The sequence below is a fragment of the Pinus tabuliformis genome, chromosome 2_1 (genome assembly GCF_031772625.1).
Source record: "Pinus tabuliformis cultivar Carrire ecotype Pingquan chromosome 2_1, CPIR1, whole genome shotgun sequence".
Taxonomy (NCBI): Eukaryota; Viridiplantae; Streptophyta; class Pinopsida; order Pinales; family Pinaceae; genus Pinus; species Pinus tabuliformis.
Window position 1 is genome coordinate 82471049 of NC_142299.1, and position 72089 is coordinate 82543137.

Genomic DNA, 72089 nt, shown 5'->3' on the forward strand with positions numbered 1-72089 from the left:
TCTTGAGTCCTATTTTAGCACTTTATCTCCTAGGTTGAAATCATCATCTTTTGTTCTTTTATAAAAAAATTCTTTATGTTTTCTTGGATAACCCGAGTTCTATTGTATACCTCTTCTCTGGACTACTACAATTGAATTGTCTGATACATCCTTCTTTGTATATCATTTGGTTCACTTTGTATCTCCTTGCATGATTTTCATAACTGGTACTTCCATGGACGAAGGAAAAACTGCATCCATCCCATAAACCAGTTGGAATGGGGACATGCCAATTGATTTCTTTGTAGTCATTCTCTCAGCCCATAATGCATAGATCAATGTGTTGTGCCATGACTTCTTATTGCCCTCCAGTATCTTCTTTATGATGTTTACCAAAATTTATTGGATGATTCATCGAACCCATTACCTTGAGGGTAATAAGCTGTGGAATGACTATTAGGTCCCTATACTACTAGTGTAAACCCTTATTGTTATTAGTACAACCCCCTTATTATATTTTTGTGCCCATGTAGTCCCCATATTATTATTATTGTGCCCCATAGAAGCCCACTATTGTTATTATTGTGCCCTTACATTATTATTGTTATGTCGGCTTTGATTATATTATGACCCCTTAGACTCCTATATATAGAAAGGAGGTCTTGTCATTTAAATGATCCAAGAATTGTTCATTTGTGTAATGTAAAGGAGGTTTCCCCCTCGAAGAGGCTGATTTCTAAGGCATTCATCTATCTTTTCTATCTTTTTGTGAGCTGGTTTCATAACATTTGGTATCAAAGCTTTGGATTATAGGGTTTCACTGCTCCAAATAGGTCTTCATGGAATTTTCACGATAAATTTTTTATGCACCGTTTAAGAAGCTAAGAAAAAACCCATTTGAGAAGAAATCTTGTTAAACAGTGAGTCGTAATTTCAGATCTTGCCTCGCTATATTTTCGGATATACGATATGAGCAAGTAAGAGTTTTTGTAGACTCCCAAATTACATCTTAAATAGGTGACCTTGGGAAAATCATCATAACTTTCTCTTTGAGCATCAGATTGAAATTTCGTAAGAAGTTATAGAAAGAGGATAGATTGTAGTTTTCTGTGTATATTTTTCAGATTTGAAGGTCAAAATAGTGACACGTGGAACTTCATAAAAGTTCACTCTTTTGAAAAGGTATATAATCAGGTCATCTTGGGAGATTGTGCATAACTATTTCTTGGAGAATCCAATTTCGATCAGACTAGTGGCATTAGAAAGAGGACGCAGAGGGCTACTGTAGGTCACGATTTTAGAACTAGAAGATCTGAAATTATAGAGTGACAGTCGTTTCAAGATTGAGCTCCTAAAATAAAGAAAAGGCAATATGAGGAAGTTTGATGGCAAGGATCTGGTAAATTGGATACTACAGATGGAGCAATACTTTGATCCACATGAGGTGAAACTGTTACAAAAGGTACGTATTACATCTTCATATTTAGAACCAGATCAATTTTTATGGTATAAAGGGCTTTGTTCTCGTAAACCACTTGTTACGTGGTCAATTTTCATGGAGGAAATGATAGCACATTATGAGGATACAAAGAGAAACACCTTCTTTAGCCAATTGATAAATCTCAAAGAAAAGTGGTCAATGGTAGAGCACATTGAGGACTTTCAAAAATTGAATATAAGGGAAAATTATATTCCAGAGAAGCAGAGTATTGATGTCTCCATAAGGACTTTAAAGGATAACATTCAACATGAGGTTCGTCTTTGGAACCTGATTCATTGGAGAAAGCATTTAGGTTGGAAAGAAAAGTGGAAAGAAAAATTATGTCAACAAGGAATTCTACCCCTCAACTATAAAGATGAAAGTGTTGTTTCTCCTAGCCTTCCACAACATAAAAGGGTGACACCACAACAATTGGAAGAAAAAAGAGTAAAAGGACTTTGTTACAATTGTGATAACAAATACATTAAAGATTGAAGAAAACGAGGTTTGGAGAATCACTGCTGCTCACGCCATGCTACCTCCTCTAGGTCATCCAGCCATGTGGTAGCCTTAGCCTTCGGCCTCCTGCCATGACCCCTCTGTATGCTCCACCGGAGGTGGCTGATCCTCATCAAGCCTTCTCTGATCTAGTTAAGTCTCTACCTCCGCAACACCCTCTTCCAGCAGTATCCAAGTTCATTAAAAATCTGGATGTGTTACAAGAAGTTAACTTACCTCCATCCCTTCACTGCATGGCTACCCTTTCCTTAGCAGAAAAAGGAATCATTGGTCAATTCACAAGCCTCTGGCCATCTCCAAAGACTGTGCAAAGATGGGTTGAAAGGAACTGGTCCGACAAAATTCAAGGCAAAATATCCATTAGATGTTGTGGGAAGGGGTACTTTACCTTTCATTTTGAATCCAAAGAAGATAAGGACATAATCTTCAGGAACGGGCCTTATTTCATGGATTTCAGAGGCCTGTATCTCAATAAATGGACCCTAGATTTTGACCTTGAACTAGATGTTCCTAGTGCTATTCTGGTTTGGGTCCGGCTCCCTCACATCCCTCTTCATTGCTGGGGAGATGAATTGGTTCGTGCAATCGGAAAATACATTGATCGCAGCAAGCCAAAAGATAACATGCTAGCATGTGCGTGGATTTATGTTGAAGTGGACCTCGGAAAAGGCCTCCCTGAAGCCATCAAACTCAAAGTGGATGATTGGAGCCATATTCAACAGCTGACTACGATCAGATTCCATTCAAATGTAAGTTATGTCATGAATATGGCCATTTTGCCAACCGCTACACTAAACTTGTTGATGTTGAGAATGGCTCACAAGAAGAACAATGGGAAACAGTTAAGAAAAAGAAGTCGACTTCCATGTCCAAAGCTCCCCCTGAAGCAGGGCCTCCAGCCTCTAATGCAGCTCGCCCCTCTTCTTCCTCCCCTTCCTTTTCTACCCTTCCCCCCCTCTCCCAACCTCCACCCCCTTCTTCATCCAATCCTTTCTTTGTTTTATCCCCTCCTGAAATTCCTCCCCAGGATCCCTCTCCCCCTCCCTTGATCCAAACTGATGCAACTGAATCCTCTCCTCCTCTGGTTATCTCCTCTCAGACTTCCCTTGATCCTCCCCTTATTAGGATTACCAGGAGTTCCTCCAAAGACCATGGAGCTACCAGTGAATCATATAAGAAACCTGGGCCGGGTAGGAAATTTGTTAAGCAGCATAGAGATGAGAATGCACAGAAAGATATAGCAATGGGTATCTAGAACCCCATAGAATCTTACATTCTAGCGCAATATGATAAAGAGGCAATTCAAAAGGAACAAGGGGGGTGAGCACCTCTCCATACCCCACACACCCAATGATGAAAGTTCTGTCTTGGAATAGTAGGGGACTAGGGAACCCCTCCAAAGTTACTGCCCTAAGAGATCTTATTCATTGTGAGAAACCATAAATTATTTTGTTACAGGAAACAAAGCAAGGCTAGCAGGAAATGAGTGGAATTATTGAACAGCAGAGGCAATATAAAGGCAGCATCAATGAATCAAGAGGATCCTCCGGAGGAATCGCAACTCTCTGGAACTAAAGCACATGGAACTATAGATTGGAAACTGTTAATCAACACTGGATCAAAACTGTTTTAGAAAACAAAGTAGATAAACAAATTACAATCATCTACATATCTACGTTCCTAATCATTTCAGAGATAAGGAGCATTGTTGGGATGATCTTAAAGCCAACATAGATGCAGAAGAAAACTCTAACATCATTTTTGGAGGAGACTTCAATCTTATTCTTCATGCTAATGAGAAACGAGGAGGTAGTTTCACCCCCGATCCCTATAGAACTCACTTAGAAAACATTATGTAAGACCATGATCTCATTGATGTTGCTCCAAAAGATCGAAGGTATACCTGGAGAAACCGCAAGTTGGGCAAAGGCAACATTATGGAAAGGCTTGACAGAATTTTAATCAATGTCACGTTTCTCTCCTCCTCTCTTGGGTATATTGGCATCCTTCCTTTTTTAGCTTCTGTACATTATCCTATAACCCTCACTCTGGAAACCCACTGCTCTCTCAGACCCATTCCTTTTAAGTACAATTCCCTCTGGAACTGTATTTCAGTAGTCAAAGAGATTGTAAAAAACACTTGGAACCAGCATGTGGAAGGGTCTCTTGGTTTCATTTGGGAAACCAAGCTAAGAAAAACCAAGCAGGTTATAAAAGAATGGGCAAAAACTAGTTATAAGGAGCCCGAGAAGATCAAAAAGGAGATCAAGAACAATCTAGATTGTATACAAAGAATAATAGAGGAGCACGGCCTCTCCCAGGAGAACAAAGATCAAGAAAGTGATCTCTATTTACAGTTGTTCTATGTAAACAGAGAAGAGGAATTAAAATGGAGGATAAAGTCGAGGCAACTTTGGCTGCAAGGGGGAGATAAGAATTCAACTTTTTTTCACAAGCAGACCACCGCTCAAAAAATAAGGAACAATGTAAGCTCTATCTTAGATGCTGAGGGCAATTGAAAAAATACACAAGATGCCATTCGAAAGGTTGCCACAGACCATTACCGAGATCTCCTAACTGAAACAAAAGAAGAAGAGGACTATATAGATTTGCTTCAATATCTTCCTACCGGGATCAACAAGGAAATGAATGATAGTTTGAACAAGGAGATTGATGAGGAGGAGATAACAAGAACAATTTGGACACTTCAGCCTGATAAAGCTCCAGGCCCAGATGGCTTCCCCATCTGTTTCTATCAAGCCTTTTTGGGAGTTATCAAAAAGGACTTGACCAAAATGCTCAAATGGGTCCAATGAAAGGGTAAAATTGGAGGTTACACCAATGCCACTCATCTTGCTCTCATTCCCAAAGAAAATCGCCCCTCTTCATTTTCTCGATTTCGGCCCATCTCCCTCTGCAACTCTTGTTACAAAATCCTGACCAAAATCCTTGCTTCTCACCTTAAATCCTTTTTCCCTTCTCTCATCTCTAAAAACCAAGGGGGGTTCTTGGCCAATAGACAAATAACTGATTCTATCCTCCTCGTTCAAGAAGCTATTCATTCGAGTCAATCTAGAAATGAGAAAGGGTTTATTCTTAAACTCGATTTGGCTAATGCATTCGACAGAGTAAGGCACTCCTTCCTCCTGGCTGTTCTAAAGAAGATGGGATTTGATGCAGTCTTTTTAAACCTCATCAAAGCTTGCATTTCTGGGCCCTGGATCTCCCCTCTTGTTAATGGCAGACCGGAAAAGCTTTCCAATCATCCCGAGGTCTTAGACAAGGTTGCCCTCTTTCACCTTATCTTTTTATTCTGATGGTTGAATCCTTTAGCAAAGTGTTGGATTTCAATCAGAGGGTTGGCCTCATCACAGGCATTAAATTTGGGAATGGAGTTAAGAATATAAATCACTCACAATTTGCTGATGACACCTTGTTAATTGGAGGAGCTTCCATTATAATAGCCCGGCGCTTCAAGTTTATTTTAGACAAATATATGAGGTACTCTGAGGTATTCCATCCATGCATTTATGGATGGAATACTACAACACAGGTCCTTCACAATATTGCCAATACCTTTGGAGTCTCTTGTAACTATGACTGGACTCACTTCACCTATTTGGGCATGCCAGTGAGTGTAGGTCCTTTGAAGGTAGAAGTATGGGATACTGTTATTGACAAAATGAAGAGAAAAGTGCAACAATGGGGCTCCATTTGGCTCAACCTAGCTGGTCGCCTCATCCTACTCAAATCAGGTATCTCTTCGCTGGCTTTATATCAATTCTCTCTCCATCAAGCTCTGACCTCTTTTCACTATACAATGGAAGTCATCCTCCGCCAATTCCTTTGGCAAGGAGGGAAAATGACAAAAAGAAATTCAATTTGATTAATTGGAAGCAGGTTATTCAATCCCAAGACCAAGGAGTCTTGGAATCAGATCTCCCAAATTCCTCAATCTAGCATTCGGAGGCAAGATTGCTTGGAGATTTATAACCGGCCTTTCTGCCTGGTGGAAAAGGGTGCTAGAAGTTAAATATTTAAACTTCCCAAGGCAGCAACTTCTTGATCAAGATATTCCTAACAGATATTATTCGAAAATTTGGCGTTTATGCAAAAGAGCAATCCCTTTCATGGCCCAGAACACTTCTAAAGTCCCCAAGGGAGGTGCTGATATTAATATTGGATCTGATAAAATTATGGGCCGACAACCTATAAATAGTCACGATGGAGTCAATCCTATACTCTTCTTTTTTGATAGCATAGGCATCCATCACTTGGATCAGATTTCCCAGTGGGATCCCCAATCCCAATTATGGTTAGGGTGGTCCTTCCCAGCCATTCCCAATGATCTCAAAGCAAGTTTCTCTATTCTTCAATCTCATCTTCATAATATAGCCCCTATAAAAAAGAATGATTTAGATGGATTTCATTGGGATCCATCTGGATCTAATTATACTATCCAAGCTACCCATCAGTACATCTGCAACAGTAACCATCCCACACCCATATGGAATCACTGGAAAACGGTCTGGAAATCTGAGGCCCTTCCTAAAATTAAATTCTTCCTTTGGACTCTTCTTAAGGGGAAAATCCTTACTGCAGAAAATTTGCAAAAGCGAGGCATCAGTGGCCCTTCTCGCTGCCCCAATTGTCAAGCTGCCGAAGAATCCATTCAACATCTCTTTATTGCCTGTCCCTTTGCTATCACCTACTGGAGAAATTTATCCTACACCGACCATATTCCTTGGAATAATCAGGACTCCATAGGAGAAGTTCTACATCAATGGAAAAAGAATTATCCATGGCAGCAAAAGAAGAATAACATAGTTAAAAGGGTCTGGGATACCCTTCCTTACACTATGTTGTGGAACATTTGGCTGGCTAGAAACCGCAAAGTATTCAAGGACAAGGAATCGACCACAAGAAATCTCTGCAACAAGGCAAGGAGCCTCGCTCTAGAAACCATCTCTGTAAAAAACCAAAGAAACATAGATATCACTGAACTCAGTGTTGAAGAGCGGAATTTCATTGGTTACCTGCTGGATAAAAACAACAGTAACCAGAATGGCAACACTGCTAGCAACAGGCATAGCAATGTACATCATAAATGGAAAATTAGATTAAAGGAAGAAGAGTTTGCAATATGGCTCAAAAATTGCAACAACTATTATCTCTTTTTTATGGTGCTTCAAAGTCAAATCCTGGAATTGCAGGAGCAGGAGGAGTTATTTTCAACGCCAACGGGGATCGCATACTCTCTTATGAATGGGGACTTGGGCACATTTCCAACAATAGGGCAGAAGCTTTGGCCCTATATCAGGGACTCATCCAGCTCAGTAAACTTGGTATAGGTACAGCTCTGATTTTTGGAGACTCGGCGGTAGTCATCAGCCTAATGGCTCAGAATAGAAAATCTCCCAATATTCTCCTCCAACAGACCATCAGTCGATGTCAAATTTTGGGCCAAACAATGACAGATTTGTGTTTCCTCCATATCCTACGCACCCTAAACAAGCATGCTGACTTCCACGCCAACAAAGCTTATTATAGGCCATTGGGCAGCCTTCTCTGCAATGTTGTGGAGACTCAACAATATTTACCATGACAAAGAATTATTATTGTTTCAATCAGATTTGCAGTAAATCTAAGAACCCTGACATTTGGAATTGGTCAAAGATTTTTCAGATCTGCTTCAAGGCCAAGATCTGCATTGGGATCCGACATCTCCTAGAAAATCTCATTCACATGCTAGCAATCATTCGTTCAGCCGATTTACTTCCAATCGCCCATCCCTCCCTGACTCCACCGGACCGCTCCCGTGATCTCCCTCGCCTCTCCTCTGTTCTTCTCTCCTCTCCTTTGATGGGCCCTCCGTGCTCCTACCCCTCCTTATATGCCCCCCTTCCTTCCATTTTCGCATTCTGTCATTTCCCTTCCCTATCGTCCTGAGTTCCCGATCTGATCTATCCTCCCTGCTGCCCTTACTTCTTGCTTTCACTAAAGCATCTCAACTGATCCCTGAACCTCTGTTCACTCCTCAATACATCGTGATCTCTCTTATTTCCTCAGTTCGCCTCCAAGTGCAGCATCTCTCGTCTATTCCTTGGTTTATTCAGCACTCTCAGCAACATCCTCTAGCCACAACAATGGTGAGGAGCGAGGTCTGTCTCCACTGTGCCGACCTTCAGGCTGAGCTGGAGCAAATACGTGTTCACCAGAAGATCTTGGATGCCAAGATTGACAATCAAAATCGCCTCATTAATGAAAAATACGAAGCTGATATTAATTTGTTTCTTCAAAGAATTTCTTTGCTGCAAGAGCAGTTCAATCAGCTCTCCAATAGGTGGAGTCACGCTGAGGAATCCATTGAAATTCTGAAATATATGATGGAAAAGCGAAATGCAGTACCCACAAGCTCATCAAGCATCAAGCAAGCCGGTGTAGATGACAAACCTGAAGAATCTACAGCTCGGCAAATCAGCCACATCAATATAGATTGATTATGTTTTGTAAATGTTGTTTTCTGTTGTTCCAGTTTGTTAGGATTTATTTTTGTTTAGTTATTTTCAAAGCCCAAAAGGCAGGATCAAGGAGGAATTTTGTCCAACCTGTAACTCCTCCCCTCTTTTCACTTCATGGCATAACATTATGTACCTCATGAGTTCAACCTCCTTATTTTTTTTGAAATATAATACAGCAACTGACTATGTTAAAAAAAAAAAAAAACAAATACATTAAAGGTCATAAGTGTGCTGAGAAGAAATTATTTTATATTGATTGTGAAGAGGAGGAAGAAAAGGATCAAGAAACATCAAAAGAAGAGGATATACACTAGGAACCAACTCCAGAGAAAGAAGAAATGAATCCGACCATATCTTGTAAATCATTGGCAAGAATTACCACTCCTCAAACTCTCAAGATAGAAGGACATATCAAGAAGAAAAAGGTTCAAGAAGTGAAAGATCACATCAAGAAAGAGGAAATGAATTAGACCATATCTTGTAATGCATTGGCCGGAATTACGACTCCTCAAACTATCAAGGTAGAAAGACATATCAAGAAGAAAAATGTTAAAGAAGTGAAAGATCACATCGAGCATCAAGAAATGAATCCGACCATATCTTGTAATGCATTGGAAGAAATTACCACTCCTCAAACTCTCAAGATAGAAGGACATATCAAGAATAAAAAGATTCAAGAAGTGAAAGATCACATCAAGAATCAACAATAAGTTCTCCAAATTTTAAAGGATAACACCACTTTGGTGTAGAATCGAATGAAACAACAGGAAAATCAATATCGCAGTGAAAGAAATTTTGATGTAGGCGATTGGGTATTTATATGGCTACATCTCAAGCAAGATATTTATGAGAAGGAAATGTTGGCAATACTACATGCACTTATGAAAGGGCAACCTTACCTAATGGGAAGACACTTCAAGGTAAAAATGGATCATGATAGTCTTAAATACTTTTTAGAACAAAGATTATCTTTAGAAGAACATAAAAAATGGGTCACAAATATGTTGGGTTATGACTTTGAAATCATCTACAAAAAATCAAAGAAAAATGTTGTTGCATATGCACTCTCAAGAAAGGATGAGGGTGTGGAAGCATTGTTTTGTGCTATTTCTATTATCCATCTAGACGGATAAATGAAGCAATGGATGAATGGAAGAAGGACGAAGAAGTGTGGCCACTCATTCAAAAGTTGCAGAAGATCCCAGTTCAAACAATATTGCCAGAACTTGATGAGGAAGGAAAAATCATATTGGAACCTAGAGCAGTCACAGAAACAAGAACCCGATAGCTATGAAATCGATCAATTTCAGAGTATCTCATCAAGTGGAAGAACTTACCCACTGAAGATTCCACATGGAGGACAAGAATTTTATACAGAAGCATCAAGAACTACTCAAGCATTGAGGACAACACTTTTTGAAGGAGAGGGGCATGTTAGGTCCCTATACTACTAGTGTAACCCCTTATTGTTATTAGTACAACACCCTTATTATATTTTTGTGCCCATGTAGTCCCCATATTGTTATTATTGTGCCCCATAGAAGCCCACTATTGTTATTATTGTGCTCTTACATTATTATTGTTATGTCGGCTCTGATTATATTATGACCCCTTAGACTCCTATATATAGAAAGGAGGTCTTGTCATTTAAATCATCTAAGAATTGTTCATTTGTGTAATGTAAAGGAGGTTGTCCCCTCGAAGAGGCTAATTTATAAGGTGTTCAACTATCTTTTCTATCTTTTTTTGAGCTGGTTTCATAACAATGACCCAAATAAATATGGTACTTATGACAAAAATCCACCATCTTTTTTGATTTGAAAGCTGCAACATTATCAATGACCAGTTTCCTAAGATAACCAAATCTAGAAAGGATATTGGTTTCAAGGAATTTTATAATAATAGAATCAGTAGCAGCTCTGGAAGGGATGGCTTCTATCCATTTGAAGTAGTTTGTGGCTGTTAGGATCTATTTGTGTTGGGCAGAGGATGGAGAATGAATTTCACCAATGAAATTCAATCCCCATTGTTGGAAAGGAATTTCAACAGAGATGGGTTTTAGGGGCAAAGGTAGTAATTTTCTCTTCCCTTCAAAGATTTGGCATTTATAGCAAGCAATAACCATCTTATGGATGTCTGGGTAAAGTGTAGGCCAGTAGTAACCTATTCTAAGGATTTTATTAGCACTTGTCTTCCAATAGAGATGGCCTCCACAATCACCTCCATGGAATTCCTACATAACTTTGTCAGCATCATCTTTTAACAAATATCCAAGTAAGACACCTCCAGCATATTGCTAATATAATGTGCTATCAACAATGCAAAATTTGACTGCTTTTAATTTAAGAAATCTAGCCTTTGTTTTGGCTAATCCAAGAGGAGCATTTAAATTGAACAGAACATATAAAAGGTATGCATACCAAGGGGAATTTAAGTATGCCTCGTCTATTGGTGGAGTCACAAGTTCCTCAAAATCATCCAAATAAAATACCATGTTGATGTCTAATGCATTAAAATTTGATTCAACCATCAATTTGGCTAATCCCTGTCCTTTGATCGACTTGGTGGGTTTGATTTCTATATCATATTCTAGAATCACTGCTATCCATTTGCCTCTCTTTCCACCAAGTCCATTTTATGTGAGAATATCTTTTACCACTACATTAGGCACATAAGCAATGATACGAGAATAAAAGATGTAAACCCTGAAATATTTTTATTGCTTTGACTAGAGAAAATGCCTATTTTTCCATGATGTTGTATTTTAAAGCCATATCTCTTAGAGATTTGTTAAGAATGCTATTGGTTGTTCATGTCCTTCATGTGTTTTTCTATAATAGCACAACAACAATAATATGCTCAGATGCAAAAGAAAAGATAATGAAATCTTTAGTGAAATCTGGGCTGATTAAAACTGGAGCTTTTGTTAATGCATGCTTAACTAGATCAAAAGATTGTTTGGCTTCAACATTCCATCTAATTTCAGTGTCTTTCTTGAGCATGTTTGTTATATTTTTGAGTAGTTCAGCAAGATTTGGTATGAATCTTCAAAAATTTTATTTTTCAAATAAAATATTGAAGTTATTTCATGTTTCATGGATGACTGATTTTAAGGATACCTTCAATCCTACTGGGATCAATTCCGATTCCATCCTTGGAGATGATATGGCCTAAAAGTTTTCCTTCTTCAAGGCCAAACAATGGTTTCTTGGGATTAAGGGAGATACCAAACTTTTTGCATTTTCAAATACTTTTCTTAGATGTGCTAGGTGTTCTTCATCATCTTTTGAAAATATAGTGATGTCATCAAGATAAATAACAATTAAATGTCCAATTTCATTTTAGAAAGCAATGTCCATTGCTCTTTGGAAAGTTTCTCTCCAACATTCATTAATAAAAAAGGCACTTTTACATACATGAATGTTCCCCAAGGAGTAGTAAAAGCAATTTTATCTTGATCATTAGGATGTACCAAAACTTTATTATACCCTGAAAAACCATCTAACAAGGAAATCCTACTAGAACCCACTACCCTTTGCAGTATGTGATCCATCTTAGGTAAGGGATACCCATTTAGAATATCTAATTGGGACTATGATCTTAGCCTATACATTTTTTGATTTCCTACCAAAGCATTAGACAGGTTATCCTACGCAATTTCTTTTGAATGGTTTTTGTCTTCTCTGATTGGAATTTTATGTTGTATAATGCTAGTATCATAAGCTTTTAAATCTCATAGCTCCAGTCTACAAATTATTTGAATAGAGCTATATACTTTTTTTAGCCATAAGAGGTAGTATTTTGAAAATTTTATGATTTTGGGGTTCAACTCACTTCCTATGTTGCATTCCTCAACGTTTGTTCCTGTTGGTTCCATTTTTGGATTTCTAGAAACATCATTAAAGTCAAACAACTCTTCCAAAGGGCAAGCCCTCTAGGGAAAACATTATCTTTGAGTTGTAGTACTTTGAATTCTTCTTTTTCTGGATCTTTATGTATTTCAGTTTTATGTACAGTATTATTTATAGAAATTTCCCATTAGAAACAACAGATTGCTCTATATCAACATGTACCTCAGTTTGACTATCTATTTCATCTTCCAAATCTATATTAATATCCTCGAATTCATATTTTGATTGTAGAAAACTTTCAATCTGCTTATCACTTCCAAAAACTTGCCAGTATCTCATGTTATCAAGCACTGCAGGATGATGTTTCACTTCAACTGTGTATTGTTTATTTGGATGAGGTAATTTGTAGGTGCTTGCTGAAAAAGCTAATCCATTGGCCAAGGCATTCTGCAGCCTGGGGATAACGGCAAGGTCATACTCTTCAAAGGTTTTAAGAAAATCAATCACAACATTTCGGTATTCTCTCAATCTAGGATGTTTTGCAGAATATTGTCCTTTAATTTGTTTGATGATGAGCTCAGAGTCTCCCTGGACAGAAATTCTTTTAGAACCTACTTTTTTAAGCAACTTCAAGCCTAATAGTAATGCCTTGTATTCTTCTATGTTGTTTGTGCACAAAAAATTTAGTTTATAAGAATGACCTTCAACCTGATTAGTTGTTGAATTGTATAACCAAACTCATGCTCCTGATCCTGTTTTACCACTTAAGACATCAAAAGTCATATTCCAGAAAGGTTTTGTTTCAGTAAGAGGAATAGAGATCTCGAGTTTAACAATTTCATTCTCAATACTGAAGGGTGCTTGATTTTAAGAAAATTTGAGAAATTAGTCCTTTCAGCCACAACCTTTGTTACCAGTTCTGTTTGTTGACTTGTAGTAGGCATTCCAGATTAGACAACCTTTTTTGAGACATCAATTGTTTTCTTAGCAACATTTTCCGTGTTTCTCCTTTCTGGATTGCTTTCATTTTTCTTAAAGCTTTCAGTTGTCTTCTTGGGATCAAGCTCTAAAGTTTTCTTGGCAGAGTTATTAGAATCCTTCTTATTTTAGTTATCATTGTTTTTCTTGCTCTTGAGGTTATATTGTCTATGAAATTCTAAGATAGCATTTTCAAATCCATGTTTATAGTCATCAAATTCTTCAGATTCTAGTTCTGTTTGAGTTAATAAAAACAATTCCTGATCCTCTTGTGTAAGAAAAACAAAATTATCTTCATTTGTTCCCATTAAATTAATTTGATTTTAATAAACTCCTTCAACTACACTTATATCTTCATCAGCATAATTTTCTTGAAATGTTGGCCTAATTTGTTGATCTAGGCCTCTTTGATCTCTTTGTCTGATTTGTGGAGTGTTTCTCCTAGGGTTTGGATTTCGGTTTTGTTGGATAAGTGGGTTCTCCCTAGGAATATTCCTATCATTTATATTTATTCTCTCCATCATTCTTTCCATAGTCCTTACTAAGGAATCAATTTTGGCTTATGTTGCAGAAGTTGATGTTTCTTCTCTAAAAGTCACTTTTCTTTCAGTTCTCATCCTGGCTCTTTTAGCTTGTAAATTGGCCTCTACACTCACAACATCTCTTTGCATTGCTTCTAATGTTGGAGAATTCCTTTCCCTGAGCTGGTAGGACATATCTGTATCAAAGCCATCTGGAAATTTTATCAAGGCTAAGTCCTGAGGTGGTTTAAGATTTACAGGTATTGTGTTGTAGGTGTTGTTAAATCTAGCACAATAGTCTTGAACACTTTCACCTACTTCTCTTTTAATATTTTCATATTCTGATAAAATCTGCAAGAGGGTTCTTTTTGACTTCCCACCTATTAAGAAAAGTTTGGTGAAATGTAGGGAGGTCATTTATACTATTTGCAGGCAAAGACTTAAACCATTTTCTGACTTCTCCTCCTAGACTTTGAGCAAACATTCTGAGCTTAACACTTTCTTCATCTACCTCTTGTAAGTCAAAACAATCATTCATTTTATCCACATGTTGTTGGGCTGTCAAAGGACCAATACCATCAAATAGGGTGATTTTAGACTGATAGTCTTGTGGCATATTGGCCAATGGTGTTGGCAACACCAAAGGAGCATACCTGGCTGCCATGATTGGTGGTGGTGGAGGACCACTTGGAGGAAGTTGAACAGTGGATGAGGTTGGACTAGTACTAGGTGGAAATGAAAGTAAAGGAATTTGAGTAACCTTGTGTTGAAGGATGAAGGAAGGGGTGGGAATTATGGAGGCAGTAGGACTTGGTGACTGAATATGTGCAAGTTGAGATGTGAGGGAAGAAGCTGCTAGGTTTAAAGTAGTTAATTTTACTGACTATTGAAGGTAAGCATCATCAATTTCTAGGTGAGATCTATCACTAGATCTTGAAGAGTGTCAAAATGTTGTAAGAGCTGAAGATATGATTCAGTTTGTGAAGAAATTTCTCTCACTGGGCTTTTTGGGAAGATTGATGGATCAAAGATAATATGATCTTTCCAATTATCTGATTTGGTCCTAAATAAGCCTTGTTCAAAGCGTAAATCAAACTAGATATCTTTAAAGGTAACAAAGTTTTCAGGGAGTGAGTTAGCTCTGTGAAGAAACCTGTTGATGTTTGACTCTCAGTTCTAGGGTTTTTCTTAAGATATTCTTAGGATTGTCGACTATGGTAGGAGGATTTGGATCTGAGTGAGACCTAGTAGAGATTATTTTGGGAGTCAGTGCTAAAAAATAACACAGACAAACAAAATATGCACAAAAATAGAAAAGATACCATCTAAGGAATAATTTAATCATACAAAATTTTTGACTGGGTACTCTGAATTCGAATGAAATGACATATTTTCAATAGTTCCCTAGAGGATTTGGATCTGAGTGAGACCTAGTAGAGATTATTTTGGAGTCAGTGCTAAAAAATAACACAGACAAACAAAATATGCACAAAATAGAAAAGATACCAATCTAAGGAATAATTTAATCATACAAAACTTTTGACTGGGTACTCTGAATTCGAATGAAATGACATATTTTCAATAGTTCCCTAGTATGGTCGTGTTGAGGGCCAAAATGCTTGCCTCAACATTGGCGGATAACCACCCAGTCCAGACCTTAAAGTAGCTCCTTTTCCATTTGGAGTAGCAGCTCCGATTGGTTTAAATAGGTCCAGTTACCTTTTCCCTATCGCTATTGGTGTACGATAATATCTTTAACTACCAATAGATATGGATATCAGATCATTTCTTCGTGTTGATCAGGCAAGAGAATGACCCTTAAGCTAATTTGGGTTCAGCCAAGCGACAACTAAAATTTTGCCTCTTTGAGAAGAGGACTTAAAAGAATGCAGAACTTAATTTAAATGCAAACTTATTCTATAATGCAAGCAAAAGAAACTAATCCTAATCCTATCTCAATTACGCAGATATAGATCTAAACCAACCATGAGCAAGATATTTAAAGTATTGGGATTTAAATATGTCTTGTTTATAATGAATATCAAGTTAATGAAGTAGTCGAATTAACTGACATTATGGATACCAAAACACCACCTATTGAGACCTCTTAACTGAAATAATCAATCAACAACATTTAGGAAGAAATTTACAAAAATGATATTGATTGAAAAATTAGTATATCCAAGAATTAAATCATAATATGCGGACATAGCTCGCAACACATCACTATATAATCAATCAGTTTTATAAGATAGATTTCTGAGTAAATAGTTACTCAGAAATCAGAATTTAATCCATAAGAGCAGAGATACATAATAACAATATTGAGACAAATTACCCATATCAACATAAGTGTACAAACATGAATAAAATGACACATTCTTGTTATCATAAAAATGAAACTGATATTTGAAACAGTAGTATTAGAAATACAAATTTATTGCATCCATTTCTATGACCCTAGTCTCCAACAATCCTTTACATTGCTTGAACTTCTGCTTTCAAAACTAGAGCTTTAATAGTGCAAACTCTGCCCATCATACATAATTCAAGATACAAAGGAAAAATCCTCAATAATGCCTAGATCTAAGATTTTCTCTCCTCCCTCCTACAACTCTAAATTCCTATTACAGAAATGCTTTTAAAAGTCCAAAATTGTTGAGGAGAGCAACCCCCCATTACATTCTGCAATCTGTCATTTATAATATTTTCAAAGGTATTTTGAGAGGAAAGTTTGTTGAAGAAAAATATGCCCAATCCAATTTTATTTTCTCAAAATTCCAATCTTTAATTTTCGGAGCATTCTCATTGATTGATATATTTTTCTCCATATCTCTTCTACTATTTTCTTGCAAAAAGAAATCAAAATAAATTAAGATGCAACAACAAAATCAAGATGCCAAATCTAGAATTAAACAAATCTAATCAAATGAAATTAAAAAGGAAATCTGAACTTTCTATTAATGCATATGATGATTTTAATTGGCTAAGGATATTCTTGATGAATGAATCTGCACTTAGAAGAGGCTTGGGCAAATGAAAATGAAGAAAATAAAACTCAGAAAATTCATTTTGTTAAAAATTCGGAGCTTGATCTTCTACCTATTTTTAGACCCAATAAATGACCAAATCTGTTAGTGAAACCTCCTCAGCAATGTTCTCCTTGATTTTATCTTTCCAATGAAGCATCCTGGGCTTCATTTGGCCAAGTAAAACTCAATCTATGAGCAATTGGATTATTCTCCAGTTGATCCTCGAGCAACTTCGGATTCTACTATTCCCTTAGTGGATAACCCTTATTCGCCTACTGAGAATCTGGGAGTTGGGATGTATTCTTCATTGATGGGTACATTTGATTTTCCCTCTCCCATTTGTTGAGAATGCAACAAGATGATGGAGCTTAGTGGAAAGAAGTCGCCTTCACTAAGTGGGCCCACAGGCTATTTTTGGCGCAAAGTCTATTTTTAGACTATGTCTATTTTTAGACATATGGATCATGGTCTATGAGTTGCAGGAAGCTGTTTATGGATGATTGGTCATGTTGGGAAAAATAGATGGACTTCTATTTCTGGTTCACAGCGGAGTGATTAGAGTCTATTTTTAGACTGCAAGGCTAAAAATAGAACAGTCAAATATTATTGTCTCATAATAATATTTGGACTATAAACATTATCTTATCCTCTTGGAGCACTTTAGTTTGAGCTATAGATGTGGCACATGCAGCTGTCAAAAGGAAATACACTTTTCTTGTGAGTCAGTTGAGCTATTGCATGCAGGACTTCAGTTAGAACTCAAGCAGTTGAGTTTGGTGAAGTTGGATGTGGAGTTGATGGAGTTGTGTTCAGTTTGACTTGGTTGAACTAGTTGTAATTAGTCTAACTGCAAATAGACTAGTGATGAGTGATGTGAATTAATTGTTAAATTAATTCACTAATTATTAACTCATAATGCAACTGAAGAATACATCAGTTAACTCAGTGCATGTACAGTTCAGTGGAGACAGGTGTTAGAGGTTGATATTGCTATCAGTTGTGACTATATTTGTGCATAAGATCTTGCACAATCATGGATTGAGTATGACCATGAGGATTGTGCAGTATATGCCCAGTGAAATAGCATGTTCTCACATGATTTTCACTTGGTATTGTGCAATAGAGGCAGGCAAAGCAGCAGAGGAGATTTGAACCTGTGACTTGTTTGGATCTGAGCTAGTTTTGTGTGTAACAGGTGGAGATAGTACTGAGTACTTGTGAGGAGTATTGTACTATGTATTGTTACGTGTTATCAATCATTAATATACAGATAGTGTGGGGTTTTCAGCTGTAAGATTTCCCCGGGTTACATACTGTGTTAATGTGTGCATGCGATTGATGTTTCATTGTTTTTAATGCTGCTAAATTGATGATCAACGTAGAGGAGGTTATGTGTTATGCATGTATTCCACAATAGTGTATAATCGGGATAATCTCTGTGAATAAGTGTTTGTTATTCAAAATTTCTACATGGTATCAGAGCTGTTGATCATCAGATCTATTATTTAGAAAGTGTTTACATCTTATTTCTTCAGGCAGAGTCTATAATCGGGCTAGGTAGCCTCTGGATTCATCCTTCCTTTGGAAGGTGAGATATCCGGTAAAAGCCCATACAGTCAATCTCTGTACAAGAAATAATTTGTTCTCACAAATCTTAGATCAGAGGCGGTTGAGTTTGGAGCTGGTGGAATTCGAATTTGCATCAGTGTTTTCTTGGTATCAACGTGGCAATGTCTTTCAACGGATTGCAATTGGAGTATGCTCTTGAGGGCAGCTCGAACTATATTTCATGGAAGGACAGGATGGAGGTAGTGTTGGATGATAATGGGCTGAAGGAGTTCATAGAGGCTGAGGTCCCAAAGCCTACTGATACTGTGCAGGTTGATGCTTGGCAAAAGAAGACAACAAAGTGTCGAAGGATTCTTTTGGAGGGCATGAAGGATCACATTGTGTCCAGCCTGCATGGAAAGGCTTCTCCATACTTGATGTGGAAAGTGTTGACAGATCTATTCCAAAGCAAGAGCGATCAGAGGAAGCTGGCACTCAAGGATAAACTCAGAAACATCAAATGTGAGAAGGGAGACAATATGCCCAAGTATCTCATGAAGTTCACTCAGTGTCGGGATGAGCTGGGAAGTGTGGGGGTAACTATTGATGATGAGGACTTGGTGAGATTGGCTCTCCTTGGTCTTCTGAAGAGTTGGAATTCCTATCAGGACTCTGTTAATGGTCGAGAGAAATTTCCAAGATGGGAGAGACTTTGGTCAGATCTTGTGCAGGAGGAGATCAGGCGGAATACCAGGGACAGATCTTCATCAAAGGGACCTGATGAAGAAAATTGTGCTTTGGCTGCCAAAGCAAAGAAGGGGAAGAACAAGAAAGCTTCTCAGTCCGATGTGAAAGGCAAGAAGCAGGACATGTCCAAGGTGAAGTGCTTTCACTATCACCAGCACGGACACTATGCCACTAATTGTCCGCAGAAGAAGAAGAACAAGAAAGCTGCTGCATCTGCAGCAGGAGAGGATCTAGCCTCGCAGTTTGAGCTTGATTTTTCATTGATCGCATGCTTGGTTTCAAGTGTGATGGGATCGGTGTGGTTCTTGGACAGTGGTGTGTCTTTTCACATGACAGGAGATTGAGATTTGTTTTCTGATCTGAAGGACAAAGATCTTGGAGTGCACATCGAGATGGGCGACGATGGTAGATACAGTGCGACTGGTATCGGTACCATTTCCTTTGAGAGGGAGTCTGGTAAACCATTCGTATTGAAGGAAGTGATGCATGTTCCAAGATTGAAGAAGAATCTTATCTCTGTGGCGATGTTAGAAGACAAGGGATATTATGTTCTTTTCAGCGAGGGAAAGGATTTCTTGCGCAGCAAGACAACTGGAGAAACCCGGAAGATAGGGGTTCGAGTGAGGAACCTTTATCAGTTGCATGTAGATGGATGCGCAACAATGGCATGCAAGGCAGAAGGATTGGTGAGCCAGGATGATGGCAAGCTGTGGCACAGGAGATTGGGTCACCTTCACCATGGAGCCTTGAAGATACTGCAGCAGATCACTACAGGGCTTCCTAAAGGCACTCTTGTGCAGTCAGATTAGTGCAAGGGGTGTACTTTGGGAAAGTTTGTGAAAGCCACCTTTCACGAGAAGGATAGTCGTGCCACGACGATCCTTGAGAGAATTCATACAGACGTGTGTGGACCTTTCTCAGTAGCTTCGACAGCAAAACACATGTATTATGTGATTTTTGTTGATGATTTCTCTCGTAAGTGCTGGATCTTCTTCATGCTGAAGAAGAGCGAGACATACTCAAAGTTCTGTGAGTTCAAAGCACTGGTCGAGAAGGAGTTGGGGAAGAAGGTGAAGGCTCTTAGGAGCAACAATGGTGGTGAATACATCTCTGACGAGTTCAAGGATTTCTGCAAAGCAGAAGGGATTCGAAGAGAGCTCATAGCTCCCCATAACCCACAACAGAACGGGGTTGTTGAGCGGAAGAACAGAACGATTGTGGGTGTTGCACGAGTGATGTTGCATGATCAGGGCCTACCCCTTCACTTGTGGGTGGAAGCATGCAATACAGTAGTATATGTGCAGAACTGTTGTCCTCACAGGATACTTGGCATGAGTACACCCGAGGAGGCGTATTCTGGTAAGAACCCTGATCTTTCTCATTTGAGGATTTTTGGTGCTAATGTTTACATGCATGTGACAAAGGATGCCAGGAAAAAGTTGGAGCCGACCGCAGAGGTTGGGATATTTGCGAGGTACACTGATACGCCCCACAACTATGGTGTGTATTTTCCAGACAGTGGTAAGACTGTTGTGCAATGGGATATAAAATTTTAGGAGGAGAAAGCCATGAAGTGTTCGCTTGAGAGGGAGCCACACTTGCATGCAAATGAGGAGCTATTAGTTCCTAAAGATGAGCTTCAAGACGTGGATCAGCCACAGGATGAAGTTCATGGAGTGGAAGAGACCACTCATGCAGCGCCAACCATCAGAGGGCGAAAGTGCTTGACAGAAGCTGAGCGACTAGCTCAGGATGCAGAGAAAGTTGTAGGACCACCTACAGCCCAATGCAGGCAGAGACAATCCCCTGATCGGTACACTGGATACATGTCTCTTATGAGAAAATGTGTTGTGACTGAGCCATCCTCTTTCGAGGAAGCTGTGGAAGATCCCGCATGGGTATACGCCATGGTGGAAGAGTATGATTCGATATTCAGAAACAGTGCATGGGAGATTGTCCCAAGACCGGAAGGGAAATCAGTGGTGGGTTTGAGATGGATCTACAAAGTTAAGTAGGGAGCTGACGGGAGTGTGGATAAGTACAAGGCAAGATTTGCTGCCTGAGGCTTTTCACAGATAGAGGGGATCGATTATGAGGAGACCTTTGCACCTGTCGCAAGGTATTCTTCCATACGGACGATTCTTGCTCTCTCAGTGTAGATGGGATGGCACATTCATCAGATGGATGTGAAGACTGCGTTCCTCAACGGAGTCATTGAGGAGGAGGTGTACATAGAGTAGCCCGAAGGTTTCGAGATCTTCAGCAGCGAGTCACATGTGTGCAGGCTCAAGAGAGCATTGTATGGGTTGAAACAAGCACCACGTGCTTGGTACACACGGATAGACAGCTATTTCACCGGACTTGGATTCTCCAAGAGTGAGGCGGATCCTAACCTATACTAGATTGTGGTGGAGAGTAAGTTGCTTATCATTGTACTGTATGTATATGATTTGATTCTAACGGGTGATGATTTGTTGATACTTTCATGCAAGGATGATCTTGCTAAGGAGTTTGAGATGAAGGACTTGGGCCTCCTTCATTATTTCCTGGGATTGGAAATTTGGCAGCACAGTGATGGACTATTTGTTTCTCAGGGTAAGTATGCTTGGGAGATACTGGAGAAGTTCAACATGCATGGCTGCAAGCCTGTTGATACTCCTCTTCCTGGAGGTTGGAGGAAGGAGGATGCCACTTCAGCAGAAGAAGTGGATGCCACTGTTTATCGACAGTTGGTGGGGTCGCTTATGTATCTGGTCAATACATGACCCGATATATGCTATGCTATTAACCAGCTTTCACAAGCTATGGTTAAGCCTACCAAGCTCTTCTGGAAGGCGAGCAAGCATGTATTGCGTTATTTGAGAGGCACATCAGGATATGGTTTGTGGTACAGACAGGAGGATGAGGTGAAGCTATGTGGCTTCACGGATGCAGATTGGGCAGGGAGCCCAACAGACAAAAAGAGAACATCAGGAGGGGTATTCAGTATCAGGTCAACAGCAGTTTCTTGGTACAGTAGAAGCAGAGATCCGTGGCACTCAGTTTAGAAGAGGCCGAGTATATGGCAGCAAGTTTGGCTGCATGCGAGGCTATATGGATGAGGAAGATTCTGGTCGGTTTGTTCGGTTCTTACTTGGAGCCTACTGTGATTTACTGTGATAACCAGAGTTGCATTAAACTCTCAGCTAATCCTGTATTTCAAGATAGATCTAAGCATATTGACATCAGGTACCATCATATTAGAGATTGTGTGCAGCGGAGAATCATGTTACTTTCATACATTCCAACGGAGGATCAGGATGCTGATATCTTGACGAAGGCGCTCACCAGGAGCAAATTCAAATACCACCGAGGCAGGATAGGGGTTGCTGATAATCCATATCTTGTTGAGAGGGAGTGTTGAGAATGCAACAAGATGATGGAGCTTAGTGGAAAGAAGTCGCCTTCACTAAGTGGGCCCACAGGCTATTTTTGGCGCAAAGTCTATTTTTAGACTATGTATATTTTTAGACATATGGATCATGGTCTATGAGTTGCAGGATGTTGTTTATGGATGATTGGTCATGTTGGGAAAAATAGATGGACTTCTATTTCTGGTTCACAACGGAGTGATCAAAGTCTATTTTTAGACTGCCGGGCTAAAAATAGAACAATCAAATATTATTGTCTCATAATAATATTTGGACTATAAACATTATCTTATCCTCTTGGAGCACTTCAGTTTGAGCTACAGATGTGGCACATGTAGCTGTCAGAAGGAAATACGCTTTTCTTGTGAGTCAGTTGAGCTATTGCATGTAGGGCTTCAATTAGAACTTAAGAAGTTGAGTTTGGTGAAGTTGGATGTGGAGTTGATGGAGTTGTGTTCAGTTTGACTTGGTATAACTAGTTGTAATTAGTCTAACTGCAAATAGACTAGTGATGAGTGATGTGAATTAATTGTTAAATTAATTCACTAATTATTAACTCATAATGCAACTGAAGAATACATCAATTAACTCAGTGCATGTATAGTTTAGTGGAGACAGGTATTAGAGGTTGAGATTGCTATCAGTTGTGACTATAGTTGTGCATAAGATCTTGCACAATCATGGATTGAGTATGCCCATGAGGATTGTGCAGTATATGCCCAGTGAAATAGCCTGTGCTCATGTGATTTTCACTTGGTATTGTGCAATAGAGGCAAGCAAAGCAGCGGAGGAGATTTGAACCTGTGACTTGTTCGGATCTAAGCTAGTTTTGTGTGTAACAGGTGGAGATAGTACTGAGTACTTGTGAGGAGTATTGTACTATGTATTGTTACATGTTCTCAATCATTAATATATAGATAGTGTGGGGTTTTCAGCTGTAATCTTTCCTCGGGTTACATACTGTGTTAATGTGTGCATGCGATTGATGTTTCATTTTTTTTAATGTTGCTAAATTAATGATCAATGTAGAGGAGGTTATGTATTATGCATGTATTCCGCAATAGTGTATAATCAGGATAATCTCTGTGAATAAGTGTTTATTATTCAAAATTTCTACACCATTGCTAGAATCAATGTCATTTCATCATCCAAGGAGTCTTCACGGGAAGAGTTCTTCCAAACTCATTATTTTTCAGACCCTTGGACCTTGCCTTCACCTATGACCACATTGTATGAAGGAGAAGTTGGTGGAATGGATTTTCCTATGTCTGTAGCAGAGCTTATATATCAGTCTATCGTCATCTCTGTAGACAACCATTCTACTCCTTTCTCTAAGGAGGAGTTAGATGGTGATGTGGCCCCATCTTGGACCCTTGATTCTACCTCTTCTATGGACTGCTTGGATATGGTTTTACCATCTAAGGAAGCAATCCTAGAAGAAATGATGGGTGTTGATAGACCTTAGGAAGACTTACACCATTGTTCATATTTTCTTCCTCCGTTGCAGGAAGTAGAATCTAGGTTCTCCGAGCTATTTACTAGTGATGTTTGTACGGTATCAAACCCTTTGGCTCCAGCACACTTTCGTGCCTAATGTAATATGTCGGTGATTTAAAAAAAAATATCTATTAATAGATCTAGGAACCCTAATGTGATCGAGAATCTCTTCATTGGAGCTAAATGTTCCCCTGAAGAAATTCAAATTTACACCGACCTTTTAGGGAGTTTGGAGATGTATTTGCTTGGTCTTATGAGGAAATGCCTGGCATTGATCCATCCATAGTTCAACATGAGATCAAGATGTATTAAAATACTAAGCCGATTCATCAAAAGCTTTGACCAGTTAATCCTAGGAAAGCAGTAGCTATTAAAGCTAAAGTAGAGAAGCTACTCAAGGTGGGTTTTATATATCTTGTTCCTCTTACAGATTGGGTTTCTAATCTAGTCCCTGTAGATAAAAAGCAAGGAATAATCCGAGTATGCATTGACTTTAGAGACCTAAACAAAGCTTGTCCCAAAGATAATTACCCCATGCCATTTATTGATCAGATTATTGATGAATGTGCGGGTAATGAGACTTTCTCCTTCATGGACGGTTTTTCCAGTTATAATCAGATCTCTATTCATCCTGAAGATCAACATAAGACAACTTTTATATGTCCTTGGGGTACCTTCGCATACAAAAGGATGCCTTTTGGTTTTAAAAATGCTGGAACTACCTTCCAGCGGGACATGTCATACGCTTTCCATGACATTAAACATATCATTGAAGCATACTTGTACGATTTAGCTGCTCATTCTCGAAAGAGAATTGATCATCCTAGTCACCTTCGATTGGTTTTTGAGCGATGTCAATTTTATAAGATCCGGTTGAATCCCAATAAGTGCATTTTCACAGTTACATCTGGTCGGTTATTAGGGTTCATTGTGTCAACTGAAGGGATTCAAGTTGATCCCTTCAAGGTAGAGGCAATAATTCAGTTACCTCCCCTGTCCTCAATTTGACAACTTCAAAGTCTTCAAGGGAAGGCTAATTTCTTAAGAAGGTTTATAGAGAATTATGCCGAGATCACTAAAGGGTTTATGCGTTTGCTACGGAAAGGAGTTCCATTCGTATGGGACGACTTTGCACAACAGTCGTTTGATGCCTTGAAAAAGGCATTAGTCTCTGCCCCGCTTTTGAGTCCACCGGATTATGGTAGGGATTTCATTTTATATCTCACCACTGCAGAATCAACAATAGGTATGGTTCTCATTTAGGAAGACAATGCTCTCATGGAGCATGTGATTTATTACTTGAGCCGAGGCTTGGTAGGTCCTGAACTTTGCTGTTCTCCTGTTGAGAAGTTAGCTTTGGCAGCTGTCCATGCTGTCCAGTGGCTCTGCCATTATATCTTGCTACACAAAACTTTTGTCTTAGCGGCAGTCAATCCATTCCAAATTGTCCTTAGTAGGCAAGTGATTGGGGGAAATACAATCGATGGATCATCATTTTACAAGAATTCGATCTCGAGTTCTTGTCCGCCAAGTCTAAGAAATCTATGGTTTTTGCTGAGTTAATTTTTGAGCTGCCTTATGGAGAGGATACTATTTTCGAGGAAATTTTTCCCAACAAACATCTATTCCTCATCTCTTCACTCGACCCATGGTATGGAGATATCATTGTCTATCTCCAGACTTCGAAGTTTCCCTCTACTTTCTCTAAGTGTGAACGCGAAAATTACGTCACCTGGCTAAGAACTATGTCATCATTGGTGATACATTATATTGCCAAGGGGTTGATTCAATCCTTAGGCGTTGTTTAACCTTAGAGGAAGTAGAGTAAGTGCTCAATGATTGCCACAGTGGAGCTTGTGGTGGTCATCTTTTAGGGCTTGCTATAGCCCAGCGTATCTTGCGTGCCAACTACTTTTGGCTTTCGGTCTTCAAAGATTGTGTTCAAGCGGTCAAATGCTGTCACTCCTGTCAAGTTTATACTCGGAAGCTGCGCACACATCCAACTCCTCTTTTCCCTGTTGTCACTGTCGGTCCTTTTACTAAGTGGGGTATTGATTTTACTACTTGCAATCCGCCTTCAGCAACGAATCACAAGCACATTATAGTGGCCGTAGACTACTTCACGAAGTGGGTTGAGGCCATGCTCACTTATAAAAATGATAGTGAAACAACGACATTGTTCCTTTTCAATCAGATTATCTCAAGGTTCGGTATCCTGAGAGAGATTGTCACTGACCATGGCAGTCATTTCTAGAACTAGCTAATGTCTGAATTGGCTCTTAAATTGGGTTTCTGGCAGGAGCATTCGTCTCCATATTATCCTTAGGCCAATGGACAGGTTGAGGCTGTGAACAAAACCCTTAAGACGATCCTGTAAAGGACGATCGACAAAAATTGGTCCAATTGGCATCTTATGTTGTATCTAGCTCTTTGGGCATATCGAACCTTGGTAAAAACTACCACAAGTTTTACACCTTTTCAGTTAGTTTACGGGCTGGAATTTATCTTTCCGGTTGAATGCGAAATTCCATCTCTTGAGCTAGCTATTGAGCTCCTTCCAGAGACCTCTAGTCTCGAAGAGTGCCTCATTCATTTGGAACATCTCGATGAGCAGCGTTGAGATGCCGCCATAATCAATGAGGCTCATAAGAAAAGGGTTAAAACTCAGTACGATAATGCTGTTCGTCCTCGAGTCTTTTCTAAAGGCGACCTTGTCTTGGTCTATGACCAAGATAAGGACACCTTGGGGGCAGGCAAGTTCAAGCCTATGTGGTACGGTCCCTTTATAATTAAACGAGTTTTAGAAAAAGGGGCATATGAGTTAGTCGATTTTGAAGGAAACAAGTTGGCAGAGCCCCAAAACAGGCTCTACCTTAAGAAGTAATTTGCTTAAGTAGTAGCTAGGCAATGGCTTCTTTGTACATTTTGTATTTTTGTGCATATCTCATCAAGAGTTTTTTGATATCAACACTTTTTGGTCTGCTGTGACAGGTGTTGATGGATGACTTGGTCTATTTTGGATTCGCCAATGGTGCTAGTTGGCACACTCGGAACCTCGCTTCCACAGCTTGGGTGATCTACTATCCAACTAGTCAGTTGCTGGTGTCAAGGGGATTATGCATTGGTCCTGCATCAAATAATATGGCTGAGTTTACTACCGTCATTAATTTACTATCCAAAGCTATTTCTTATGGAATTGATTCGTTGGTAGTTTATCTTGATTCACAACTGATAGTGTCACAATTGAATAACATTTATCAGGTAAGGGATCCATGTTTATTTAGCCAGTATTTAAGGGTGAGGTTGTTGCAAAGATCATTTACTTACATTAATTATTTGCACATTCCAAGATCTCATAATTGGTTAGCAGATTTTATCGCTAATCAAGATTTAGATTGGCACATCATTCATTCATCACAATAAAAATCATAAAAATCATAAAATCAAAAACATTTGTTACCTATATTACCCCATGCCGCGGCTGGTGGTAAAGCTAGATCAGGATCTCCTCGCAAGTCCAAGCCGGCATAGGGATAATCATCCACTGCGATGATCTGCTACTCCCACTAGGGGAAGAAGTCATCGTCAAAAGAAGTCCGTGGTACATCCCCACAAACTAGTCATTTCATCAGATCAGCCCACCTGCCCATCTGTGGATCTCGCGGGCTACGATACTCTAGGGAAGAGTGCAGGGACCTTCTCAAAAAAGAAAGAGCACAAAATTGTTCCATACCCAAAGTTTTTGGTCTAGCCTTTTTTGATGGATGTTAGCTGGCTCTTCAAGTTGGTGAGAAGAGGAGTACACCAATCAAATACTGTGGTGAGACAGTCTACCGCCAAGCTCATGGCAAGCCGTGAAGCCTAGTGTAAGGAAGCTGATCCATTCACTCTCGCTATAGTGAACAGGATGATCCTCAATGATAAAATCTCCACGTGCTTGATTGGAATTTGTCTTCTAGTCTTTTCTGGATGACTCGGGCAATATATATGCACATAGTCCTCGATAGAGAGGTTACCTCGTGATCTGCCCATGGAATATACTACCTCTCCCCTCCGGGAAAGGCTTGTAATGAAATAGATATTCTCAATCTCTATCTTTAGTGGCATTTGATCAATCATGGATGAGTCATCCTCGATTCTCTAGTAGTGAATGAGAATTTCGAGCAAGCGAGTGTTTTCCTTCATATTTGGCATTTTGAAGAACTTTAGCAAACTGCAACCTCTTAAGGCATCCAATGCCTGTGGATTGTTCATAACCTCATCATCCATTGTGGCATGCTCTCATTCCCTCCATGTGACTTCCATATTGAAGAAAAAACAAGTTTGGACTGTTAGTTTTTAGTTTTGAAGTTTTAACAGCATATACGTGGGTTTCATACATAGTCGCATCTAGGGCCTGCGTATACACAGGTTGCATATAGCCAACTCGCATATACGCCGCGCCAAACTTTTTGACATAAATTCAACGGTAAAACTTGAATTAAAATTTTTAAAACCAATCACAAATGAATGCAAGATAAGTTTAAGGGTTACCTGGTAATTTTGGGAAGATTTCAACGGTCGAATTCAGTAAATGGAAAAACTTGCTTCTCTTTCTCCACTCCTTTTGCTCTCAACTCAAACGGTAATAATGGTGAGTCAAAAAACTATTTTATAAGCTTTGAAAATGTCAAATTTTTTCAAAACTTGATTTTGTTTTGTCTCATGTAACTTTTAACTTGGGAGCTTGGAATGTTGAGAATGGTTTGATTTTCAGGACATTTTGGACGCTTTTTTGACAGTTTCGAGTCGGTTCCATGACTGCTGACCCGTCATGGCAGGTATCTTTTTCTTACTGGCATATAGGTTAGGGAAGCCATTTTTTCATTGCATTACGCATACTAGCCTTCATTTGTTGATACACTTGCCAGAGGGTCAATCCCATCATGTTATGGTTCGTAAACCATCTTCACTCACTGATTTTTAAATCATGGCACGATGGTAGAGCCATCCTTTTCATGGGCATCGTAGTTAGCACCTCACTGACATTTGTTGCCCATGCTACTTCGATTTGAGTAGGCTCGAGAGTCCTCTGTAGTCCCGCCATGACTTATGTGATGAAGACTCATTCCTCTTTGCTTCTTCGCTTCGTTCTGGCCTTATACCCTAGAGGCTCCTTCGTGTTGAGTTGTACTACTGCATTGCATTTTGACCATTTTCACCTTTTGGCCTTGAGACGGCTTCACTTGGACTCATGTTTAAGCCAAATTTTGACCATGACGTCTACAAAATAAAACTTGCATCCCCTTGACTTCTGCAACTTGACACACCCTGACTCGTGGAAGGAACATACCTTTGAGTGTCTTTGACCAGTTTTCGCCTCCCTGCATTGAGCATAGGATTGTTCCAATCCTAGGAACTAGATCACCTATTTCACCGACACTCATTCTTTCCACTGTACTATAACATTCTTTTATTCTTTTTCCAGCTTAAATAAAAAGACAAAAAAGATTATATATTCCAAAAAAGAGCAGGAACGGGACAATATTTCCACTTATTGTTGGCAGCTAGAGTCATTCATGTTGCCCTTGAACAAAGCACTCTAAACAAAGTCTCCTCCATTTGGGCAGGGTTTAGTGTGACTTAGGTATGCCTTAACCCTTTTATTGAGTCAGTTCTCCCCTGATTGGTTATCTCTTCCAATCATATGGAGAGTTCGTTCATGCCTCCTGCATGTCGAACTTATACAGAGTCATCATATGTTACCACATAGTCATCATTGAGTCATGCTTTTTTTCAAGGGAAGTTAGCCTGAGTTGGCCTCTCTGCGGTGTCTCTTGTCTCATTTTTTAGTCTGCCATCCTTGATTTTCAGTGTCTTGTCTATCATCACATCAATTATATTGGTCCTGTACTCGTGCCGGTTTGAGAAGATCTCCATTGACTTCTTGTTAGTGAGTCTTGTCCTTATTGACGACGACATCTTGCTCTAAGGATAGGCCTAAAGCCACACCCTAGCCCTATTTTCATTATTGATAGGTCATCGTGTGCTCAGCATCAATTAGTATCATGGGTCTTTGACTGAGTGGTTTCCCTTGTGTTCGATGTCATCTTACACTATCACACATTGGGAATCATGCAGTACCTTGGTTTCCATTTGACCCTATTGGTGGATACCTTACCTCTATGTCAGCTTTCATTATTGGTTGGTTCAGAGGGTTTCTGTTGTGCACTAGCCACATCTTGTGTATGCCATAAACATGCTTCGGTCGGGTTACTACATCTTTTTCGTCTGATTCCTTCCACATTATTGGCCCATAGGTTACACTCACACTAGATTGATGAAGGATGCCTTAATGTCTTCCTTCTAGCAGATCTTTCCCCATCGACTACGACTCATTGCTTTGGGGCAAAGGACTAGAGTCCATTTTGCAGTACCTTGGGGTTTGCAGTCATTAGTGACAAATCCTTCACTATCGATAGTGGGAAACCATCATTGTCTCCTGATTGATAGATTCTTACAGGTGTTTGACTCCAAATCATCTATTCGCACTTGTTAGATTGTATTGGGTACCTTGACTCTCATTATTATTATCGATGAGTAGTCTCGCGTTTGTTAACGGTATACATCAATGACCAATAATTAAACGATTTCTCACATGGTCGACTTCAGATCATTTATTCCCATGGTGTAGAAATGTACCATGGCAATCGGTGACAACCTCGGGTTGCATCAGCATTCATTGGTTCACTTGATAGTTTCTCCTGTTGTTGCTATTTGATACCACTCCACCTTATATCTTGCAGTCATTCATGGCGACATTCTATATGCTGGCACTTGAGTTTGTAGTGTAGTACCATCTTATTCCATCATGTTCATTTGGTACTTTTGGGATCAGTCTTTGATATCAGTGATCAGATTCATCCTTCAACATCATTGACATTATTATATGTGATATTTAGACATGTACTTGTTCAATCATGATCAGATGATCCATTATATATTTTCCAGTCTTCTATACTTGTATACTTAGTGGATCCGCTTGTACTTGATATGCGAACATGCTTTACTTTCTCTGGGCATGGGTATGCCCGCCTTAGACAGTGTTTCTTTCTGATCTCCTTTTGTGGCTTGGCAGGCTGAATTCTGGTGAAGTCCTTCTCAGTTTTTGACAGGTTTCCTTTCCATGTACTTACTTAATACATTTTGGCCATCATGTACCCCTTTTGACCTCATATATTAGGGGGCATTTGTTATAGCTCCAAATCTCACCCTTGATATTTTTGATGCTGCACTCATGGCCTAAGGCAACCCCTCCTTCCAGACCTGGTCCAAATACTTAAAAAACAATGTTTTACTCCCTATACATGATATTTCCCTGAGCTAAACACGTGTGTACGTGCGTCAGTGTATACCCAACCCACGTATATGTCTTAAAACACTTTAAAAAATTAAATCTCCTTAATTTTGGTTGGAGATCATGGGTTTTACCTGTTGATTACCTATTATTGCCCATGGCCCAACTATTCCCAACGAATTGCCAACTAAAAAACTACTTTGGGAGAAGTATAAAAAGGCCTCAATTGGAAGGCCTAAAGGAGGAGAGAATAGAGAGAAAAATCACTCTACTGATATTATCCATGATCAGGTCTAAAGATCCTTATGCTTCCAGCACTTCCCCCATTACAGGAAACCCTTGTTTCCTTGAGTTATGATGTCTTTTCACTAGTTGAGATATCCTTGTGTGAGTCATGGAAGGAGCCTTTTGAAGACTTGGGATTGGACGAATCCGGAGGACGGTTCCGCTTGGAGCCTGCAAGAGGAAGATTCAGGTGATATCATTCCTTACTTTGTTTTAGTTATCTGCAATAAAGAAACATTTGTCTTGTTCCCGAAATCAATCTTCTTCATGCTTATGATGTTGTTGTTATGGTTTGCATATGAATAGTTGTTTCAATTGTATAACTAACTACCTTTCAATATGTTATGAAGTTGATTTCTATATGATACTTGGTCCATATACTGCTATGCTTCTTTGAATTGATTGTTTTGCAAGTTTAAGGATCGAAAGGAACTCCAAGACGGTTTGGACCCTGGATGGATCTACCCAAACGAAGGACCCCGAGGTGCACCTCTCTTCACGTAGTTTGCTTATTTAAGTATCATGGCTGTGTGGAATGCTTGTTTTTTACCGTAGATAACCCTCGCTCTACTAGGGTATTGACCCAAAACCCTAGGGGACTTTGTCCCTCAACAACATATGCAACTTGTAATAAAGCCGCACTCGATGGTTCTTATGGGTAAAAAAATATATATTTTGAGTTCCGTAAAAGGGAGTTTTTCAATGTAAATTCGCGTTTTCGTTTAATAAACAAAAAACAATGGAAATGAGAATGGAGCATTAAAACAGAGCCAAAAGGGTTTATACATAAAATTTTAATGTATTTGAGTTCCGTAATGAGTGGGATTTCGGGTGGGCCTTAGGCGGTAAGTGGTATTGGATGGGCTTCCCCCGATCCCATCCACTGGCCAACATGTGGCTTGAGAAAACCACCTTTTTGGGTGGGTAATCTCTGTATGCATAAGTCGCCTGAAATGAATCTCAACCATTGGATCAAGATCTCTTAGATCAATGGTGGACATGTGATAGCAATATAAAGGTAGAACCGATGGAGTTATAAGGCAAAATTAATATTATTTGAAGTCTGATAAGAGGCATTTATGCAGTTTTTATAGCATTTTATGTGTATTTCTCTATGTAAACAAAGAACGACTATTTTGGGGGTTTCAAAGGCACCTATGGTCCCTTCCATTACAGAACAGGTGGCCACCATCCCTAAAGACGTTTAGCAATGATTGCTTAATGCTCAAAGGGGATTTGAGTGAACAGAGGCTGGGAGCTAAAGAGCCCAGAAGAGGAAATAGACAGACAGCGCCGAATGGCTTAAAAGCCATTGAATGACAGAGACAAAGTCAAGCAGTGTTGAGACAGAGAGAAAACAGAGACAGAGAGCGAGAGGGAGAGTCTGTGTACTCAAAAAGACTTGGGGGATCCAAGTAAAGCCTTGTTGTTTTATTCCTGTTGTGTTGAGACTCAATTTGAGCTCACATATGTATAAACTTTGCTCTTGAATACATAATAGAGAGGTCACCACTGAAAGCTGGACTAGGAGACGTAGCCCAAGAGTTTTGGGTGAACTCATTGATTATTTGTTGTGTTATGCATGTATCTTTTATGTTTTTCTAACTGCTTCATTGTCTATATTATTCGTAATCTTTTCAATCCGTTGCACTAAGTAATATAGGCAAATCTTGCACATGAGTCTGTAATACCTTAATATTAGTCTAAGATCTCATTTTCAGATCAGATCTCCTGCCCCCTCATCTTTCTTTTCATCCGCCATGGGAGGCCGTCATGATTTGCGAGGCTGGTCTTGCAAAGGTTCGATGAGTTCAAGCCCTAACTCCTTATATCTCGACCTCATTGGGGACATGCAAAAAAAAATAGAGAAAAAGCTGACCGCTTTGATACCACTAATCCAAATTTAAATAGGAACACAAAAAATTACAGAGATAACCATAAATACAGACATGTAGCAGAAATAATACATCATTTCAATAATGTAAAATACTAAAATATGCTTACAAACAGAAATGGAAATAAACTAGTTAGGGCAATGGTAGCTTATCTCTGAGGAGAGATGTGGCGGCTACATGCCTCTGAACTGTGTTACAATGAGGCTCAAAGGCCTATTTATTGTTGAGAAACAATGGGAAACCCTTAACATCCCAAAACCTAACCCTAGAAGATGAAACACCAAATTGTGGGCCCCGTTTTGGGTAAGTTGGTACATCAACTTACCGGGGTTGTAACTTTGGCCTCCAATCTTCGTTTGGCACATACAATAGCTTGTTAAAAATATCTATCCGAGCACTATAACTTTGGGAAGAGAAACATCGGTCCATGGACCCATGTTGCTCCCAAATTTCCCAAAAAACGTCGTTTAGGGCCTCAATACAGCTCCGGAAGTTCAGGATCCAAAAAACTGCTAAAAATAGTATTGTGCTACAATGACAGAAACTGAAAAACTAAAAGAGATGGTTGTGGGGGTCCAAATGGGATAGGTGGGTGGCCACCAACATCCACCTAGATCATTCCTCCCCCCTTAGAAAGCAATGTTCCCCATTGCATTGAGTTCCTCCATCTGCTGAACTTGGTCCCTGGTGAGCTGTTATGCAATCTTTGATGTGTCCAGTAATGGTGGGAAGCATGATTGAGGGCATTCCAAATTGAACATTTGGTGCAAGCAAAGGAATGGAGGAATGTTGTGCTCCAAAGCATTATTTCCCATAGCCTTAGTAATGGTGTAAGGACCATGTCGGTGTGGTCGAAGCTTTTGATGGGATCTTGTAAGGCGTTCTTTCTGTAGATGTAACCAAACTTCGTTGCCCACCTAAAATTTGTGTGGTACCCCTGTGGGTGAGGAGAAGTTGTTCCTGGGTTCTTTCATGACCGTATCCCTTTGCTGCTGCTACTACATGGAGGAACCCTTCACGGGGGTCATGGATGTGGCTACGATCTTCCCCTTTGGGAGCGAACCAGACAGAAAATGAATTTCCTAGTCTGGAAGATGATCTTGCTAAATTTCTTAGCAGAGATCAAAGAGGTGGCGGTAGGTGGGGCTACCTCCGGTATCCTATATAATGAATTACCCAAAGTAATAATAACAACGTGAGGCCTTGACTCATACATAGCATGTCACCTCCACAATTATGGCTGGCCTAATAGTACATCACAAACATCCAGAGGTGTAACACCACAAAATACCTCATCTGTGAAGGGCTTGATGCTGTAGGGAAGGTGACATTGCTGGCGGACTCGAACATCTCGTCCTTCGTGAAACCACACGATACTATATGGCTACGAGTGTGGTGTAGTCAGTAGGCGCAACTGTCAACAATGAATTGTAGCGGCAAACCCTTCACCCACATTTGTGAGTGGAAAAGATGCTCCCCTTCCTCTGGATCTTCGAGCTCATTCTTCTGGATCTTGGCGGTGGTAATAGTGGCGCTGGGCTCCACATCAATGATCTGCTTCGCTTTGCCATTCACCTTGTTGGGTTCTGACTTAGGGTCAGAACATGCATCTGATTCTAAGCCCTTCAACTCTACCACCAGCGACTGCTTGGTTCGATGCTCACTTGTGTTGTGAGTGGGGCTCTTATGGAACTCACACCAATTTCTTGTGCCCTTCTTCAACTTTGTGGTGTTGTTCTTTTCTTGCGGCTTCGACGGGTTGTCTTAGGTCACCCCGCCTTGGCTTTGCCCTTTGGTCTTCGGATTTGCAGATCCAAAGTCTCGCTTCTTCTGTTTGAACTTCTACTCGATTTTTACAGTGTATCGGTATGCTGTGCCGAGCGATGAGATGCTCAGGAACTCCATCTCTTCCTGGATGTACCTGTGTAGGCAGCCGTGGTATTTGAGTACCAGATGCAACTTAGAAATTTTTGATACCCAATTGTGTGCGAAGGGTATGAAAGATGTTTGTGAACTATAGCACATCATTGTCCTGTCCCTGCTACAGCGTGGTCCACTTTATGTATTTTCATAGCTTTTGACAGGGTAGTACTGCTCCTTGATGGCATCCCAGAAAGAATTCCAAGTGGGTGTGGCTGAGAACAATGAGTCTGTATTTTTATCTTTCTGCTTGCATGATCTAGAAATGGGGCTCTTAGGCTTCTTGTCTAACTTACAAGAACCTCTCCCACTTCCAAAGCTTTAAATATTCCCAAGTCTGTATGATTAACCAATGCAGAATTAAATATGTGCTTTAACATAAGGTGTATGCTGGTATTTGTTTTAAACTGATTATATGCTTTAAAATCTGTTGTTTGTGCTGATATGTAAATGTGCTTGAACTGATATATAAATACATATAACAGTCAATAATGCAACAATAAAAATAAACACATAAAACAACAATTTAATTAGGATTTCACCCACAACTCTTGGGCTTCATCTCCACGACCTCTAGTCAACTCAACTAGGCTCTCTGGGAATATGGTATAAGTCCTTTTTACAAGCTCTTGGCTCAACTCCTTTTGTTTTACACAGAAACTGTGGGTTCAGACACCATTTTATCCCCTGGCTCTTGAAGCTCTGGCTCTTCGCTTTGGCTCTTGGCTCTTGGATCTTGGTTCTGGCTCTTGGCTCTGATTCTGGCTCTTCGACTCGGACTCTGGCTTTGGCTCTTCGGCTCTAGCTCCTTTTTGCTCTCTATCAGTTTACAGCCCTCTTGGCTTTTCACTTGATTTCCAAGTGACTCCCTTGGCTACTCTTTTTGCTTCTACGCTGCCTCTTTTGCCTTAGCTTCCTGCTTTGGCTTGGCTTACTCTCTGTTTTTGCAACAACCCCCAACAACAACCTCAACTACCCCTTTATCTCTGACATTCATGGCTTTTAAGCCAATTGGTGTTGTCTCTTCATTTTCCCTTTCAGGTTCTCTGTCTTCCAACCTTGGTTCGCTCAAATCCCCTCTCTGAGCATTAGCAATTATTGCTAAATTCTTTCAAGGATGGTGGCCACCTGTTCTGTAACGGAATGGGTCATCAGGCCTCTGAAATCCCCAGAATCAATGTTCTTTATGTTCATAGCGAAATACACTAAAAACATAGGAAATTCGCCAAACTGTCATTTATCAGATTTGAAATACTATATATTCCCCTTATGACTCCTATCGGGTCAGCCTTTATGTCGCTTATCACATCTCCACCGTTGATCTGGAAGCTCTAGATCCAACAGCTATGGTTCATTTTAGGTGGCCCATGCGTACAGGAGTTAACTTCCCTAAAATAGTGGTTTTCTCTCTCTAGGGCCTGGACACGTGGCAGCCAATGTATGGGCTCAGGCAGAGCCTGGCCAAAACCTCTTACTTCCTTCAGTCCTCCTGAAATCTCGCTTGTTTCGTGGTTTCCTTTTATATTTAAAAATACATTAAAACATGAAAATCCCGCTCATATTGGACTTGAAATAATATATATTTGCATTAACAAACCCTTTCGAGTCTGGTTCATCACATCGACATATTTTATTTTGTTTTTCGTTTGTTTAATGAAAATGTGATTTACATAGAAAAAGCCCTTTTCCCGGACATGAAAATATATCAAATATCGTTTATAATTTTATCAGGTCTGGTTCATAGCAGTCGCATTTGTTATCGGCCTTGCTCCTTTACATTGCTCCAATACGATATTGCGATATCGCAATTGCATGTCACCGATCCTTCGGGCCCTAGTTAAGTCCATATATATATTAGCGATGCAATAGCACGATTAAATCTGGACCGTTGATCCATGTGGATAGATCAACGACTCTCGTTTAGTCATGCTGATCACTGTCGCACTTTCCATATAGCTGCCTCCAATAAGCTCTGCCTAGCTTCGCCGATTGCGATATGCCGATTGGATCTAGACTGTTGATCAGCTAGATCTGACGGCTCTCATGCAAAATAGTTTTAAACTACCGATACTATGTTTTTCAATGTTTTCTCTATGTTTTTGCCTCTCGATAGTGTTATCCGACTTTTCCAAAAATTCTTCTCATGCGATAGTTTTGAATATTTTTGAAGATTTTGAAGACTCAGAGGGTTTTTAGGACCCATTCTTAGGGGATTTTGCCTCTTTTTCCAAAGGAAAAAGGGTAGCTTCATTTTGTGATAACTTCTGCATCCTAAGTCAGTTTTTGCCCATTCAAGTTGCAGTAGATTCAAAATGAGACGATCTCTGCAATGGGGCTAGTTCCAGGAACTTCCTTGGACTTTCATTTTTCTCAGTGTGGAACACTTAGACTTAGGAGTCTATCCAAAATCCATTTTGGATCATCGCAGTAGGTTTCCCACCAATCCTTGACGTGGGGGGCTACTTTGAGAAGAGTGAAAATAATATTTTCCCTACTCAAAAATTTATTAACAGAAAAATAACCTTCTAGCAGATTTAACCATTGATCTATGACATCTGCATCTATCTGACCCTCGAATATGGGGATTTCAAAATTAGCTTGTACCTTAAAGGGTGTGGCATTTCCGAGTAGCTACCAGAATCCGATGCGTCACCTCTGGGTAGCCACTAAAGGATCTGCGCAAAGTTTTCCATCATCGCATTCCTTTGTCGCTCGAGGTCTTCTTCGAGCAAGATTTTGATAGGATATCCTACTCCCTTGTCTTTCTTTTCATTCGCCATGGGAGGCCGTCAGGATTTGCAAGGCTGGTCTTGCAAAGGTTCGACCATTTCAAGCCCTAACTCCTTATATCCTGACCTCATTGGGGACATGCAAAGAAAAACAGAGAAAAAGCAGACTGCTTTGATACCACTTATCCGGATTTAAACAGGAACGCAACAAATTATAGAGATAACCATAAATATAGAGATGCAGCGGAAATAATACTTCATTTCATTAATGTAAAATACTGAAATATTCTTACAAATAGAAATGGAAATAAACCAGTTATGGCGATGGTAGCTTATCTCTAAGGAGAGATGTGGGGGCTACATGCCTCTGAACTATGTTATAATGAGGCTTGAAGGCCTATTTATTGTTGAGAAACAATGGAAAAACCTTAACATCCCAAAACCTAACCCTAGAAGATGAAACGCCAAATTGTGGGTCCCGTTTGGGTAAGTTGGTACATCAACTTCCCGGGGTCGTAACTTTGGCACCCGATCTTCGTTTGACACGTACAATAGCTTGTTAGAAAGATATATTCGAACATTACAACTTTGGGAAGAGCAAAATCAGTCCATGGACCGATGTTTCTCCCAAATTTCCCAAAAAATTTCGTTTAGGGCCTCAAAACGGCTCTGGAAGTTTAGGACCTGAAAACTGCTAAAAATGGTAAATTGTGCTACAATTATGGAAATTGAAAAACTGAAAGAAACAATTGTGGGGGTCCAAATGTGAAAGGTGGGTGGCCACCAACATCCACCTGGATCACTATCTCCACTCGAATTTTACGACCTTTTTTGTTCTAATCTGGCTCTCATGTCCACCTTCTTCATTGTCTTGAGTCAATGGTTTCTTGTAGCTGTCTCTTGCCCTCTATTTTCTCTGTGTTGTTGCTAGGGGTTAATTCCCTATGGGTAGGCTTTCCGGTTAATTGTGTGCATACAATGATCATTTGGATGGTTTTCTATATAGTTGTTGAAGGCATCCCTGTCATAATTTTAGCTTGGAGTAAGTTTATTTCTTCTCTTTACAAGGCTTCTCCTTGCTAGGTGTGTAGTGCTTCAAAACAAGGCAGGCTCCTTTGGATTTTTGGTAGGGCATTTATCTTTTTCTCTGTCAGAGGGTGTCAAGTCCCTTATCACATACCGCTCGATAATATTCATAGTCTGAAGGCCATGTCGCACTATCATGCGAGGCTACGTTGTCGGGGCAGCCACCATATCCCTGCAGGTCATCTAGCACACAACCAAAGTTTTTCTTTAGACAATTCAACATGTATGGAATGTGACAGCGAGGTGGCTCATGCTCTGGTTCATTCCCATTGTTGGGTGGACATTCTAGCTTCATTGGATTCCATTGTAGAGAAACTTAGAGGAATTCAGGAAAATATGGACATTATTCGAGAATACTGATATGAGGACTATAATGAGCTAGTTGCATATATGAATGCCATTCAGTTTAGCCAGAACGAGGTTCTCAAGCAACTGGACAATCTTCATCGAAGCTACCATCACACCAACGAGCATCTTCATGATGTGGAAGCTTGAGTTGAACATATCTAAACCTAAGTTAGGACCCCCTAAGCCAATAAATGGTTCCGTTGTCGGGACCAGGATCTTCATAAAGAGATGTGAGATGTTGCATCACTGGAACCTGACCAAAAAGGAAATTTAGAATTGGTTGGATAGGAAGATCCACAAATTTCCAGTGAAGGAGAACATGAACATGCGCTTGTCAAAAGAACAATGTTTGGACAAATATTTATACACTCAAATACACAAAATTTTCTTCTGCACCTTCTCGATCGAGCTGCATGAGTGAATAGCTAAATTGGCAAACGACCAAGGAAGGTGGAGCCTTGATGGTCCGATAGTGTGGACCCCATAATTAGTGCGGAGATTGGAAGCTTTTGAGGAAAATATCGCATGCGCTGTTGATCACTGGCTTGATTGCATCATAGGAGGATTTGTGACAAAGTTCACGGTTGATACCTCAGTCAGTTACGATGAAGTAGAGTGACGCTTCTTCAAGGGACCATGAGGTAAGTATTTAAGGTCTTTGAATACTTGGATTAATATGTTCTTGTGTGAAAAGCAGGTTATGCCATTGCCTTGATGTTTGGATCTACACGAAGTGGATGAAGCTTTAGAAACCAAGAAGAAACAGGGCTTGAATATAGCTTGGTGATTGGACCTCCTTCAAGTGATGAGGAAGGAGTGGTACAGGCCTCACCACGAAGCGTTGTCCAATTGATAAGACAAGCTTTTTCAAGGACACATCATCCATCCACCCCACCTCCACCTTCACCTCCACAACACACACCCTCGCCTACACTGCCACCTCCACCACTTCCATTCAACATGTTGAGTACAATAAAGTTGCCAGTTTTCAAGGGTCTAGGAAGTGAGGATCCCAATCAGTTTTGGTTTATTGTGAAGGATGTGTGGACAACACAAGAAGTTACGGATGATAATATAAATATTTGTTGGATATCATTGGCCACTCCACTATGATGTGCTACTATTTTACACATTGAGAAGCTTTTACAAAAATTTTAATTTATGTCACAATAATACGAATGGCCCATACGTTATATTAACACTACTTGTCATTTTCCATTTCATATGGTTTACGCAAGTTCATTTATTATTTCAGATTTTGATTAATTTATTATTTCCATTCTATGTTTGGTAAAAGTCAATATGGTAGTAACTATATCTCATTTTTCACTTCCCACTTGGGTGGCACACCTTTAGGCTCTTGGAACACTTATTTTATGCATGCAAAATCTTTTCGACAACTATTACTTCTATTCTTTTATACATCTTTCTAATGATGCCTTCATATCCACGAACTTAATGTCTTAGATTTTGTCACAAGAAGAGAGTTACATGCTTCTTCCTTGAGCTAATCAATCTCTTAACTTGGTGGGAACTGACTAGAGAGATGTTAGACTTCCCCTTATTTGCATTGATGAAAAATAATTGCAATCCTTGATGATGTCGTATTGGGTCTACCTTATCATGAAAATGACATCCTTCTTACACAAGTAAAGACTCTAAGCACTTCATTGCAAGGACCAAGGGACACCACATTGACTTAATACACTCCATTAATAAAATTCATACTAATATAAAATATAATCTTGCATAATTGAATTAAATTTAACTCTTCATATTTGTTGATCCCAAAGGGTTTGGATGAGAGTGATCACTCATTTATAAACCAAGATAAATTATCAGGTACTTTATAATATGGTTGGCCAATGAACCAAAATATAACATTAGCATCCACCTCATTCTTTTTAATTTGAGTATCAATATGGAAAAAATTTGTCATATTCTTATCCTATTTGTGATGGAGGTCACTCAAGTTCCTTTTCCTGTACACTGTTGTGCAAAAGAAATTTTCACTTCCACATCTAAGTTTATTTGTATTTCCCTCCATGCATCCACATCTAGAATATTCTTCTCCTCACCACCACCCTCTCTCGCATTCTCACCATGGCCACCATTCTAATGCGGGAAGAAGTGGAGGAGGTAGCAGTTTCTGGAACGATGGAAGAGGAGGAGGCAGCACATGGTGGAGCTAATGGAATGGAGGAGGCACCACCTGATGGAGGAGAAGGCACCACCTCATCCTGCTTTACAACAACAATGCAAAAGGCGTCTTGATCTGCAGAAGAAGATGAAAAGGACGGGTCGATACTCTTGCCTTGGGCACCTGAAGTTGACGATGATGGGGGGGTTTGGAGATGATGTCCTATTGCTACGATTTCTGTCAGAGAAGGAGCGTTTGGGTCAACAGCTGCAGCAGAAGCATCTGGCAGGCCAGAGGGAGAAGGGGTGTTCCTCCCCCAAAAACAAGAAAAACAGGAGCAACAGTAGCTACTTCTCCTGGTCATTGTTACTAGAACAGGGTAAGGTTGGATGATAATAGGAAAAACAAGGAAAAATGAGAGTCGGAGAACTGAAATTTGAGAGGTAGCACTTCTCTGAATTCACTCACCGCAATGCATTATATAGGCACATTCAATCTAGTAGCTTGCAAAGTCACGGATTCCATACATAAGGCAAAGTGAAAGTGATTAAATTTATTCTGCAATTTGAACCTATGTACAACTCACAAATGCTTTAGAAGTCGTGTACCGGTAACCGAATGGAGGAATTGACTCGATAGCTGAATATGGAAAGCAAAAAAAAATTGTAGTAGTGTTTGAATCATGTTCTTAGGGTGGAAATGGATTCAACATAATAAAAAATTAGTGTTTGAATTATGTTTTTATGGTGGAAATGGATTCAATGTAATAAAAAAATATTAGAGTACTCAAAATATTGAAATTTTACATTGTATTACTGGAATGTCTATGATTTTTAGAGCAAAAACAGTCAGTTACACTAGCTATTTTTTTATACTAAGATAAAAGTAAAGGTAAAGATTATTTATACAAAAATAAAAGTAAAGGTAAAAGAAAAGCATAAGTAATAATATCTAATTTGGTTGGGTATATGTGGTCGCTCTCTCCATTTCCATGGAATGGGTAAATTGAAATAGTTAATTATGTTTATTGTAAGCATGTGAGTGACATGGCACCCCTAAGGGTAAGCATTAGCATCAAAGAGGGATGTGATAGCCCTCTTAAGTCATCTTAATGATAACCATCCTCATCTGTGCTTTGGAAGAAGGCACCATCCACCCAAACAGGGTCAAGGCCATCTTCAGTCCATTTGGGCATATCATCAAATAGTCCAACGTCCAAGCTTTTAAGTTTGGTGTTTTAGCATTTGGAGGCTCATCAAGGGGTGTAGCATCATGTGGAATCAACTCAAGGCTTGATGCTCATCTTTGGAGGGCCAAGGTTGGGGCCACAAAGTTAGGTTTGCTTTAAGAAAGGGGAAAAGAACCTATTGGAAGATTTGAAGAAGAATGAAGCTATCCCTTAAGGAATCTCTACTACATATGTGAAACCACCTAAAAAAACCTCTCAAGATCAAGCGAGATAAACTTATTTAGGGACAAAAAGCCATTAAAGTATCATAGTGAAAACTTTGGAGGCCCCCCCCCAAAAAAAAAGAAAAAGAAAAAGAAATCGTTGTTTTCTAGTTCACGGGCTGCTATCATCCAACCCGACCGAGTAAGCTCAAACTCGGCCAAGCTGGTCAGGTTATTACCGAGCCAATAGAGTTGTTAGAAAACTCGGCCAGCTCGGTATTAACCTGGCCCGCTGAACTGGTTCACTGGCCGAGTCGACCCGGTGAGGCCTTGACTCGGACCAACTCGGCCGAGTCGGTCGAGTTGTTAGACAACTCAGCTGGCTCAGTAATACCCTAGCTGGTTGAATTGGTTCACTGGCTGAGTCAACCCAGTGAGGCCTTGACTCGGACCAACTCGGCCGAGTCAGTTCCGAGTCGACCAAATATTAAAACACTGATTCAAACACTGTCTCAAAAAAATAAAAAATAAAAATAAAAAAAAATTACCCTGATTCCTACCACTTTTGACCATAAAGTCAATTCCTTTGTAGACTACTCCAATAATTATTCTTGTGCTCACCGGTTACCTTCAGATAAAATGACACTTATCATGATGCGAATTCTATTTTCGATATGTGATTCGAAGGCAACATAGTTGAAGTGCTAAATTCAAGGAAATTCTCTTTTCACTTACAAGTCATTTTTTAAAGTCTTTTCCTTTAAAAAATTTAAAAGTTTTCTTTGAAAGGTTGGGTAATCTTTTCTAAGGACGATAAAGCTTATTTTGTTTTTTTTATTATTTAAAATTGTGTATGTTATAAAACTTAAATTAAGATCGATGGATTTTTAATATTTTAGAATCTTACGTATAAATATATGTTTATAAAGACAAATAGTAAAGGATATACTAATAAATATAAAGATATTAAAATTTTAAAGTTTATGAAAAAAATTATTGGATTTCTTTTAAATTGGATAAGGAGTTGTATATAATTTATTTCATTTGTTGTTCTTATAAATGGGTTCCCTCCGAATTTTTTAGGCATTTAGTGGAATCTGTAAAGGTTGTTCTCTCTTCTTTGTTATTTCACATTATTGTTGAAGCTCTAAGCAGACTTATTGCATAACCCAGGCCTTTGGATCTTTTAAAAGCATCTAAAATTTCTAAGTCAATTCAAGTCTCAAATATTCTATTTTTCGATGTTATTATATGTTGTGCACATGGTGGATGGAGAGATCTGGTCTCTCTCAAAAGATCAATCAACTTGTTTTACAAAATTTCTAATTCAATTCAAGTCTCAAATCTTCTATTTTTCAATGTTATTCTATGTTGTGCACATGGTGGATGGAGAGACTTGGTCTCTCCCAAAAGATCAATCAACTCATTTTACTCTTCCACTGGAATGGAGATTAATGTCCAAAACTTTTGTTTGTTTTCCCATGGAAATTTCAAAGCCATTAGTACTCAAATGATAACTCTTTTTCCTTGTCCTCATATGTAGTTGGATGGCAGTCTTAATTATCTGGGGATTTTTTTGAAATCAAATAAACACAAGAAGGTAGACTAGCTATGGATGGTGAAAAAGGTGGAAGAAAGAGTCTCAATTTGACCTCTTAGATTCCTCTCTCATAGAGGACATTTGGTGTTGATGAAGTTTGTACAAAAAATCATTCAATTCTATTGGACCTCCAATGTTTCAATTCCTAAAGGAATTATTTCCATGTTCAAAAAATTCAATTTCCATTTTTTATGGTTCGGTGCTAGGAACACAAAATGTATAACTCTGATTAAATGGGATCAATTAGTAGCTCCCAATGACCTTGGCAGTTGGGGTGCCAAAAATATTTATCTATTTTCCCAAGCTCTTTCTAGGAAAATTTTGTGGAGACTCACCCAAAGAAACTCTCTTTGGGCAAGGTTACTCAAAAAAAGTATTTTCTGGGAATCCCATTTCCTTATTGGTTCAAACATCCTCGAAAATCCACCAAAGACTCTATATTGTGGAAAATACTTGTGGGGGATTTTCTCCTAGTTGATAAATGGGTAACCTAGTGGATCAGGGATGGTCATAATATAATATCATCGAAGATCCTTCGATCGGTGTTGGTAACAATTATCTCCTCACTGATCTCTTTCTACAAATGACTTGATAGAAGAACATTTATTATGTGATTGATGTGAAGGCTTAATCTACATAACTCATAGATAAAAGTGGATGGAAGTCAGTCATCTCATTAGGCCTAAATGGAGATGTTGTTATGAACTTGGATTGTTTCATTGGTATCTTGATTTCAAACTTCATCACTTTTAGGGATAATGTTCCAGACACAATTTCTTGGTCAACTAAGCCACAGATAGGTGAATTCACGACAAAGTTGGGGGTACAAATCTTAGTTTGAAGATAAATTTGATGGTTAGAAGTTATGGTGGTGGAAGGTAATTGGGAAATCAAATGCCCCATTCAAAGTGAAAATTACTACTTGGTTGGATCTCATTCAAAAAAGTTTAACTCGGGATGTACTTATTAAGCATAGTTGGATTGGGCCTAATAGATGCCCTCTATGTAAAATTTAGGAAGAATCCTCATTATGTTTGTTTGTCCACTACATGTATGTATCTCAAATTATATATCTCATTTGGAGGGAATTCAATCCAAAAGTTATCTAGGATGGTTATGTTCTTACATATCCTATCAAATTTTGGTTATCGGATAAGTTGGTAAGTTCCTTTACCAACTAGCCATGCATTCTTGTTAATTGTATTTGGAGAGGTTGTAATTCAAGCCCCTTTTAGGAATTGGATCTTTCTCTTGAATCCTGTGAGACTAAGATCATCTCCCTCACAAAAGAATTTAAGTCTAAGTCAAAGAAAAAAAATCCAAGGATGCCTCATATGTTAGAACTAGATTTTGAAATTCCTTGGGGATTTTTCGATGGGGTCTATAAAGGTCATCTACCTCAGTGTGGTGTAGGTGTTGTACTATACTTCAACCACTTTCATTTTATGTCCTATACATTTTCCCTTGGTAAATGATCCAACAATGGGGTTAAGTTGATAACCCTTTCATTCCTCCTAGAAATAGCATACAAAAAAGAGATAAAAAATATTCAAATAATGGGTGATTCAAAACTGGTCATTGATTGTGAAATCCATAGAGCCTTAGTTAGCAACGTTAGTTTAGAGTGTATTATGCATGATACATAATAGGCATCTCAATATTTTGAGTGGATTTATTACTGCCATATCCTCCAAGAATTAGACGAGGAAGTTGATGCTTTATCCAAAGAGGCTCTTTATTTGCCTACTAGATATGTTGGACTTTGCGAATTTAGTGATGGGTTTGAGGTAAAGTCCTTGGAGACTTTTCTTTGATTCATTTTGACAATATTAGTCTATTATATAAGTGAAAGGGAATTTTATTTTTTGGTTTGAAGGAAAGTATGAAATGGACATAGACATATATGGTGAAAGCCAATCATTTTTTAATGATTTTATTACACATTAGATAGTTATTTATTATCAACAACATTTACACATTCAATAAATGAATATATATGATATTTTTCCTTGAGAAAATAAAAAAGATACCCAAACATTTTTTATTTATTTTTAAATCAAAGATACATTTTTTTGGTTAAATTATTAATAAGATTTTAAAGGAGTATTTTATCACGTGATGAGTGTGTTGGTAGTTATTTCCATTGATGTCAAGTTCATGTGGATCCTATTGATTCTATTAGTAATGTGCTAAGCTTATGATGTCATTGATGTCTTGGTTGCTTACTAAGTAGCCTATATTTGAATGAATTTTTCCTATAGGTACCTTGTTCAAAAGACCATGAAAATTTCTTGGTTGGATAACCCTCTTAGAGAGATTTCCAATGATATATGGAACTTAGTCTAGCTCCCTAATAATAAAGAGAAAACTTGAGTTTGAAGTGATGCATTGCAGAAAGACCTGGTCCAAGATCTGATGGGTCAATGGATATCTCATCATCCATCCATATGGAGGTTAAGCAAAGATGAGAACCAAGAAGATGACCATTTATTTAGATTCATCTAGCCATCCAGACCCATCCAAAGGCACCAAGACATTCAGGCATTTGGGCCTATGAGAGTGAAATAGGGAAACCAGTTATGAAAATAATTGGATCTCAAATTTCCTAGTGCCAAATAGAAAGGGGACCCCAATATGATGTGGTAGCACATCTGGTGTCAGATGGAAAAAACCGGTGGCAAGTTGATGATGTGGCACCCTGAGGTGAGGACATGTGGTAGGTGGATTTAGCTCTTTTGAGTGCCCAAGTGGCCCCTTTACAAGTGAAACATGGCAGTGATGTGGCAATGATGTTGTCGTGACATGGTAGGACATGGCTAAAAGAAGATGTAGTAGATGATGTGGCTGCAATATGGCTAATGATGTTCTTATCTCGATCTTCGTGCAAGGATGTTGTTTTGTAAGGCTTCAAAGTGTTAATATTTTTTGTGATTTTCTTTGTTTTTCAGTCTAGAGGCGCATGGTCATCTGGGAATCTAGTGGTTTAGATGTGCACATAGTATGCACTGTTAACAATCAGTCAAGTTTTGTATTTACAGAACAAAAACCACAACATGAACCTCAAGGTAAGTTGGACCCTAGATCAAGTTTTAGCATTGATGTTTGGTCGTCTGTCCAGTCTACAGTGTAGTTTCTCTATGAAAGGAGTGGGTACTAGATCCTAGATCCTCATACCCAAAGCTTAGCATAAAGTTTAAATGTGTTATCTAGCCATTTTACCATACAATGGTGTAGTCTAATGTGAAGGGTAGTAAGCACAAGATGTCAAATTTCATAAGAAAATGTTGTATAACGAGAGTTCACTAGATTGAAAAGGATATGAAACTAAGTGCCTTTGAGCCTAAGCTCCAGATTATTTCCCTCGGTCACATAGTTTGAGGTGGTTAAAGCCTGAGGGCTAAGTCTAGAAATTTGGTGTCTTTCAAGCACCAAAATCAGTTAAACACAATTTTTTTTAAATGGTAAAATTTCCAAATTTCTAAAGTTTCAAAGGTGAATGAAAGATGTAATGGAACTATGGTTGATGTTAGAGGATATAAATTTTGAATGTAATTCGACAAGAGAATTTAAAGAAACTCATGTTCTCATGATTGTGAAGAGGAAAAGATTGATAAGGACAAACAATATTGTGGTAGTTTGTGAGGGGGAGAAAAGATGCAAAAATTTATATAAGTTGAGTTCCTAATTAGGAAGAATGTATGAAAATGATAGTGTGTGCATGAGAGGACTAGGCAAAGTTTGAAACTACTAAATGTCATAAATCTAAAGCATATAAGAGACAAAGTGTGTATAGGAGAGTTAAGGAGAGGCTAAATGTGGAGATTGGCTGAGACCTGAAGTTGTTGTGTACAAGAAAATTTTTAAGAATCAAAGAAGTCAAATATCAACTTTAATATACCAAGAGTGTGTTATGAAACAAGCTCATTACATTCGGACACGACAGTCATCAATATTTCATCTCAAATGAGGGGCTACACTAGTAGTATAAGGACCTAACAGAGTGAAGAGGAATCAAATCTCTCTAGGTGCAACTAAAACATCAGTTTGCATCTTAAGGGATTTGATCCCTCTCACTACTTGTTAGGTACAAAGTTAAAATGGATCTATGTTGGTTATATGTTCTCAAATATCATAATTATGAAAATATATCATTATCATTTATATTTATTTTAGTGTGATATACATAGTATGATTTTTTCCATAGAAAATGTTTGTAATTTTATTAATAGAAAAAAAATTACATTATAACAAATTGAATTGAATCAATTTATTGTTTTTAATAATTTTTACTTTTTATTAATTTTTTAATTGAGTCAATATTATGTTTTATTATTATTATTATTATTTGATCTAATGCTTTATTTTACGAACACTACATCATTTCTCCCATATTGAGCATACATCTAAAGGTTTACACTCATTTACAACCATTACAACATCTTTTTCACACCTCTCAGAACAACAAGAAGATGAAAATAAGGTGCATGTGATGTTACATCACTCGAATTATGAAAAAGTAAGACACGATAAGTTATAAATATTTGAGTAGCTTACATTGTTGGATTTGTTAACACAGAAAGGACATATTTATATTAAGAATGTTTTATAACACCACTAAAACATAAGTGTAGCAAGTTGAGACGTCTTTGGAGTAAAGAATGTAAAAGACAAGAAATCTACCCATATCACTTCTTTCTCAAAATTATTTATCCTTTTATAGAAATCTACCCATTTTTGATAATTATAACCCTTTTCTCTCTCTAGATTCTCTATCTTCTCCTTGATTCTACCCAACAAGTTTGACCTGGAATTTTATTCAATTTTCTAAAGCTTCAATTTCTCTTCCCTAGTTCCATTATTCTCCTCATTTTCCCTGTCTTCATGTCATCTCTCTTATAGTCATTCTCCTTTGTTTCCTTCTCTCCTCAATTTCTTTCTACTTCCCTTCTTCATGAAAGAGATTATCTCTAGAGACCGTTCTCACTCAAATCTCCCTACTTTTCCCACTTTCATCTCCACACTTTAACTGTAATGACCTCCACCACATGACTAAGGTCCAATCTATGAAAACAAATGAAGTGGTGGGATTTGACCACCAACATAAATGTTAATGAATGCCACTAGAAAAATCACCTAACAACCAATTAATCTACCACACATAAACCATGTGGAGGAAGAGATCATAGAGCCTCTCCTAAGTAAATATGCACACCTCAAAATTGAAAGCTACATGTGGAAGAGAGTCAATAATTGTATGCATGAGTTAGATGGTCTCCATATAATCCTAAGAAATATATGGAAGGTAGTTCATTTTCCTAAATCATTTTAGGGGGAAATTTAGTTGTTAGATAAGACTTGGGTGATTGAATGGCTCAGGATGAATCCTAGGACTAAAAACCATTGTTATCACATTGATTCTTCAATGTTCTATGTTTCAACCATCTTTCTATGTGAAAACTACTATAAAATGGTAGTTTGGTGATGCTCCCGTTGTCGACAATGTACTACAGTGGGGAACCCTTCACCCACATCTGTGAGTGGAAGACGTGTTCTCCCTCCTATGGATCTTCAAACTCAATCTTTTGGATCTTGGTGGTGGAAATGGTGGCACTGGGCTCCGCATAAATACCATGCTACCCTTTTTCGTTCCCCTTGTTGGGTTCTGAATCATAGTTAGAACATGCATCTGATTCGAACGCCTTCAACTCGACCACTAGGAGCTGCTTGGCTCGACACTCACTCATGTTGTGAGTGGGGCTCTTATGGAACTCACACCACTTTCCCATGTCCTTCTTTGTCTTCATAGTGTTGTTATTTACTTTCAGCTTTGATGGGATGTCCTGGGTCACCCCTCCTTGGATTTTTCCTTTGTTTTGTGGTTTGGGGGAGCATTTCCCTTGCTTCAGATTTGTAGATCCAAAGTCTCTCTTCTTTTGTTTAAACTTATGCTCGATCTTGATAGAATATTGATAGGAAGAACTGAGAGTGGAGATTTCTAGGAACTCCATTTCATTCTAGATGTAATTATGTAAACAACCATGGTACATGAGTACACAATGTCGCTCAAAATACTTGATACGCAACTTTGTGTGAAGGGCATGAAAGATATTTGTGAACTTTGGCACATCTTAGTCCCTTCCTTGATGCAATGTTGTCCACTTTATGTATTTATCTTCATATCTCCCAATAGGGTAATATTATTCCTTGATTCCATCTCGAAAATAATTCCAAGTGGGTGCGGTTGAAAATAGTTAGGATTCCCTCTCATTCTTTTGCTCACAGTAGGTTTCCCACCAATCCTTGACACGAGGGGCAACTTTGAGGAGTGAAAAAGTAATTTTTTCCTGATTGGAAAAGTCATGAACCGAAAAATATCCTTCCAACAGATTTAACCATCTATCTATGACATCTGCATCTATCTGGCCTTCAAATATGGGAATGTCAAAATTAACTTGTACCTTAAAAGAAGTGGTGCCTCCAAAGTGGCTACTAGATGAAGATGCATCACATGTGGCTAGTCTCAAGGGTCTCCCTCGAGAAGTATTTTAAAAGGATCTCTTTCTCCCTCATCTTTCTTTTCTTCCACCATGGGAGGCCATTGGGGTTTGCGAGGCTGATCTTGAAAAGGTTCAACCAATTTGAGCCCTAACGACTTATACCCTAACCTCGTTAGGGACATGCAAAGAAAAACAGAAAAAGAGCAGACCGCTCTAATACCATTGATCTATACTTATGCAAGAATGCAATAGAATAGAAATATAAACATAAACATAAAGATGTAGCAGAAATAAAAATTCATTTCATTAATATCAAAGAATTGAAATATGCTTTCATATATAATGGAAATAAACTATCTTGGGTGATGGTATCTTATCTATGAGAAGAGATGTTACAACTACATGCCTCTAAACTATGTTACAATGAGGCTCAAGGGCCTTTTTATTATTGAACATCAAAGGAAAATCCATAAACAACGAAAACCATAACCCGAGGAGATGAAACACCAAGAGTTTGTGGGTCCTGTTGGGGTTAGTGGGGCAACCAACTTCCCGAGGTCGTAACTTGGTCATATGATCTTTGTTTGCCGCGTACGATACCTTATTGGAAAGTTCTTTCTAAATAATATAAGGTTTGTCATAGGCCCCAACCTATGGCTACAATTCTGCTACAAACCTCATAAAATTATGTTTAGGGGGTCAAAACAACTCACGAAATTCAAGACTCAAAAAAATACTAAAAATAGTAAATGATGCAATAATCAAGGAAACAGATGAAACCGACTAGGGGTCAAGTTGGAATAGATGGGTGGCCACCAATATCCACCTAGATCATTTGGTCCCTTGACAAAAATTAGGATGCCACTATTGTAGCCAGAGAGAGACCCTGCCTATAACCCAGGGCTTACAGGGGATTAGTTCAAGATCGTCCTTTGATAGAAAGTGAAAGTGTGTCCATTTTTTGACCAATATACTGACAATTGGAGTATAACCCACTAATGGTTTCCATGTGACCCTAACCAAGGATATAGGTTTTCATGCATCATGTTTATGTAACTAAGCCTACCCACTAAAGCTCTCTTAGACAGGGATTCCACTCTATCCAAGTTGATGTCTTCCCCTAGGATTAATTCCTTCATTGTCGCCATCGCCTTTACATGTTTTTGGATGCGTTTATATTTTTCCTTCCTATTACCAAAGTTTGAAAACAACCCTTCTCCTCTCGCTCCTTGAACATTAGAGAAACCCTCACCGAGATGTTCTTCACTAACAAAGTCAAGAGGACACTACTTTTCTGCTGACTGGTGGGAGTTTCTTTGAGATAATGAGCACCTCATTCTAACCATTGGGGAAAATCGGTCCCAACTTTCTAATGTAGTGCAAGGAAGGTGTGAAGGATTCTCTATGCTTTTTGCAGGATCTATTTGGGTGAAAAGTCCGCAGATGTGGACTAGTCTAGACCTTTAACCACCAAAATCCTACCAAGAAATGTCTTCGAGGAACAAGAAGAAAGTAAAGGTAGGAGATAACATTGTCGGAAGATAAAATATAAGGAACTGGAGATTAGGTCATTGAAATCAAGGCAGAAAGGAAAGCCCTAGCCTATAGTAGGGCTTTTTCTACAACTCTGATGCCACTCCACATTAGAGATCCTTCTCCATTACTTGCCAAGAAATACAAAGCTCACATGATACTTCCACCCCATGCTTTCAAAATGGGCTACATCCTATCTTAAAAATATATTAACATTGCTTGTCAATTTCTGTTTCATATGATTTATGCAAGTTAATATATTTATTTTTTTAGATTTTGATTAATTTATTATTTCCATTTTTCAAATGTTATTTTTTTGTTTGTTTCCTCTGATTTTGTTGGATATCATTTGTAAAAGATTTTACAAAAAAAAAAAATTATGTCACAATAATATGATGGCTCATTCAATAATGGCATTGTTTAAACATGTTATGTTTAAGATTTTTTGGTTGGAATATAGCAATTATTTTTGCCAAATCTTAATTTTTATTATCTAAAACCGGTTTTTGACTTCATATATGGATTCAACGCCTTGAAGAACCCTGAGGCACTCAGATTCTGGAGAGTTTACAACTCAAACTTGTGATTCTAAGAATTCCTTGTCAGATTCTAAGCAAATTGAACCAAAAAATATGCCAAAAACCCTCCAAAACATAGAACAAATAAAATATGACTTGAAGAATATTCTCTATCTCAATAGAATTTATTTTCAACTCACCTCTACCACATGTCATAAGCATATCTCTACTTGTTTATTAAACTAGGAATGTGCGATTTAATAATCTTCTCTATTCGATAGAAGTTTTTTTCAACTCAACTCTGCCACATATCACAATTATATCTCAGTTTGTTTATTAAGCTCATACATATTTATTTTTATTAGTACATGGTATTTATTTAACATTTTCAATGTCTATTTAGATGTAGCAACCTAGATCCATCTTAAATCTAGATCTACCAAAGGTCGAGAGGGATCAAATCTCTTTTCACTCTAAAAGAGGTTTGCATATCAAGAGATTTGATCCCTATCAATGCTTGGTAGATCCAGAGTTAAGATGGATCTAGGTTGGTTTAAGTCCCCCCTTTAAATTGGTTATATTCCACATGAACACCATGGGGAAATACCATGGGTTCTTAATACCATGGACCGTTTTTATTCTATTTTTATAGGGATATTTTTGTTTCCAATTCTGTGTCAATCTCTAAATTGTAATGCCCCGTGTGGATCATGTATGTTGATTCAAATCGTTGGAGGAATGAGACTTAAATATTGAAACAATAATAAAAAAATTAAAATTTCCGAGTAAGTCACCAATCCCAGTACTATTCTGGCCTTGATGCGCTCAACTGTAGAGTTCTCATGAGATCTAATGCATTATTGTCATTGTGATCCAAATTGTTTAATAAAGGAAACTTCATGAATGGCAAATGAATATGTCACAATTCTTAAGAGAAATTTTGCACAACAAGAGTATAATAATAACTCATAATATGGCAAGATGCATAAAATAGATATTGTATAAAAACATTATAATTAGAACTTAATGCATATGTGAAATATTGCATAAAAATAACACAAGAGGAACTCAAATATTTATTGAAATGGGTAATAAACCATGAGACCATATATGAGAAAAAAGGGTGATTTCCTCCATGGTGAAGTTTCGTATTTATACTTTTTATGGGTATCTTTCACCGAGAGTCATGCCTCCTATTAAATTTCAAATTCCATGGTTTACAAAGTCCGTGGGTGAATACCATGGATGAGTATCATAATTACAGTGCTAAAATTGAAATGATTGTGCAATTAGATTCTCACTTTAATATTAAGATTTATTTTGTTTATTATCATGAATTATCCATGGTTTTAACAACCATTGATAGAAAAATAGTTATTAACTACGGTAATTATTTTCCACTTGGATTAATCATCCCCCCTTGAGAAGAAATGGTCCCCATCACGTAAATTTCCTTCCAGGGAAGCCTTTGTTGAATAGGAGCATAAATGTGAGTTTGTGGATAACCCAAAACCAATTATTTTTGAAGACAAAGGTTTTGCATGGTTGACACATAACCATGGGTTTGTGGATGACCCTTAATCATGATGAATGAATATTTGAGGATAGAGATACCCTGTAATTCTTGTGGGCCAGTCGTGATGCTGACAATGTGCGACCTAGAAATGGACTTCGGTGGAAATGGTTTTGTGTGGTTGACCGATAACCACGATGAACAAAGATCTGAGGATAGAGATACCTTGTAATGCTTGTGGGCCAGCTGTGATGCTGAATGTGTGTGGCCTAACAAATGGACTTCGGTGGCAATGGTTTTGTGTGGTTGATCTATAACCGTGCTAAGATAGTTCACTTGTTGATCTGCCTAGTAGAGATCTAGTGACTTATCTTTGTAACTTATCACTATCCAATGAGTTGTTGCAAGGGCTTCCATCATCTCACTTCTCTGTTGTGTAAGTGCTTCCTTGAGCAACAGTTTGACAGGATCCCCTACTCTCTCATTTTTCTTTTCAGTTTCCATGTGAGTTTTTCGGGGTTGGTGAGGATAGTCTTGCAAAGGCTGCAATAGTTTGAGTTTGAGATCCTTGTACCCTCACCTCGTTGGGCACATGTGCAAAAAAATAGACAAGAAAAGCCCCACTCTAATACCACTAATATAGATCTTTCGAGGAATGAGACTTAAATATTGACACAGGAATAAAAAATTAAAACTTACTAGCAAGTCACTGATCCCAATACTACTCTGGCCGAGGTGCACTCAATTGTAGATTTTTCATAAGATATAATACATTAATGTCATTGTGATCCAAGTTATTTAATAAAGGAAACTTCGTGAATGACAAATGAATATGTCACAATTCTTAAGAGAAATATTGCACAACAATAGTATAATAAGAACTTAGAATATGGCATGATGCATAAAAGAGATATTGTATAAAAACATTATAATAAGAACTCAATGCGTAAGGAAAATATTGCATAAAAATAACACAAGAGGAACTCAAATATTTATTGAAATGGGTAATATACCATGAGACTACATTATGAAAAAAAAGGATGATTTACTTTAGGTGAAGTTTCATATTTATACCTTTTAATGCGTATCTTTCTCTGAGATTCATGCCTCTTATTACATTTCAAATACCATGGGTAAATACCATGGTTTATAAAATCCATGTGTGAATACCATGGGTGAGTATAATAATTATGATAGTACAATTGAAATCATTGCGCGATTAGATTCTCACTTTAATGTTATGATTTATTTTGTTTATTATCATGCTTTATCCATGGATTAACCAACCATTGACAGATCCCCGATGGGGGTGGACATGGGCTATGCCCTCATCCCACGCAGCAAACATGCTAGTTATTACTTTTGGTTCACAACGACAGTACTCATATCGTGCAAACCCTTCAAAAGCTAAGTCTTGGTTGTTAATTGGTGCATTGGGTAATTACCTAATGTTCATAACACGGGCGGTGGGTTTTGTGCATAAGGGGAGCTGTAAGGTTCACGACAGAGACCATATGTGCTTGCCTGGGTGTTGGCTCAGCTGGCTCAGCACAGTGGTTGACTGGCTTGTTGTAGTCTTGCTTCACACTGATTTTCAAATAAGTATTTGGGACCTGGGCATGACTTTGAGAGGCAAAATTCTTCTCAGCGTTGAGCTTGGATGGGAAACAAGGCAAATTCTCATCAATTTTGAAAGCAGGTTTAAGGTGGACTAGTTTTTGTGTTTTGTGAAGGTAACCCCTCTACTTTGTATTTGGTTCTCTGGATGGGTTTTTGTTTGTTCAGTGGATGTTCTCTCAGTCATTTTTGGATGGAGTCTCGTGGGGTGGAAAATGGACCAAGAGAGTAGCATTGTTAATTCTCGCAGTGGGGATTTCAGGGGTCTGAGTTGGGGGGTTTCAACTGCTCAAGCCCTGGTTGTTGGCATAGTTTCTAGCTTATGTCTGTCTCCACTTGAATTTTACCACCTTCTTTGTTCTAATCTAGCTCTCATGTCCACCTTCTTCATTGTCTTGAGTCAGTGGTTTCTTATAGCTCTCTTTTGCCCTCTATTTCTCTGTGTTGTTGCTGGTATGGGGTTAATTCCCTATGGGTAGGTTCTGCGGTTAATTGGGTGCATACAGTGATAATTTGGATGGTTCTTTATATATTTTTTGAAGGCATACCTGTCATAATTTTAGCTTGGAATAAGTTTATTTCTTCTCTTTAGAGGGCTTCTCCTCGCTGGGTGAGTAGTGCTTCAAAACTAGGCAGGCTCCTATAGGTTTTTGGTAGGGGCTTTATCTTTTTCTCTATTAGGGGGTGTCGACTCCCTTATCACATACCACTTGATAATATTCATAGTTTGATGGCCATGTCGCGCTATCATGGGAGGCCACGTTATCGGGGCAGCCACCATATCCCTGCAGGGCATCTAGCACACAACCAAAGTTTTTCTTTAGACAATTCAACATGTATGGAACATGACAATGAGGTGGCTCACGCTTTGGTTCATTCTCATGGTCGGGTGGATGTTCTAGCTTCATTGGATTCCATTGTAGAGAAACTTAGAGGAATTCAGGAAAATATGGACATTATTCGAGAACATAGATATGAGGACTGTAATGAGCTGGTTGCATATATGAATGCCATTCAGTTTAGCCAGAACGAGATTCTCAAGCAGCTGGACAATCTTTTTCGAAGTCACTGTCGCACAAATGAGCGTCTTCGCGATTTGGAAGCTTGAGTTGAACATATCGACTTCCACATGCATGAACATGTTTACTTTCATGTTGGAACTCCTATAGTTCCGCCCCATCCCCCTCCTTAATGATGTTGTCAGTATTTGTTCTCTTTTTGTCTCTTTTTTGCGATGTATGGCTCTTAAGCTTGGCGAAGATAATGCTTGTAAGAATTAATCTTTGGCATACTCTGACCCCAATGCCAACAAGTCTGGTTAGAATGAGGCTCGGGAGGCCATAGAGACACATTTTATACTATCTATTTTTATAAGAATATAACTAAAGAAATTTCACTAACAAAAAAAATAACCATTGACATAAAAAGAACTACGGTAATTATTTTCCTCCTGGATCATACATGATGGATATCTTCCTTGCAAATTTCTTAATGGGATCACGATGTTTAGACCTCAAGCCTTATGTTAACATCTCCTTGATGTGACTAGATGTACAAACACTCAACTAATAAGTCCATCTCCATGAAGCATACACTTAGATCAAGAGGCCAGATGGACTTGAGTGGAACAACTCATCGACAATGTTCCAAGCAAGTGAAAGTTACCTAGTTTTCCAATGATTTTTCAAACAGGTTTAACATTCGTAACACATGTATAGGTTGGTATTTTGGAATAGAGGATAGGCTTGATTTAGTCCACCTATAAATGATTTATAGCTTTAGATATGAGTGTGTAGTGTCCGTGTCTTACGTGCCTTATAATGTTATTGGAGACACCTACAATAATTATCTTGTGAATTTGAGGATTTCCTAGCTGGATTAATATCTTGTAGCACAACATACAACTTCTGCAATTTGAATATTTATATATATAAAATCGTTATTATTCATTTGCAGTTTTGATAAATTTATCCCACGATAAATTCACTGGAAAACATATATAAATTAAATTACTCCTTATATTATCAAAAATAAGGTGTTGACGGGATGCTTTCAAATGCACATGCATCTAGAAGTGAACGAATTCGAAAAAAAATGTTGAATAAGGAAATATACTTTGAGGAAATATCATTTGTTAAAATTCAGAAGAAAGGAGAGGAAAATGATACACATAACACTAATGAACTTACAATTACTTAGAGAAGAACACCATCAAAACATAATGCCACATGGATCCCAAACAGTGCTACAAAACCCTGGTCTTTCCTTAGCCAAAAATGCAGAGATAGAATGTACAATGATATACCAAAGCAATCCCTAGTGTCCAACCATGAAAATGACTTAAGAATTACATGATATAGACTAGCCCAACCCATTCCCTTGCCTCTAGGGTTCGAGCTCATCATTCTAGGAACTGTTTCAACCAATTCTAAACAAAGCACTAAAATCTAGGCAATCAAAACAACTTGCCTCTATAAGGTAGGAAACTGATTCATTCATTAAATTTTCACTTTTTAGTGAATGAATCCTCTAGAACAAGTAAATAAGTGCCAAAATTACATCATGTTTATCCAATTACATCAAGATAGATCAAAAATTACATCACAAAGCAAGACTAGTCAAACTGGCCGAATTTCTGAGCTGGAAGGTGAAAAATTGAGCAAAAATCCTCTGTGTGCCACGTCACTTTGGAGCTGATTTTTAGGCATTTCCTGAAGTCCAAATTGAGCCCAAGTGTGCTTGTTGGAAATCCCTACCTGTATAATTTCCAAGCCAAGAGGAATTTCTGAATTTGGTGCCCATTTGCCCCTCCAAAACTTCAATCTCCCAAGACTGCTTCCTGTGTGTCAAAATAGGGGCAGTGAGGTCATTTTTTGAGTGTTTTTGACCTCCTGGGGACTCAAAACTTGCCCAAAATTCTTGGCCATGCACCAGAAGTCATGATTTTTCATGCCAAATCCAAAAATATAAAATTTTTTCAATTTGGAGCTCCCTATCAAAAGCGCGCACCAGGTGGCGTGGCGCACGGGGAAGGCTCGGCGCATTAGGCTTGAGGCGCGGCGCATAGAGCCTGTGCGTAGCGCGTTTTGCAGGAGACTTTTGGAGGCCTTCCCGGCATCCAAATTGGGTGCAGGATAGCTTGTTGGAAAGGTATTTGAGTCTACTTTTCAACTCAGCTATAATTTTTCAATTTGGAGTTCATTTTCCCTATCAAAGATCAAATCTCCCAAGACTGGTAAAAATGTGCCAAATGAGGCTGCCTCAAGGCAGAGTGCTGTTGCAGTCAACTTTTGAATGCCTTAATCAACTCAAAATTGAGGTCATGATAGCTCGTTGGAAATATATTTGTGTTTAGTTATCATTTGATGCATTAGTCAAGTCATTTGTCCAACCAAGCTAGGAGAAAACTTGATTTTCCCAAGGTCACTTCAGAGGTGCATCAATTCTCTTGAGGCGATTGTATTTTTGACATTTATCTAAAACCCTTACACCTGTGTAAAAAATGAAGGAGGTTTTTCTTCCTTGGCCTGTTTGGGACAAAAACCTCTCTCAGTTTTCAAAAATGAATCTTTTATTGCTCAGAAACATCATTTGAGTAAAACCTACCTCGATGTGTGGAACAAGGGATTTTTCGAAATGAAGCGAAACGAAGGGATAAGGGGCTTCTAAATTCTTGAGAAAATTTTGGGAAGTAGGGAGGGATGTTAAGAAGTAGGGGAAAGTGGAATCTCAGAAATTGAGTGAGGGGAAGGGGTCCAAAAGGGCGAAACACAGGCCTAGCCTAGAAAATTGCCAAGTTGTAGCAAGAAACTAGGGTTTGTGCAAAAATGAGGAATTCGGGGAATCTCAGTGATGGGAAGTGTTTAATAAGGTACATTAAGGATAGGGGAAGGTGGATGAACATCAGGATACAAGTTTTGCTGATGATTTGACCGTCCAAGAGAAATTGCCCTCAAAACCCTAAGAGAGGGAAATGACCTTACCTAGGCGCAATTGAAGCATGAGCAAGGTGTAAAATGACCCATTGGAACCTGACATGATAAAGACAACCCTTTGAATGATGGCACACTCATCTGAATGGTGATATGGACTGACATTTGGACAACTTGGGAAGGAGTAAAGGCAAACCCTAGACCTAATACCTAGTGACCAAATTTTACTTAAAGACTAACTGAAATGATAAAATTTGACCTTGACACCTTAAAATCACTTTGTAAGAGCATGTTTGATCACTGGAGGAAGGCTGGAAAGACTGATACTAACATTGACTCCAATGGGGATGGTAGCTCCTTGGAGGTGCCAAGAACAGGAGATCTTTGGGAGAGCAGATCAGTGCCTTCATCCATTGGGCAATGGAGTCAAAACTCAAGCTAAAATGCATGACTGAAAACCAACACAAACTAACTTAACAACAAGACTAAAAACTAACTCACAAATGACTCATGACTCAACTAAAAAATGACTCGATACTTAAACACAACTGACAAACTGGAAATGATGCTCAAAATAAAGCTTATTCATCAAAACCTACTCTAATTGTTCTTTTCACCACCCGATCAAGTGAAATGAAACAACCAATGCAACCATGTAAGCATCCTGGCTGCTATTTGAATTCTCCGCAAGTGCTTTCTTAGGAACAACAAGATAGAACTACTGAAAGGCAACTCCCATGACAACTTGGAAATAGATCCGTTGAATGCTATGGATTCTCTATCCGCCTCCAAAAACACTGCATAAGGATCTTGAAATTCATGGACACTGGGACTTAGCTCATCCAATGGATTACTTCTCTTCTCTTCATACCATGAATACAAACCTTGATCTGAGCTTTGTGACGAGACTCCTGCTGAAAATGACAAAGAAACCGGTTGCCGGATCAAGTTTGTATCAATACACGTTTCAAGCTCACATATAGTCAATGGAGAAGGACTTTGACTGCAAACCTCATCCAAAACATCAGCTATTGGATCATGAAAAACTTGATCTTTCACCGAGAGTCATGCCTCCTATTACATTTCAAATGCTATGGTTTACAAAGTCCTTGGGTGAATACCGTGGGTGAGTATCATAATTATGATGGTAATATTAAGATTTATTTTGTTTATTATCATGAATTATCCATGGTTTTAACAACCATTGATAGAAAAATAGTTATTAACTACGGTAATTATTTTCCACTTGGATTAATCATCCCCCCTTGAGAAGAAATGGTCCCCATCACGTAAATTTCCTTCCAGGGAAGCCTTTGTTGAATAGGAGCATAAATGTGAGTTTGTGGATGACCCAAAACCAATTATTTTTGAAGACAAAGGTTTTGCATGGTTGACACATAACCATGGGTTTGTGGATGACCCTTAATCATGATGAATGAATATCTGAGGATAGAGATACCCTGTAATTCTTGTGGGCCAGTCGTGATGCTGACAATGTGCAACCTAGAAATGGACTTTGGTGGAAATGGTTTTGTGTGGTTGACCGATAACCACGATGAACAAAGATCTGAGGATAGAGATACCTTGTAATGCTTGTGGGCTAGCTGTGATGCTGAATGTGTGTGGCCTAACAAATGGACTTCGGTGGCAATGGTTTTGTGTGGTTGATCTATAACCGTGCTAAGATAGTTCACTTGTTGATCTGCCTAGTAGAGATCTAGTGACTTATCTTTGTAACTTCTCACTATCCACTGAGTTGTTGCAAGGGCTTCCATCATCTCACTCCTCTGTTGTGTAAGTGTTTCCTTGAGCAACAGTTTGACAGGATCCCCTACTCTCTCATTTTTCTTTTCAGTTTCCATGTGAGTTTTTCGGGGTCGGTGAGGATAGTATTGCAAAGGCTGCAATAGTTTGAGTTTGAGATCGTTATACCCTAACCTCATTGGGCACATGTGCAAAAAAATAGACATGAACAACCCCACTCTAATACCACTAATCTAGATCGTTGGAGGAATGAGACTTAAATATTGACACAAGAATAAAAAATTAAAACTTCCCGACAAGTCAATGATCCCAATACTACTCCAGCCTAGGTGCACTCAACTGTAGATTTTTCATAAGATATAATACATTAATGTCAATGTGATCCAAGTTATTTAATAAAGGAAACTTCATGAATGAAAAATGAATATGTCAAGACTCTTAAGAGAAATATTGCACAACAATAGTATAATAAGAACTTAGAATATGGCATGATGCATAAAGAGATATTGTATAAAAACATTATTTTAAGAACTCAATGCATAAGACAAATATTGCATAAAAATAATGCAAGAGGAACTCAAATATTTATTGAAATGGGTAATATACCACGAGATTACATTATGAGAAAAAAGGATGATTTACTTTACGTAAAGTTTCGTATTTATACTTTTTTATGTGTATCTTTCATTGAGATTCATGCCTCTTATTACATTTCAAATACCATGGGTAAATACCATGGTTTATAAAATCCATGGGTGAATACCATGGATGAGTATCATAATTACGATAGTACAATTGAAATCATTGCGCGATTAGATTCTCACTTTAATGTTATGATTTATTTTGTTTATTATCATGCATTATCCATGGATTTAACAACCATTGACAAATCCCCAATGGGGGTGGACATGGGCTATGCCCTCATCCCACACAGCAAACATGCTAGTTATTAATTTGGTTCACAACGACAGTACTCATATCATGCAAACCCTTCAAAAGCTAAGTCTTGGTTGTTAAATGGTGCATTGGGTAATTACCTAATGTTCATAACACGGGGGATGGGTTTTGTGCGTAGGGAGAGCTGTAAGGTTCACGACAGATACCATGTGTGCTTGCCTGGGTGTTGGCTCAGCTGGCTCAGCACAGTGGTCAACTGTCTTGTTGTAGTCTTGCTTCACACTGGTTTTCAAATAAGTATTTGGGACCTAGGCATGACTCTGAGAGGCAGAATTCTTCTCAGCGTTGAGATTGGATGGGAAATAAGGCAAATTCTCATCAATTCTGAAAGTAGGTTTAAGGTGGACTAGTTTTTGTGTTTCGTGAAGGTAACCCCTCTACTTTGTATTTGGTTCTATGGATGGGTTTTTGTTTGTTCAGTGGATTTTCTTTGGGTCATTTCCAGATGGAGTCTTGTGGTGTGGAAAATGGACCAAGAGTGTAGCATTGGTAATTCTCGCAGTGGGGATTTCAGGGGTTTGAGTTGGGGGTTTTCAACTGCTCAAGCCCTGGTTATTGGCATGGTTTCTAGCTTATGTCTGTCTGCACTTGAATTTTACCACCTTCTTTGTTCTAATCTGGCTCTCATGTCCACCTTCTTCATTGTCTTGAGTCAGTGGTTTCTTATAGCTCTCTTTTGCTCTCTATTTTCTCTGTGTTGTTGCTGGTATGGGGTTAATTCCCTATGGGTAGGTTCTCCGGTTAATTGGGTGCATACAGTGATAATTTGGATGGTTCTTTATATAGTTGTCGAAGGCATCCCTGTCATAATTTTAGCTTGGAATAAGTTTATTTCTTCTCTTTAAAGGGCTTCTCCTCGCTGGGTGAGTAGTGCTTCAAAACTAGGCAGGCTCCTATGGGTTTTTGGTAGGGGCTTTATCTTTTTCTCTGTCAGGGGGTGTCGAGTCCCTTATCACATACCGCTCGATAATATTCATAGTCTGAAGGCCATGTCGCGCTATCATGGGAGGCTACGTTGTCGGGGTAGCCACCATATCCCTGCAGGTCATCTAGCACACAACCAAAGTTTTTCTTTAGACAATTCAACATGTATGGAACATGACAGTGAGGTGGCTCACGCTTTGGTTCATTCTCATGGTTGGGTGGACGTTCTAGCTTCATTGGATTCCATTGTAGAGAAACTTAGAGGAATTCAGGAAAATATGGACATTATTCGAGAACACAGGTATGAGGACTGTAACGAGCTAGTTGCATATATGAATGCCATTTAGTTTAGCTAGAATGAGATTCTCAAGCAGCGGGACAATCTTTTTTGAAGTCACCGTCGCACGAATGAGTGTCTTCACGATTTGGAAGCTTGAGTTGAACATATCGACTTCCACATGCATGAACGTGTTTACTTTCATGTTGGAACTCCTATAGTTCTGCCCCATCCCCCTCCTTAATATGATGTTGTCAGTATTTGTGCTATTTTTGTCTCTTTTTTCGATGTATGACTCTTAAGCCTAGCGAAGATAATGCTTGTAAGAATTCATCTTTGGCATACTTTGACCCCCAATGCCAACAAGTCTGGTTAGAATGAGGCTCGGGGGGCCGCAGAGACACATTTTGTACTGTCCATTTTTATGAGAATATAACTAAAGAAATTTGACTAACAAAAAAAATAACCATTGACATAAAAATAACTACGGTAATTATTTTCCACCTGGATCATACATGATGGAGATCTTCCCTGCAAATTTCTTAATGGGATCACGATGTTTAGACCTCAAGCCTTATGTTAACATCTCCTTGATGTGACTAGAAGTACAAACACTCAACTAATTAGTCCATCTCCATGAAGCATACACTTAGATCAAGGGGCGAGAAGGACTTGAGTGGAACAACTCATCGACAATGCTCCAAGCAAGTGAAAGTTACCTAGTTTTCCAATGATTTTTCAAACAGGTTTAACATTCGTAACACATGTATAGGTTGGTATTTTGGAATAGAGGATAGGCTTGATTTAGTCCACCTATAAATGAGTTATAGCTTTAGATATGAGTGTGTAGTGTCCGTGTCTTAGGTGCCTTATAATGTTATTGGAGACACCTACAATAATTATCTTGTGAATTTGAGGATTTCCTAGCTGAATTAATATCTTGTAGCACAACATACAACTTCTGCAATTTGAATATATATATATATAATCGTTATTATTCATTTGCAATTTTGATAAATTTATCCACGATAAATTTACTGGAAAACATATATAAATTAAATTACTCCTTATATTATCAAAAATAAGGTGTTGACGGGATGCTTTCAAATGCACATGCATCCAGAATGGGATTGTCATTTGATTTTGAGGATTCATTATTATAATCGTCATAACTCATCTTATACGTTAGTAGGTTGTCTACCTAAATATACTTTGAACGGTAAAATCGCCGAAGCTCCTGTCCCATCTTTCACTGGAAGGATAACCCAAAGTCTGCAGAAAACATATTAAACAAAACAAAACAACGTATTAAATTGAGTGGAGCCTTTGACAGACGCACATGGATCAAGAATGAGTGCACCACTAAACTGTGAAGCCGTCATTTTGGTTGGAGATAAGGATGCGCTACGTGAGAGTTAATATTAATCTATGTTTTATTAAAGCCATCCCTTCCTAATTATTATTTTATGATTTATTGCTTATGGAGCAGTTATAATCGTGACAACTCATCTCTAGATTCCCGGGATTGTCTTTTGACTTTAAGGATCCATTATGGAGTTGTCATAATCGTCACAATTCATGCCCACGTTTGTATGCCTCTCACTTGTCTTCACTATGGTTTATGCAAGTTCATTAATTTATGCAAGTTCATTAATTTATGATAACTCAGACCTACTTTTATACGTTATTAGGTTGTCTACATCCGGTCTGTCATTGCCAGCGATAAAAAATTGTCGAATAAAAAAATATACTTTGAGCGGTAAAATCGCCAAGCTCCTGTCCATCCTTGACCGAAGGATATTAAACACAAAAATTTAGGCAACCGCAATCCCAAAGTCTACAGAAAACATATTAAATTGAGTGGAGTATTTGATGGGAATTTATTATTTCCATTTTTCAAATGTTATTTTTTTGTTTGTTTCCTCTGATCTCTGATTTTGTTGGATATCATTTGTCGTTACACTATGATGTGCTATTATTTTACACATTGAAAAGATTTTACAAAAAAAATAATTTAGGTCACAATAATATGATGGCTCATTCAAAAACATGTTATGTTTAAGATTTTTTGGTTGGAATCTAGCAATTTTTTTGCCAAATCTTAATTTTTATTATTTAAAACCGGTTTTTGACTTCATATATGGATTCAACACCTTGAAGAACCCTGAGGCACTCAGATTCTGGAGAGTTTACAACTCAAACTTGTGATTCTAAGAATTCCTTGTCAGATTCTAAGCAAATTGAACCAAAAATATGCCAAAAACCTCCAAAACATAGAACAAATAAAATATGACTTGAAGAATATTCTCTATCTCAATAGAATTTATTTTCAACTCACCTCTACCACATGTCATAAGCATATCTCTACTTGTTTATTAAACTAGGAATGTGCGATTTAAGAATCTTCTCTATTCGATAGAAGTTTTTTTCAACTCAACTCTGCCACATATCACAATTATATCTCAGTTTGTTTATTAAGCTCATACATATTTATTTTTATTAGTACATGGTATTTATTTAACGTTTTCAATGTCTATTTAGATGTAGCAACCTAGATCCATCTTAAATCTAGATCTACCAAAGGTTGAGAGGGATCAAATCTCTTTTCACTCTAAAAGAGGTTTGCATATCAAGAGATTTGATCCCTATCGATGCTTGGTAGATCCAGAGTTAAGATGGATCTAGGTTGGTTTAAGTCCCCTCTTTAAATTGGTTATATTCCACATGAACACCATGGGGCAATACCATGGGTTCTTAATACCATGGACCGTTTTTATTTTATTTTTATAGGGATATTTTTGTTTCCAATTCCGTGTCAATCTCTAAATTGTAATGCCCCATGTGGATCATGTATGTTGATTCAAATCGTTGGAGGAATGAGACTTAAATATTGACACAATAATAAAAAAATTAAAATTTCTGAGTAAGTCACCAATCCCAGTACTATTCTGCCCTTGATGCGCTCAACTGTAGAGTTCTCATGAGATCTAATGCATTAATTTCATTGTGATCCAAATTGTTTAATAAAGGAAACTTCATGAATAGCAAATGAATATGTCACAATTCTTAAGAGAAATTTTGCACAACAAGAGTATAATAATAACTCACAATATGGCAAGATGCATAAAATAGATATTGTATAAAAACATTATAATTAGAACTTAATGCATATGTGAAATATTGCATAAAAATAACACAAGAGGAACTCAAATATTTATTGAAATGGGTAATAAACCACGAGACTATATATGAGAAAAAAGGGTGATTTCCTCCATGGTGAAGTTTCGTATTTATACTTTTTATGGGTATCTTTCACCGAGAGTCATGCCTCCTATTAAATTTCAAATTCCATGGTTTACAAAGTCCGTGGGTGAATACCATGGGTGAGTATCATAATTACGATGCTAAAATTGAAATAATTGTGCAATTAGATTCTCACTTTAATATTAAGATTTATTTGGTTTATTATCATGCATTATCCATGGTTTTAACAACCATTGATAAAAAAATAGTTATTAACTATGGTAATTATTTTCCACTTGGATTAATCATCCCCCCTTGAGAAGCAATGGTCCCCATTACGTATATTTCCTTCCAAGGAAACCTTTGTTGAATAGGAGCATAAATGTGAGTTTGTGGATGACCCAAAACCAATTATTTTTGAAGATAGGTTTTGCATGGTTGACCCATAACCATGGGTTTGTGGACGACCCTTAACCATGATGAATGAAGATTTGAGGATAGAGATGCCCTGTAACGCTTGTGGGCCAGTCGTGATGTTGACAATGTGCGACGTAGAAAATGGACTTCAGTGGTAAGGGTTTTGTGTGGTTGATCCATAACCGCGATGAATGAAGATCTGAGGATAGAGATACCCTGTAATGGATGTGGGCCAACTGTGATGCTGGCAGTGTGTGGCCTAACAAATGGACTTCGGTGGCAATGGTTTTTGTGGTTGACCCATAACTGTGCTAAGAGAGTTCGCTTGTTGATCTGCCTAGTAGAGATCCAGTGGCTTATGTTTGTAACTTCTCACTATCCAATGAGATATTGTAAGGGCTTCCATCATCTCACTCCTCTGTTGTGTAAGTGCTTCCTCTAGCAACAGTTTGACAGGATTCCCTACTCTCTCATTTTTCTTTTCATCTTCCATGTGAGTTTGTCGGGGTCGGTGAGGATAGTCTTGCAAAGGCTACAATAGTTTGAGTTTGAGGTCCTTGTACCCTGACCTCGTTTGGCACATGTGCAAAAAATAGTCAAGAAAAGCCCCACTCTAATACCACTAATATACATCGTTGGAGGAATGAGACTTAAATATTCACACAAGAATAAAAAATTAAAACTTCCCAGCAAGTCACCGGTCCCAATACTACTCTGGCCCAGGTGCACTCAACTGTAGATTTTTCATAAGATATAATACATTAATGTCATTGTGATCCAAGTTATTTAATGAAGGAAACTTCATGAATGACAAATGAATATGTCAGAATTCTTAAGAGAAATATTGCACAACAATAGTATAATAAGAACTTAGAATATGGCATGATGCATAAAAGAGATATTGTATAAAAACATTATAATAAGAACTCAATAAGTAAGGAAAATATTGCATAAAAATAACACAAGAGGAACTCAAATATTTATTGAAATGGGTAATATACCATGATACTACATTATAAGAAAAAAAGATGATTTACTTTACGTGAAGTTTCGTATTTATACCTTTTTATGCGTATCTTTCTCTAAGATTCATGCCTCTTATTACATTTCAAATACCATGGGTAAATACCATGGTTTATAAAATCCATGTGTGAATACCATGGGTGAGTATCATAATTACGATAGTACAATTGAAATCATTGTGAGATTAGATTCTCACTTTAATATTATGATTTATTTTGTTTATTATCATGCATTATCCATGGTTTTAACAACCATTGACAAACCCCCGATGGGGGTGGACAAAGGCTTGGAAATCGAGCATTAGGGCTATGCCCTCATCCCATGCAGCAAACATGCTAGTTATTAATTGTAGTTCACGACGAAAGTACTCCTACCGTGCAAACTCTTAAAAAACTAAGTCTTGGTTGTTAAATGGTGCATTGGGTAATTACCTAATGTTCATAACACATGCGATGGGTTTTGGGCGTAGGGAGAGCTGTAAGGTTCACGACAGAGACCATGTGTGCTTTCCTGGGTGTTGGCTCAGCTGGCTCAGCACAGTGGTCGACTATCTTGCTGTAGTCTTGCTTCACACTGATTTTCAAATAAGTATTTGGGACCTGGGCATGACTCTGAGAGGCATAATTCTTCTTGGCGTTGAGCTTGGATGGGAAATAAGGCGAATTCTCATCAATTCTGAAAGCGGGTTTAAGGTGGATTGGTTTTTGTGTTTCGTGAAGGTAACCCCTCTACTTTTTATTTGGTTCTCCGGATGGGTTTTTGTTTGTTCAGTGGATTTTCTCTGGGTCATTTCCAGATGGAGTCTCTTTCGGGGTGTTTATTGGTGATCTAGCCCATCAGAATCAGGACGACGAGCTGAGGAAGGTGGTACCATTCACTTCTTAGTGAAAAAATTTTAGGCGGTCCCAATTTTAAAAAAATCTGGTTGGTGTATGGTAGAAACTAGAGCTCAAGCGATGGCCAATGAAAGGATGGACAAACTTGAAGAATCAATGCACAACCTCCACCTTCAGCTTACCGGACTATGTAGCATGGTCAAGAAAATAGTCCCGAAGGGCAAGGAGCAAGCCCACAAGGAGGAGTATAATGGCACTGAACACAATGAGGGTGAGTCTAGCCACTCTCCTCACGTCTGGCACACCCACCCACCACCTAGTCAGCGACCTCCCAAGTTGGATATGCATAAATTTGACGGTTCTCACCCGTCAGCATGGATAGCACAAATGGAGCAGTATTTCAAACTGAATCACATCTTCGATGATGCGACTCAGCTTATGTTGGGGAGCATGTACTTGGACAATGAAAGGTGGCAATGGTGGGAATGGCATCAGCGTTGCACTGGACCTTTTAGGACTTGGACCAAATTCACCAAAGCTCTTCAAGACCGCTTTGACCAGGAATCATCTTTTTTGGGTCATCTTACTAAGCTCCGACAGACTGGTACAGTGGATGAATATATTACAACTTTTGAAGCCTTAGCCTTCCGCACTTGGGGTCTCTCAGATGTGTTCTACACGGAATGTTTTATCAACGGTCTTAAAGAAGCTATCAAAGCCCAAGTCCTACTGCACCACCCTACCACATGGACGGAGGCTTGCAAGGTAGCTCGTAACGTGGAACGTGCATTAGCAGCCCAATACAGTCGCCCAAATTTCTCCGCTAAAGGTCACCCCCCACAGGCTTACAACACGACTCAAACACTTAAGGTCCAAAAGCTGTCACCTGCGGAAATGGATGAAAGAAGAAAGCAAGGCCTATGTTACTACTGTGATGAAAAATACTCCCCAGGTCATAAATGCAAGGAGCCCAAATTTTTTCAAATTGATGCCACTGACTACAGCTCAACAGAGGAAGATCCACCACTGGAGGAACAGAAGCCGCTAGAAGAAGACAACCAAAAGGACAATGTCTCTGAAGAACCAGTTATTTCGTTGCATGCTTTGGCAGGGATTTCTTCCCCTCAAACTCTCAAAATCAGAGGTTTTATTAAACATCGCCCAGTAGTAGTCTTGATTGATAGTGGAAGTACACATAATTTCATCCATCAAAAAGTCGCAGAAGCAGTGCATTTTTTTGTACGAGCAGTTTCTAACTTCCAAGTTCAAATTGTGGATGGAGGCACAATGAAATGTGAAGGCCGCTGTGAAAATTTCAAACTTCAAATGGGGGGTTATCAGTTGAAAACCCACATGTTTGCCATACACATGGGGGGTTGCGACATTGTCCTCGACGCTGAATGGCTCCGCACTCTTGGGCCAATCACAATGGATTTCCAGGAGTTATATATGAGTTTTAAGTAGAACAACTACACACATACCCTCCGTGGACTCCAGGCAGGAGCCCCCTCTATCATCAGCTCGCATAGGATGGAAAAATTGTTAAAAAAGGGCAATCATGGAGTTGTAGCTCAATTTAATGTCATCCAGGCAGTCAAAACAAAGCCTCTACCAATTCATCCTGAGATGCAACAGATTTTAAATAACCATTTGTCGGTCTTTGACAAGCCTCATGAGCTTCCACCCTCGCGAGGGGAACATGATCATAGCATCACCTTGGTTCCAGGGGCCCAACCCCCAAATGTGTGCCCATACAGATATCCATTCACCCAAAAGAATGAAATAGAAAAATTCATCAAGGAACTTTTGGAAGCAGGTGTCATTCGTCCCAGCATTAGTCCTTATTCATCCCCAGTGGTCATGGTGCTTAAGAAAGATGGGGAGTGGCGGATGTGTCCCGACTTCAGGGCCCTCAATAAGTTGATAGTCAAAGATAAATTTCCCATCCCGGTGGTTGATGATTTGCTGGATGAACTCAATGGGGCTCAATTCTTCACTAAGCTGGATCTTCGCTCAGGCTACCACCAAATTCGCATGAAGGAAGTCGACATCCCCAAGACTGCTTTCAGAACTCATGAAGGCCATTATGAATTCCTAGTCATGCCGTTTGGTCTTTGTAATGCCCCCTCTACTTTTCAGAGCCCTATGAACCACATTCTCAAACCATATCTCAGGAAATTTGTCCTTGTTTTCTTCGATGACATCCTCATCTATAGTTGCACTT